The sequence below is a fragment of the Pygocentrus nattereri genome, chromosome 4 (genome assembly GCF_015220715.1).
Source record: "Pygocentrus nattereri isolate fPygNat1 chromosome 4, fPygNat1.pri, whole genome shotgun sequence".
Taxonomy (NCBI): Eukaryota; Metazoa; Chordata; class Actinopteri; order Characiformes; family Serrasalmidae; genus Pygocentrus; species Pygocentrus nattereri.
In genome coordinates this window covers 17,066,968-17,127,647 of record NC_051214.1, presented here as the reverse complement: position 1 = coordinate 17,127,647, position 60,680 = coordinate 17,066,968, and the positions used below count along the sequence as shown (strand labels likewise).

Below are 60,680 nucleotides of genomic sequence, written 5' to 3'. Positions count from 1 at the left end.
CCTATTGCCATGTCCCCAGACTCTGCCTCCTCACTGGAGAACGTGTCGGTGGGATTGAGAAGGTCCTCAAAGTATTTCTTCCACCGCCCAATGACACCATCTCCACTATATACAGTGCTGGTGGCACACTGCTTTCCCCTTCTGAGTCGCCTAACGGTTTGCCAGAATCTTTTCGGAGCCGATTTAAAGTCACTTTCCAAGGCCTCACCAAACTCCTCCCACATACAGGTATTTGCCTCCTAGATTACTATTTATCACAATTTCTAAATTAACTAAGAACCAAACAGTTAGTGCACCCCAGATGCCATCAGCCTATAGCAGCGATGATTTTATGAATTTCTTCCTTATAATGCCAGTCTAAATCTTGAGAATAGTATAATCACTGCAGAGGCTGAAATCAATTACCTGGAATCGATTACCTCCACAAAATCTTCTACTTGTATATTAGATCTGATTCCTACAGGTTTACTCAAATTTTGCCAGAAATAATCAAGCCTATTCTGTTAATAATAAACTGCTCTCTTAGCCTTGGCTATGTATTTCAGTCTGGTTTTAGGCCACATCATAGTGCAGAGAAAGTACCAGTGAAAATGAAATAAACAATCTAATATTCTCTGACCAAGGAAATGTGTTTTTGCTAGTCCTCCTTGATCTTAGTGCAGCATTTCACACAATAGACCACACTATATTACTAGATAGACTAGAAAACCTAGTAGGGGTAAAAGGAGTTACTAGGAGCTCTTTCCTGGTTCATGTCCTGCCTCACTGATTGCTTTCTTTTAATGTAAGCAGTGAATCATCTGTTCTCACAAAAGTATGGTGTTCCACCAGCCTCTGTTTTAAGACCTCCATTATTCACATTAGATATGCTACCACTGATGCTACCAATATTGGTAAACAGGGCATCAGTTTCCACCACTACGCCGATGACACGCAGTGATATATGTCGACCAAATCAGATGATAAACCTCAACTTAGCAAGATCAAAGCCTGGATGTCAAGTAACTTTCTCCTACTGAGCTCAGATTAAACAGTGGCTCTGCCTCTTGGTCCAAATGCTGCTAGAAACAAACAGTCTAACTTAACACTTAAACTTAATAGTTTCTCAGTTGCATCAGGTACATCTATAAAGAACTTTGGTGTCACATTAGATCTTGATCCGTCCTTCAACGCACATATAACTAATATTACTAGAATAGCCTTCCTGCATCTCCGCAATATTGCTAAATCATGCATTTATTTTTTCAAGGATGGATTACAGTAATGCCCTACTGTCTAGATGTTCCAGCAAATGCCTTAACAAGCTTCAGTTAGTCCAGAACGCTGCAGCCAGAGTCTCACAAGAACCAGAAAGTTTGACCATATCAGCCCAGTTTTATCAACCCTGCACTGGTTACCAGTTAAATTTCGCATTGATTATAAAATTCTATTACTGACCTATAAAGCTCTAAATGGACTCGCCCCTCAGTACCTGAGTGAACTTCTCTCCTACTATGAACCATCACGTCTACTTAGACCACAAGGTGTTGCTCACTATTAGCACCTAGGATTAATAAAGCTACATCAGGGGGGCAGAGCTTCTCATACAAAGCCCCCCAGCTTTGGAAAAATCTTCCAGTCAGTGTTCAGGACTCAGACACAACCTCAGTCTTTAAGTCTAGGCTAAAAACCCATTTGTTTAGTGGAGCCCTTGGTAATTAGTGTTTCCTGTTAGATAAAAGATGTAGATCTGGGGGTTCATGGTCATAGAGTACAATGGTAAACTGGGAGTGCTGGTGCTGTCATCCCGCTGCCTCACTCACTCACTCAGGTTTGTTAACGGTGGAGTGGAGGGACCACGACAATCTCAGGGAGCTTCATGACTCTGGTACCTTCTGGTTTCTCCCTTTTTGATAGGCTATAATATTTAGACCGGTCAGAGTCCTGTAACTGGTAAATGACAGTAGCAGCATTCTATCACAGGGTCTGCTGTCAGTATATTTGTCCACATAATTGGTTTGAAATAATTGTTTACATAACACCCCCCCTCCCCAGTATGATCAGTGGGCCATGTAGGAGTACAGTAAGGACATGGTCATCTAAAGAAAAAAGGGTGGCACAGATGCACTTCTGGATATTTGTCTGTACTGAATAGGGGTTTTGCTACAGGCACCGTCACATACTATGGCCACAGTACTGGACATTAATAATGCCTAAAAGTTTCTAGGTACTGAATGTTACATGTGGAGCCATTTTACCCTAAACAGACAAAATGCCCTAAAACAGCAAATCTAATAGCATCCTGTGAAGACGTGGAAGCTCAGTATTTGTAAGATAAAGCAAATTATACTGGATCTGGTGACCAGTGCTTAGTGACTGGGCCATGCCAACAGTGAGCTATCAATTAATAATATATCATTTATAATCTCCTCCTAATCATCACAACCACCGGTCATCACCATCATCATCGTCATCAGCGTTAACATTATTTTCAGCGCTACTTTACAAATTTCCGCGTGTGCTCCACCTCTCACACACTGTCCTGAACTATTCACTGAGCAGTCATTTGTCACCTTTGCTAAGTGGGTGATTCAGGTGGAGACAGACTGCAGTGATGCATCACGTTTATTCCAATCCAATTTAATGACTACAAATCAATTAAACACACCAAAATCAAACTGTATCAAACCACAGGACTACGGGTTTATGGGCAATGACTAAAAGCATCGCAGGGCTGCTTCAGATTTTATTGCGCAGGTCTGCACGATGCAGCCTACAGATCTACAGAGGGCTCCAATAGTCCAAACTCCTGTTTCACGTTCAAGCCCAAAGCATTAAAAACATCGACCTGCACGGAAACAAAACAATAAACAGCGCAGCGCCTGACAGAGTACAGTCCCGCCGGCACTCAGGACTGGAGGCAGCGCGTAAGTACAGCCCGTGTTTACCGAATCGCGGAGTTATAAAGGTGTAATTTAGACGGGATTGTTCCGCGGTGGTTGGATGTTTCCCTCTTTTGTCTGATGGGGAAGGCCCCTCTGTTTAGGGCTTGGAGGGGGGCCATGTTGTTAGTAAGCGCCTGGTGACCAGCGGCGACGGGGCTTCTCAGCGTCCATCGCGCCGCTTTAGGGATGCGCTTTGTTTCTCGGCGTGCGAACGATTTGTGTTTGATGGTGCGTGGACTGCTGTAAAGCGCAATATCACTGTTCTTTTACTCGGCAACTTTTAAAGGTGAGGCCTGCGATGTTTTCGCTGCCAACACAAAGCGATGCTATCTGCTTAGCTTAGCTGCCTGAGCGAGTTGGAAACGCCACCAAGAAACTCCTGATAGATTGTCTTCGTCCAGCGCGACAGATTCAACAGCTACAACATTTTTTGCAAAATATGTTTATTCCTCGAGGTCTTGCTCCACTTGGACGCTGTGCGTCAGCAAACCGTGCTGGATGTGGTTGCCTATTTCCCAGCAGTGCTAGCCCGCTAGGTCATGGTGGGAGCTAAGCTAACTGGCGTTAGCCGACCGAGCGCCGCTGCCGGAGACTCGGCGCGTTATAGTTCGCCAGTCGGTACCAAACCAACAGGACTCGAGCGCGGACATAACCTCAGAGCTGTGTGTCCCGTGTGGCCGTGTTTGTAATGATTCCCCCGTTTTACTGACTGTTCGGTGGGGCTGTCAGCTCCGCGGCTGCCGTCCATTTTGCTAATATCAGAGCAACATTAGTAGCTTAGCCTAGCTTAGCTTAGCCAACACGGAACTTTGGTTTAGCTTCGTTATTTCTCTGACTATCTCGCGATCTAGCCAGGTGGGAAGTTGCTAAACTTTTCCAACCAGTTAGTCGGTTATTAACTACGTTATTCCCATTTTACTGGATATTTCGGGTCAATAGCCAAGCTAACACACCTGGCTAACCTCACAGCTAGTTGACGTTTGCTAACATGAACTACCCAACTGTAGTTGTCGAAATTCCCAGATGAGTTACTGTTAATAAACCTAGATAACATTCATCTACACATCAGTAAATACACAGCCTTCATCGGGTCGGTTCTGGTTAAAACGACGCTGCAGTGTGTTCGTTAAAGGTGGATCGGACCTGCTGTGATTTGAGTAACATTAGCAGAGGGGCAGTTTATCCAGCTAACGCTAGACTTCAGTTCTAGTGCAGAAACAGAGAGGGGACTGTTCTGAAGTCCGGGGACAAGTAATGTTGCCATTTAATACATCAGGGGTTTTGGAGGTTTTGTGCAAAGTAAACGTAATAATCATTTTACTTTTCGATTTCTAAACACTAAACCTGACTGCGAAGCGAAGTAGAGCACTTGTAGCTGTGATTGTTCTGATATTAGAAAGGAATGGGTCACAAAGTGTGTTATTGTAAGACTCAAGTATTGGAATACTTCTCTAATAATTTGAAACACGCATAATAATGTGATGCATATCAGGAAAATGGTCCATATTTTTTTGGACAGAATTTTTAGAATCTTTTTTGATCATTTGATTGAGATCACTTTAATTTCCTTTATTTAGTCTGCAGGAAGAGGTTTCTGTTATTGAATTGGCCTTACATTCATTCTGATTTCACTGCTACCCCCAGGTTTCCTCGTGGAATGAGCATTCCATGCAGCATCCTAGGTATGAATGACGTGGCCTGGCAGGAGACACGAGGGGGGATGCTGCACACAAATGGTGCACCAGAGACTGGAGGTGTCAGAGTTCATGCAGGGAATTCCCTTGCCACAGTTGGGGGAGCGGGACAGGGCCCTGGAGGAGCACACCCTCTGTCGGGCATGGATCGGGGTGCCAACCCAAACCCTGGCACCCCACAGCCTCCTCTCAGTGGTCGCTCCCAAGATGATGCCACTGTGGGTTATTTCTTTCAGAGGCAGCCTGGGGAACAGTTAGGAGGCTGCGGTCCGAGCAAACATCGCTGGCCCACTGGTGATGGGAGTCATGTTGACCAGGTATTGTTGCAATGCCTTCGATTACCACTGTGATTTTTGCCAAGTGTTACACACGGTGATGCGCTAAAAAGGAGTTATAGGATTCAGTGCTAATGTGTTAGAAGTAAATAATTTTAATGTCTGATGCTTTGCATCATAATGTGTCTGAAATACAAGCAGTAAAGAAAAAATGTAGTTCCCCTTAGTATTTGTTTTCTGCAATTTCCCTTCGGGATCAATAAGGTTCTCTCTATCTCTATCTTGTTAATGTAAGCGTGTGTTCAAAAAAGCTTTATGAAGTATGAAGTCATCCCCAGGCATCTATGCAAAGCTTTTGGATTGGGTCACTTTAATCTGTGACATGCACATTCACAAAGGTAGTCCAGTGGACCTGATGTAACAGAGCCAGTGTAATCTGAATATAATTTTAGAACAAAATGCATACAGACCACATGTGTGGATTTGGGTATCTTTTGATTATACTCCATTGGGGATTTCAGGTTGTAGTATTTGCATATGTTAAGCAGCCTCCATTCTAGCGGAGAACTTGCTCCCAACACAGCTTCACATCAGTGCTTAGAGTGTTTTTTAAATTGTTATACATCAGATGAAAGTAGCACAGTGGCTGATCACATTCAAGCATAAAATCCCAAGACTGTTCTCAGTAATAACTGAAACAGGAATAATAAAGATGACTATTGCTATTATAATTGAGAGCAGACATTTCTGAAACTATGAAAGAAGTAACTCATAAGTGCTTTTGGTTTGGTGTGTACTCAGCTGATGGAGATGTTTACCTCAGATGAATCCAAAGCTGATGTTTTTCCATTTGTTTATTTAAATGACAGACTACATTAACATTTCATCTTCAATCTTAAAAGGGAAAAGTAACAGAACACAGCTGTGTACAAATGCTTTTTGATGAGTCCGAAGCGGTAAAATATCTGACGTACACTGCAAAAGCATAATTGTTAAAGGATAGTAACTAAGCAATACGAATACTAGGAATAGGAATACTAAATATGTGAATAAAGTTGTAACAATAATACTATAATAAGAACCTGACACTAATCAAATTAGAAGATAAAATCATAAGATGTAGAGTTTTAATTAAACACTGAGTTAAAGAGCTGCGTTTTCAGATGTTTATTAAAAGTGAGCTCTGAGCTCTAATAAAAGCTGAACTGAGCTCCACAGTTTAGAAGCAGAAGAACTGAAAGAGTCTCTCTGTTTTCTGTGTTTTACTGAAGGTGTTTGTAGGTCAGAATCTGCAGATCTAAGATCATAAAGACAGACACTTTGTGATGTTAGCAGAGCTTTAATGTCATTTAGAGCTAAAGAATTGTAGCAGAGCTTTAAACTCTATCCTGAGCGATACAGACAGCCAGTGCAGCTCTTTTAAACTGGACTGATCTGATCTCTCTGTCCTGTTTCTGTTAGGATTTGTATGAGTTATAAAGGATGTATTGTTTTCTTAGGAAGTTCAGTATGAAGACCATTACAGTGATCAACTCTGCTGGAGCAAACACATGAACAAGTTTCTCTGCATCGCTCTGAGACAGAAAAGGATGGACTTTAGTGAAATTTTTCAGATCATAGAAAACTACTTTAGTGACTGTGTTTACATGCAGATAAAACAGAACTCATGGTCTAAGATCACACCCAGGTTTCTACTGCAGGTTTGGTATATGAAGCTAAAGAACTCAGCTAAAGCAGCTTATTCTTTAGTTTTTATACCAAGGATCAGCATGTCAGGTTTTTCGTGACTTAGTTGTAGAGAATTTTGCTACATCCAGTAAGAAATATGTCTGCAGAGTCTTGATTATCAGAAGGAATGGAAATATATAACTGTGTGCTGTAGTTGTTGTTAGCTTAGGTATGAAAATGTATGTTTCTTAATGACATCACCCAAAGGTAACATGTATAACATGTATAAATAGAAAAGAAAAGCAAAAAACTCCCTAAAACCGGAGTACTTTTGCCAAATCAGTGGACTTCCCCTTTAACAATCATTCAATGGTTAGGATGTAAACAAAATCGTTCTGAGTGGTTTGGTGGGACATTCTTCCCACATTGTGGTACTTGTAACAGTTACCGCCAGCTGGGGTTAGAGCGAATGGAAATTGATGTCAACAACAAACTACTTGCTACTCTGCTTACCAGTTGATGAGGTGGGATAGTGAGGCAGGTTTATTTCATGGCCCCCTTTAGACAGTCTGTAAGCAAACAGAATTTTCTTCGTTTTTTTTTAGTAAACTACCGCTGGGAAAGAAGGCAATGAATTGTGGGGTTTTTTTTGGCCTTCAATTTACTCATCATTGTATTCCAGCTGGTGCATCTGACTAATTTCATTTTATGGTCAGTCTGCCAGTTCAGATTATGAAATTCATAATTTCTTTAGACTAAATATTTTAACACTTTTAACAAGACAAAATAAACAATTAAACACACAGTATATTATTACAAATGTATTTACAAATATTACGATTCCTAAATGGTGTCATCACATTGACAGTAATGCTGTGTGTTACTGTTCCAGGTGCCAGTATTTGAATACTAAAATCACCATTTCATCAGTCACAGAGAAAATGTACAGGCCAGTAAGTTTTAACAGGATTTTAAAGTGGGACTGTTTTGCTCATGTTTGTGTTACTTTACTATATTTGCTACTTTTACTTAACTGTTTTTTTTATTTTTTTATTAAACCAAGGCCCTTTTGGGGCTCTAAGCACTCAGTGCCGGTACCCTGTTCTTTATTCAATCCATTTTCTCTACTTTTTGTTATTATTTTGATTGTGCACAAAAACAGATTGTCTGTCTAACCTACTGGTAACTAGCAAAGATACTTTCTCTAGATAGACAAAGCGCTTCTTGCTAGGCGTTTCGTCTGTCCCTCACAAAACTTGTCAATAAGCCATAATTCTCAGTAATTCTCAAGTTTATTTATTTTATTATTTGAATAACTCTAAGTTAGGTCAGAAATATAACTGCTTATTAAGTATTTTGCCTTATTTATTCATTAAATCTGTTGCTTGTATTTTGGTCAAAAGGCAAATGACAACAACTTGACAGACATAATCTTGGAAGGCCGACTAAACGATGATGGAGGCCTTTTTTTAAGCTCTGACTTTCATTTATCACTTGCCTTTGGAAAAGCCATTTGCTGAAGTTTAAGCCCTGATTGTGCTTACTTGTTCTTGGATCCTGGAATTGCTGCGTTGTGGCTGTGCTTATTTTTTCTTCTTTTCGTTTAACTGCATGTTTGATTATTTAGGCTAATGTGCATCGTTTATTAAAAGTTGCTTTTTTTTGCATCATTAAGTGAACAGCAGTATAGAAACTGATATTGTTTGATTAAAAATTCATATAGTGCTTTTAGATTTAAGTGCCCTCATAAGGGATTGTGATGCTCCTTAAGTCTTCTGTTAAAAAGTATAAAAACTAAGCTGTATGGGCTATAAATTGGAGCGGTAGTACAGATAGATCTTAACTTGGTTTAGTTTAGTCACCATGACAACTTCAGGTGAATAAATTTTTGGACAATAGCTGTGACAAAATAACATTTCCTTAGTTAATTATTTCATTTCCATACAGGAAGAGTTCTACAGAACCGCCCTGGCCTCCCAACATTTCATAAGTACTGTTATAACTTTTGGATGGTTCTGCAATTAATCTTAACTTGCAGAGTTTTCCACTGACCCAGATGTAGCTGTACTCGAGATATGTTTGGTGTTCAAATTTAGCATTTTTAGGTTAGCACAGGAGCTACAAGGCAAAGTTTGCTAATAGACGCTAGAAGTCCCTCAAATGTTTTCTCTAAATTCGCACCCAAAACGTTGCTTAACCCACAAGTCACATCCAGACCTTCATTATGGTCGTGCAGTCTTGTCTGCATGATTTAGGGCGCAGTATGTTTTACTGTAAACTACAAATATAGACAGAGCTTTGTAGCCAAGTGCTGGGAGCAGCTACTTTCAGTGGTAGGTGTTGTGTTGAGAGTTGACTGTCTATTGCTCAAGTGCTACAGTATATGTCACAGTTTCTATTGTTTACTTTTATAAATGTTAAATAATTTTCTGTCAGTAGATGTTTGCTTAAAAATAGAAACAGAAAACATGAACATAATTTAGCGCCCTTGTGTCTGTGTGAGGTACCTGCACATAGAGGGCAGCCTAATCCTGCAGGGGGGGATAAGTGGAGCTGATAAAATGGACAATGAGTGTCGAAACAAGGAGGTGGTCATAGTGTTACGACTGATCTGTGTGTGTGTGAGCGAGAGTGCTTGAGCGTATGTGTAAGACCCAAGTCCCTCTGTTTTGTTCTCTTTTCCAATTTCAAACTTCTTTTTAATTTTCATTTGACTTGTTTTTTTTTCTCAGAATTGTGCTGTTTATTTCCAGATTTACACGGAGAGAATCACAAGGTAAAGTGGTCTGAGAATTTTGGACGCTGTGCTTACGAAAGAATCTACTGTCAAACAGAGTGAAGTCAGCATAGACAGACTTTGGTAGGAAATTTGGATTCTCTTCCTCTGTTTAGATGGACTGCTTGCATCTGGCTTGCTTGACCAGTACTGGCCATGCAGTTTGGTATATTTAACCAGAACCAAGGACTCCCTGCTCAGTCAGCCCGACTTCTTGCCCCCCTACAACCAGCAAATTGCAAGCTGGCGAAGCGGTGAAACATATCCGACCATTACGTAGATGACCATTACAGCCTCGCAAGGCTGCAGATATCACACAATCATGAAACTCCGTTGCCATTTAATCACCCTGTCAGAGAGAAACGTAATGAAAACTGTCGTGCAGGTGGTCATTTTCTCTGGTTGGACTGAGCAAGCCTCAGTAAACTGGCTGATTCTAGAATCCAGATTGCGGTGGTGGCCACTGTTGCATGCAGGTTTCCTACCACTGTAAATTGGATTTCAATGGCAAAACAATGACCAATGATCATTTTTATTCCCTATTCATCTTTTTATTCCTAAGTTTTTTTTTGTTTGTTTTGTTTTGTTTTGTTTTGTTTTGTTTTGTTTTTAAATAATGCATCAAAAAGTTTTACATTGGCAAAATTAGCCTAGCTATGAAATAGCTCCCACTAATGCCCTCACAGATGTGAATGTGCTGGGGGTTTAATATGTTACTGGACTGGAAATTCTGTAGGCTTCTGTGTATTGTTCTACTTATGCATGGGTATTTATTACAGGGTTGCCAAATGTCCTTTTGGTGTTTCCAAAGGATTTTTTGGGAGTGAATAGACATTAGAAAGATGACTTGGAATACGTTAGAAAAAGCTCTTTTTTTGGGATCTTCAGATTTGAAACAGGAAACTGTGTTTACACTGGTTTAGTTGATTCGGCACAGATACACACATCTTTATGCAACCATTTTAAAACACTTTAGGTAAATCTGAGAATTTGAAATTATACTTTGATCTCTTCCTGCTCTACTACAGGAAGTCTTACTTGGACAAAAATCTTGTGAATGTTAGGTTTATGACTTTAGTCAAATAGTCAAAGGGGTTTAAGAACAGTAACCCTTTTTATTTGATATGACTTGCATTTAATCTGTAAAAACTGTGCTGGAAAAAGAGTTGATGCATATTAGCAGAGCACACTGATCAGAATATGTAGTTGTGATTGCAGACATATAAAAATGGCTTGAAGTCAATACTGGAGTAGTTTGTAAATGAAATTTAGTCTTAATGTAGTAATTTATTAATACATTTACTTATTCTGATCATCAACTCTTCAGAAAAGTGTTATTATTATTATTTTTATTACTATTATTATTATTATTATTATTATTATTATTATTATTATTATCCAGAAATGGTGCACTCTACCGTCTATTTTTATTTATTTATTTTTTACAGCCAACTTTTTAAAGGGGCTAACATCTCCGCTGTAAATATCAAAGCTGTGGCAGCTGTGATGCTAAACTTATGACTTGCTGATCATTTACTAAAGTCAGATTTGGTAAAATAGACAAATGAAGCTAAAAGCTACAAAAACTCCACTTCTCTGCTTGAGCAGGACTGTGTGTACGTTTCAAACCACAAGGTGATCATAACCTTAGTGATGTAAACAGCAGACTTTTAAAATGGTTTTTAAAGCTTTTAGATTCTGGCAAGGTCTGAGAGGTCTTATTGAAGGCAATAATAAAATATACCAGCTTTGCTTAAAATGTGAACAGCATCTTTCAAAACCTCAAAATTATCTTTTTCATCATGGTCAGTTTTGCCTCTTCAGCGCCCCCTCTGGTTCAACTCTGATATAGGAATGGATGACGCGTCTTTGTACCAAAGTGCGATGACTGGTCACACCATTCAGATCAGTCACGCAGCGTTACCTGCCCTGATGACGCTCAGCTCGCGCTGCCTCAAATATGAACTCCAGGAGCCGAGAGCGGAGATGACGCACTGAGCTAAACACCCACAGTGCCTCCTCACAAGGCTGTGATAAATAACCCAGTTAATCTGAAATTAGTTTGTAATAAAGATGGACTGAACAGAAATCAACCACAAGCAACACTGGAGCTACAACAAACCAGACAGTTCAGGAAAGGTTAACGTTAAATGGTCGTCTGTGTCAACCTTTTGTCTCTACAGCCTTTATCAAACTTTTTCCCCACTTTCCGTAGTTCCAGCGCTGCTTGCTGGTGATGTCTGTTCAGTGAGTGTAGCACCGATTTTTGTTTATACAGGGGAACGAGAATTCGAAAGGGAACTGAATTGGATGTAACGCTGGTAGATGCCGTGAACAGCTTGCAAAACACGAGGATTTAGGGTCACTGCAGCAAACCCTGACTGATGCAATCTGCAGCTTTGGTGTCAAACTCCGTGTAATCGTCAATGGGGCTGAAACAGAGAAGCAAGTAAAGTAAATATGGACCCAAAATTACTCCATTTGAATAATTTCTCAGTTGAAATTCATTTACGGCCATACTGTGTTAGCCTAAAATGACTAATGCAGTCGTCAAGAATCAGAAGTGTAACTGAATACAATAAAAGCTTTTAATTATATTACTTGCAAGCTCACCATAAAATACATTTATTTCATACGCATGGGACTGTCTTAAAGTTGGCATATTACTCGTTTTAATTTAATACAGCTCTTTAAAGGAAAAAAAAGCAACTATAGAATTTAATTTTTAATTTAGCGTTTCCATGGTTTGTTTTGGCGTGTCATTTATTTCTCTTTGAAGAAAAGGTTGATGTCAGGGTGTGATTTTGTAATGACCACTGGTCTCATTGCCTGTCTCAGAGGAGGGAACAGCCTTGGGGCTGCGGATGCTGCATAGTGGCACAAAGGATAGTATTTGGCGTGTGCCGGCAAAGCGTGTGATTTCTTCTAGTGTCTCTACTGGATTTTCAGTGTTATGATATATTATAGCAGCTTCTGGGTTGAAACACTGACATTTATTTATAACAGAAATTGAAGTAGCGTATTCTTTACTGTGACTAGCAGTTTGGATATTAACCCCTTGTGTCAGGATTTTGTTCAGATGTTTCCTTCAGAAGCGTCATTGAGAAGCAAATTCAGACTTGCAATCAGAAAAAAAAACAACAAATAATGTGTGACCTGGCCTTTAAAATTCTGATTTATTTACCTCTCACTTAAATGTCTGGACAGCACCTGATGCGTGATTGGCCCATCACTGTATACAACAGGTGCTCATCTGCCGCAGTCTGTGAATGGCTCATCATGTAAATGGTGCAGCTGCTGGTGTAACTGCTGCGCTGTTTAAGGAGAAATGGAGAAAACTGGTATTAGAAGAGATCAAATTGGAAGCCAGGAACTTCAGCCTGACTGAAAGGGTAGTTAACAAATCTGCCACTCGCATGTCTGTAGTCACAGCATTGGAAATGGTTGCATTCTTCAACCAGAGGGGACACCAAAAAGCTGTGAACTGAACAAGAATCTAATGTAGTAGCCAAACTAAGTTATCTAGCTTTTCTCTCAAGTGTGTCATGTGTTGTGCAGAGCGCGATGAGGTATTGTGAGATGATGTTTTCTTCTCGGAACAGAGCTACGCTAAAGTTATGAGTAACGGGCCATGTCCAGGTGCTCTGGTATAAAATCCAATCAATTATTAAATTTGTTGAACAATAAAGTTTTTTTGTGTTTGTAACGTTACTGGGTTAGGGTTATTTGCAAATCCCGATGTTGCAAGTTTATTTTTAATAAATAATTACACAAAGAAAAATCTTTGTTTCTGACATAAGGACATAAAAGAATATTGGCTGAGAAATGACTTGGAACGTATTTTTGTGTCATCAAACACGTTTTGTCTTAACTTGCAACAGACGTGACAATCTGAACTAACGTGGCTTGGCTAGGTGAAGGGCTTTATGCAAGGTTTTAACGCTGAAGCAGTAGCTTTAATAAGGGAAAATCATGTTAGTAATTGTTTCGTCTGCCTGCTGCCATATGTTACTTTGTGCTACTGAATTAGTTTAGTAAAAGTGAACCACCCGGTTGTTTCAGTGTGATTTAAAGAGTCTCGTGGTTTCTGTAAAACGCATCTACATGAATGCTATTTAAAAAGCAATTAAGCAGTGTTTAACTTCTTTCTGCAAGTGGCTGCAAGGATGAAAATCTAGTTTGCTTCTGGTTTATTTTATAAATCATATGTTTCTATCTAAATATATTCCATCAATGTTCTCAAAGTTAAGGGACCTCCTCCAAGCAGCGCCCCCTGCTGCCCCCTGTTAAGTGATACTTATTAGTCCCACAATGGGGAAATTTCACCTCCACATTTAACCCATCCGTGCAGTGAAACACCACATACACACTAATGAACACACACACTAGGGTGCAGTGAGCACAGTTGCCTGGAGTGGTGGGCAGCCCAGGGAGCAGTTGGGGGTTAGGTGTCTTGCTCAAGGACACCTCAGTCACGTACTGTTGGCGCTGGGGATCGAACCGGCAACCTTTTGGTCACAACGACAGTTCCCTAACTTCCAGCCAACAGCTGCCAACAGCTGCCCTTGGATTTATGAAATTTGTGGCAGGCAGCGTATTTGGAATCAGTGTATATTTAAAGAAAACACAAAGATGATGAGGTAGAACCTCAAATACAATGTTTTTCATTTAATGCAGGTCAGACAGAATTTACTCATCACTGCTTCCAGTAATTGAGTTTGTTTGAATTTTGGAGTTATTGTACGTCAACCATGGCTAGTTTTGTATTATATTTTGTTAAAACTGCTGTTTTTATTGTCTGCGAGGTTGAAAGTGATTTGTTGCTTTCCAGGCCTGTTTTACGTAACTCATTTGCAACGAAGCGAGTGGGATAGAATAGGTGTGAAAGATGGATCAGAATTTAAACCGTAGGCTTGTTAAATTTAACTATAAAATGAGCCCCAATACCAGTGACTGTGGTGTAGACCAAGGATTTGCACCCCAATGCCCACCTGTTTATATCTGTAAAGCATAGCAGCCCACAGAAAAACTAATCAACTTTATTTAAATATTTTTTTCCCTTAATTGCTCACACTGAAAACCAGTTAATTAGCTCCTGAAAAAGTTTAGATCATCCATTTCACACCAGTCACAGAGCCCAAAGTCTGCAGTTGTGTTAAAAAAACGTTTGCCGAGATGTCAAAACGGGAAAAGGAATGAAACGTAGATGTGGGCTGTGATTTTGAAGCTACAGTCCATCGCGATTTCACTGAAAACACTCTTATGGCTCCCACAGAGTGGCTGTTTGGTCTGGAGTCTCTTTAGTTTTGAGGATTTTCACTCCACTCGGGCTTTTGGATCAGCGTTGCTACAATCAGCAATAATAAACTACTGACAGAGAGGCAGAGATCAAGTAAGGTTTATTATCAGCTGCATCGTCTCAAACCGATGACATCTAATTAGCCTGTGACTGCAGGGTTTTTGCTGATACGTCTCTACCGGCCCACAATGAACTACTGCCTCACCCCAAGTTCAGGCCCGTGGACCACTAGAGGGGGCTTCTCAGCCCACTGGTGGTCCGTGGCCCACAGGTTGAGAAACCCTGGTGTAGACAAAATCCAGTACTGTTTACGACACAAGATGATATTGATGACGAAGCTTGCTTAAAAGCCTTGTTCCTGAAAGGTTTTCATTGTTTACAGGTCCGGGCTGTGGATGAGATGAATTATGATTTTCAAGCCCTGGCATTGGAGTCACGTGGAATGGGTGAGGTAGGTGGTTTTCGTATTAGTGTTATGGTTTTTTGTCCACAGTGAGCCCATCACTCTGTTTCAAATGATACGAGGACCAGCTGATAGGATGTTGTAATTGCCATTGATTGACAGGTAAGCCAGTGACGGAGATCTAGAAAGACCTAGTTTAATTTTGAGCAGCTCGCTGAATAATGTTAAAATATAAATTTAACAATTCTTTGTATGCATAATTTCTTATATTTAGCTGCTTGTAGAGCTGCAACTATCGAATATTATTTATTAGTAATTCAAATCTCAAATAATTGAACACTGTCAAACAAGGAAGGCCCAAGATGTTTGTTTCACTTAAGTGATTTAAATTAATAAAGAGATTTGGTTATATGGTTATTTTAATTGCAGGTATACTGGTTGTTTTTTATTTATTTATTATTATTATTATTAAACTGCTGGGTTATAGTAAATTCTTTTCTCTCTGCTTGAGGCTTCCCAGACTACAATTTACCAATTGTACAATTTTCTGCACAGAATAAAGGTGTGGTGTGTAAGATTTAGTGGCCCCTAGTGGTGAGGTTATATATAGCAACCAATTAAATGCCCTTCTTTCAAGTGTGTAGCAGAACTTTCAGAAGCCCCCATTTTTGCTTCTTTGACAACAATGATTCACTCTCCCCTGCTTTTTGTGCTAATATCATACTTAATTTGTCAAAATTTGGGCTCTTAAACATCTCACAGCACAAAATGGTCACTCAGTGCCGGCAGCAACTACTGATTCTTCTTGTTTCTTTGTCTTTCAACCAGAGCTACAGCTTTACCAAATTCAAGCCGCCACTTCAGCATAAAAACGTGAAAGGTGCCCTCTAGAGGCAGTGTTTGGTTTATCTGCTATGGGCTACTATAGAGACATGACAGCCTCTGTTGAGGAGGAGCCGCTCGCTATGTAGATACGAAAGGTTCGTTAAGCTAAAAACACAGGTTTTTGTAGTTGCAGATGATTTATATACTAATGAAAGCATGGTTTTATTATATCCCACTTGTGCTGAAGATCCCCTGAAATCCTACACACTGCACCTTTATGCATTTCACAGGAGTACTTTTCCTCAGGCATCGCCCAAACTTACTACATACGGTATATGAATATACAAAAATCACAAATACACAACTGAATAAATAAACAAGTAGATGTTTAAAATTTTAGCTTGGCAGCTGATCTTATATGATTCAGTGTGGCTTTTATAGTGTTTGATTTAGGCATTTGGCTTTGTCATAGTCATAAATTAAAATACACACTATTTCCAAAAGTATTCGGTCGTCTGGCTTCACACGCATTCCACAACCCATTCTTAATCCATAGGTTTTAATGTGATGTCAGCCCACCCTTTGCAGCTATAACAACTTTAACTCTTCTGGGAAGGCTTTCCACAAGGGTTAGGAGTGCTTTTGTGGGAATTTTTGACCGTTCTTCCAGAAGTGCATTTGTGAGGTCAGACACTGATGTTGGACGAGAAGGCATGGCTCGCAGTCTCTGCCCTAATTCATCCCAAAGGTGCTCTGTCGGGTTGAGGTCAGGACTCTGTGCAGGCCAGTCAAGTTCTTCCACACCAAACTGGCTCATCCATGTCTTTATGGACCTTGCTTTGTGCACTGGTGCGCAGTCATGTTGGGACAGGAAGGGGCCGTCCCCAAACTGTTCCCACAAAGTTGGGAGCATGAAGTTGTCAAAAATCTTTTGGTGCTGAAGCATTAAGAGTTCCTTTCACTGGAACTAAGGGGCCAAGCCCAACTCCTGAAAAACAACCCCACACCATAATCCCCCCTCCACCAAACTTTACACGTGGCATAGTGCAGTCAGACAAGTACCATTCTCCTGGCAACCACCAAACCCAGACTCGTCCATCAGATTACCAGGTGGAGAAGCGTGATTGGTCACTCCAGAGAACATCACTCCACTACTCTAGAGTCCAGTGGCGGCGCTTTACACCACTGCATTCCACGCTTTGTGTTCCTAAGTGCAATACAGATTTCTATGCAACTCTTATTTTATTTTATTATTATGCTTATTTTAGATTTAGCTTTAATTTTTTTTATTTATAATGTTGATAATGTTTATACTGTTACTCTGCTGCTGCTGTAATACTGTGAATTTCCCTGCTGTGGGACTAATAAAATAATCTTTTATCTTCTCTTATCTTATCTTTGCATTGCTCTTGGTGATGTAAGGTTTGGATGCAGCTGCTCGGCCATGGAAACCCATTTCATGAAGCTCTCTACACTGTTCTTGAGCTGATCTGAAGGCCATGTGAAGTTTGGAGGTCTGTAGCGAATGACTCTTCAGAAAGTTGGTGACCTCTGTGCACTATGCACCTCAGCATCTGCTGACCCTGCTCGATAATTTTACGGGGCTGACCACTTCATGCCTGAGTTGCTGTCGTCCCAATCGCTTCCACTTTCTTATAATACCACTGACAGTTGACTGTGGAATATTTAGTAGTGAGGAAATTTCACCACTGGACTTGTTGCACATGTGGCATCTGATTACGGGACTGCTCTGGAATTCACTGAGCTCCTAAGAGTGACCCATTCTTTCACTAATGTTTGTAGAAGCAGTCTGCAGGCCTAGGGGCTTGGTTTTATACACCTGTGGCCATGGAAGTGACTGGAACACCTGAATTCAATGATTTGGATGGGTGATTGAATACTTTTGGGAATATAGTGTATATTACAGAATACACAGCGTGGCTGTATTTGGACTAGTCTCTTACAGTTTGTACCCTGTTGTTTCATTTTCCTGTTACTTGATTTATGAATGTTTTTGTTTACATTAATTTTTCCTACAATAACCAAACATTTGAGGATTACTAGAACATTACACGCTGTAATTTTCAGTCATTCAATATTCATGATGTCCTTTTTTAATTTCATCTGTGCCTCTTGTCTTTTGTCTGATTTAAATATGTCTTTGGTACCAGCAGTTCTTATGTTTGGTATAAGGTACAGTGTAAATGTTCCCTCAAAGCTCCAGCAGTGGTTTTAAGGTCTGATTATGATCCTTAAATCAGTTTTTCCAGGTTAAAATTCATATTTGTACCTTTCCCTAACCGAATGTTTTAAACCATAACAGTAGAATAAAAGCCTGGAGGCAAGGCGGGGTGTGTGGAGTCAGTACAGCTTAGAACATATCATTTCAGTGGATTATGGTTCAGTTATGTTCCCTGACTAAAGGGACTGAGATGGAGCCTTGAGGGTTCCACCCCAGTGACAAGAGGGGAACTGACCCAATGACAATTTAGAACCTTTATTTCTGAGAGTGTAGTTTTCTCTGCAGTTTAATTTCAACAAAATTACTGCAGGCTTTACAGATGGATAGATTGAAAGATGGATAGAGATACTTTATTGATCCCGGAGGAAATTAAGCACGGAAACTACATTTCCTCTTAGTTTTAAGTTGCAGCCAAATGAAACACTCCATTCAGGAGGTTCTGCTGAAATGCCAGTACATCTGATGGCAGTACGACACTTTTCACTGCAGGTTATATATATATTTTTTTCCTGCTGCTGTTGTTTGTTGTTTGTTGTTGTTGTTTGTTTGTTTTTATCCTTGCGAATCAAGTCGAATACTGGTGGCCTTTTTAAGTGCCAGCATGCAAAATTAACACACTTAGCTTTAACTAGATGGCGCTGTAGCTGATGGTGCTGGGCTGTGCTCTGCGGATACATGTAGGGCTGTTTCTGTAACACCTCTATGCATCTTTTTAACCCAGAGAGTTACGATCACTCCCACAGACCAGCTCACAACAACAAAGGCAGATGACTTTTTTTGATGTCTGCAGCACATTCCTGCAAAGTTGGGACAGTAGCAGATTCAGTAGGAGCATCTAGTAAAGACATCTAGGAAAGTGCTAGGCAGTGTATTTCACGGATCTCTGCGCTAATGTCAGCGTGATCATGCTAAACCACATTCTGCCTGTTTTAGAACAGCATGGCTGTGTGATAGAGTCGATTCCTAGACTGGCGCATTATGAAGGGCAAAATACACTTACAAAGAACCTTTATGGTTACGCAGTTGAAGGCTTGTATAACGGGGCGTATTCAGACCCCAAAGACTTATTGAGGAAAGTTGATGTGACGCAAAGTTAGGCTGACTCCTGGCTCAACTTTTCCTCAAAGTTTAAAAGCTTATATTTATAAAGTGGTATAACCTCAAATCTTGTGATTTTGTTCCGCTTTTTAAATTTATTACATGTCAAACAAAATTTCCTGATGACTGCTTTGCTTTGAATTTCACATGGTGTCTTAAACTGTGTGGAATTGAGGTTTTTAAATTTGATTCAGCTGTATCATTATACTGTTGTTAACACTTGATTGTTTGTTTAAAGCAGGCGTGTCAAACCACTCAAAGGACCATATTAAAAAATCTCATCAAATCTGTGGGCTAGAGAATTTTTTTATTTTATTTAATTTTAATTAATGTTGTGCTGTAACCTGAACCAGCTGTTGTTTATTCAAAATAAGCAAAAACTTCAACAGTAAAATAGACACTTGTAGTAGACCTTTAAATATTACATGAATACTTGAAATATTCAAAATGTAAACATCCCCAGGAGCGTAATCTTTTAAACCCACCTGTCATCTGGAACTGGACCCCTGGTGTCCTTTCTTTGCTGCAAGTTCATTAAGACTTGGGCTTAGTTTCTGAGCTGACGTTTGGTGTGTATGAAGGTTGAACTTTGGTGATATGTCAGGTGGGGAACTGTGTAGAATTGAGGTGTAGTGGCTGTCCCATAGGTTGTTGTTGGGGTAGGAGAGTCTGTACACCTTACGCTGCAGTGCATGCTGGGGACTGTAGTGCAGCGCATTATGAAACGGGCTAGTATTAATAGAAAATTTAACTACTTTTCCTGGCCAACAAGGATTGTGTTGGCAGGCCTGATCTGGACCACAGGCCTTGTATGACACATGGGGTTTAAAGTATTGGGACCCAAACATGGAACACTAGTGCAATCAGAATTGCTGGTTGTGCATTTGTTCCAGTACTTTTGTTTAGCTGACATTGTTCATACAATAAATGACAGACATTCTGTGCTTTTGTCTCATATTAGTCATTAATCTAAAATTAAAATTTTATGATTATTAAACAAAACTAACCAATTTCTCATTGTCCCAACATTTTTCTTCTTACTGTATCATACATCTTTAATTGCGGTGTCACATTTCCTTCATGTTTATTTGATTTCATGTTTCTTGGAGAAGTTATTTTTGTCTTCCTTTATTTCAGCTCTTACCAGCAAAAAAACTCTGGGAGTCAGATGAATTAGCAAAAGACGGGCGTAAAGGGATGCTGCTCGGAGAGGAGTGGAGAGATAATGCTTGGGGATCTTCTCGTAAGTAGCTGTGGCTCTTTTCCAGATTAATCCTTCTTTTTGATCTTATCCAGAAAGAGATTTTTTCTGTGTTGCTGCAGTTTAAGATGCTATCACTATCATCTTCACATGATTAGAGAGAGATGATCTTTTTAAAGGCAGAGAAACAGATACAGATCCTGCAGGTTCTGTACTACGAGACCAAATAGTTAACATTTTGTATCCAAGTGTGTAACACACCACAGGTGCAGAACAATGGGGTTTTGGAGGGAAAACAAATGGTCCTGGACCTGGTGGGACAAGGACAAAGAGTAAATCATTTTGATTATCTAAATAGTTGAAAGTGGTAAAGCCTTTTGAATAACTGAATACATTTACCACTTTTATAAATCTAGGCACTTTTGTGAGGAAGCAAACTGTTAGCAAGCCAATTCAGTGTGGACTCTTTTTGATTTGGCCAGCTTACAAGACACTCGCATTTCAGGGCAACAGAATCAGGTATAAGTCCAGCTATAGTCCAGATAAGTTTCCTGCTGCTCCACATTGCTCCACAGCACTTGCTGCCAAGCTGTCATGGACTGGCGACCTGTTCAGGGTGTTTCCTGCCTAAATAATAATTTAATTAGATGTGTAAATAAATGAGTAAATAACTAATCCCAATCCTCAGTAACTAGATTGTATCAGTATAAATCAGTTCTTTTTGTTCAGATGAAGCCAAGCCCTACAGAAGGATGTATCTTGTATTTAAAAGTAAGTGGGGTGGGAGTGAGAAATAATACAGTCTGTTCCATAGCTTAGCAACTTTGCTCAAATTCCTGTGATTCTGGTAAGCTTTTTATTTGGTACAGCTTTGGCATCATTAATGTGTGTGTGTGTGTGTGTGTGTGTGTGTGTGTGTGTGTGTGTGTGTGTGTGTGTGTGTGTGTGTATTGAGCCATGAAACAGATTTGTAGATTGTCTTCTACAAGATGTTGTTTGATGTTCTTTATTCAGTTGCAGTAACTGTCTGATTTTGTTCTGCCTCACTAACCTGTCCTTGGTAAACTTGAAGCACTCTCCAACCACAGTCTCTCATCCTCCTTCAGATCACTCAGTATCGCAGCCCATCATGGTGCAGAGGCGACCTGGTCAGGGCTATAATGGGAACGGAGAGGCTAGCTCAGTTTTGTCTCCACGCTCAGAAGGAGGTGGCCTGGGTGTGAGTATGGTGGAGTATGTTCTCAGCTCCTCACCTGGAGATAAGATGGATGGACGCTACAGAAATGGAGGCTTTGTGAGTGAATGGATTTTGATGTCTGTTAGGGGATTCTTTCTGCAGGCTTCTGAAATGTTCCATATGAGTAAATCCTCACTTTCAGACTTTAGGAGAGAATTACATGTTTGTGTCTGTTGGGTTGTGCATGGGGTTTAGGGTGGCGGTGATGCAGATGCTGATGGAAGAGAAAAGGCTGATCAGAAAGAAAAGGCCTCCCCCTTTGAAGAGGACAAGAGCCCTGAAATGAAAGTTGGAGAAGAAGGTGATGCTGCGAAATCCAGTGGTCGAGGTTTACTCAATGGGATGGACCGTGACTGCAAAGACTTCAAGTATGACCACATAACAGTGGAACAATAATTACTATTTTTTAGGTTTTCAGGTACACCGTTTGGTTGGTAAATTGCATTTAGATAGCTTCTCACCAACATATTGTCTTTGTTAAAATGCTGGAAGGGAAAATTAAATTGCTGAAGTCGCCAATGGTCACCAGTCTCTTTTGAATTTATGCTGTGTAGGAAACTTTAAAAATCACAGCCCAGTTCTTTTCAGTTGAGCCGATCCTCATGTAGACCTTCTTAGTATCACTCTAAAAACCTGTCATATGTGCTTTAACCACAGCCCTACCCCAGGCAGCCGTCAGGCGTCTCCTACAGAAGCTGTGGAACGTTTGGTTCCCAGTCAGGCTGGACTTGAGATGATGGGACAGCATCACCCTCATTCTCTGCAGTCTTCGACCACTGGTGTCAGTAAACCCACAGCTGAGGACTTTCAAAGCCAAGAGGCTCAGAGTATGGGTGGCATGGAACAGCAGGCCAGTGTTGAGTCACTCCAGTTTGACTATGCTGGAAACCAGATCCAGGTGGACTCTTCTGGGGCTCCTCTTGGCTTGTTTGACTACAATTCCCAGCAGCCGGTAAGATTCCAAAAGTGCATTTTGCAGACCTGTCACAGTGTGTTGAAGCCTTTTAATGTATAGTAGTAAAACTTTTGGTCGTAATTTATTTTCAATAAACAGACCATGCTTGTCTTGTCAAACTGTTTAAACAGTTAAATTATAAAGGAAAGTGGGAAAAGGCTAATATTCTTATCTGAAACAGCGGCATGACGGAGTCAGAGGAAGTGTCAGTTGGACGCAGGGTAGAACAAGTACTCAAGGCTTCAGATTATTTGGGCGAGTCCTTCACCTCACCTTAGTTTTTGAAAGGTGTTCTGTCTGTCTAGCTCAACATTAGGGTTTATATTCACGTTCAGTGAAAATGGGCTGTTCCTCCTCATGTGAGCTTCTACTGAATGCACCTACTGACAAACCACGCTTAAGCCATATTTATGGTTTAGCCTCCGTATCTATTTGGCATCTTTGTGGTGACTTAGGTATGTATCTCTGCAGAGCAGAGGCATCTCTATGGAAGGATCTTAAACCTCCAGTTGGGAAGTAAAAGCAAAAGGAAACCTTTTACCTGGCAACCGTTGAGGTGCAGTCACTATTAGCATTAGAAGTCTCCTTTAACATCATGCATATTTGACAGTTATTAATGTTCATTATCTTAAAGTCTCTTCAAATGCACACTTCACATTGTTTTGGGTTGTGCTCTGCTTTGGCATAGACCGCTCAGTTGGGATTTGAACCAATCCCTTTCTGATTGAAAGGGAGATGTCATGGCAAGCGGTGAGTGACCCATGGCAACACCTGCGTTTTTGAGACAATTTATTGGTGGAGAGCAATAAAGAATCAAGCATCATTTAGGAACTAGTTCTCAGCTTTCAGTTATTGTGATAATTGAAAATTTAATTTCCTATTATTTTATAATTATATTCACAATACACCCATTTAATAGACACTGCACATGTTTATTAAGGCAATCGTTTTGTACAGTATTCCCAAATTTGGTTATAATCAGAGAAATATTGCTGCATTTATAACCCCTTTATGTCAGAAAAAGCAACGCCAAACACTGTAAACAATATTCAACATATTTTGGTAATTATTTACCTACAGAGTCAAAAGAGATGTTTTAAAGACCAAAATTGTGGATTTTAATCAAATTATTTGAGACAGTTCACAAAGTTTGTGACAGATTTACTTTGCTTGGCTTTAAGCTTTTGCTCGGCTATAGCCGCTTTCCTCACTTCTCTTCAGGAAACAATTCCTCAAAACTACAGCAGTTTGTTCATTCAACTGATTTGATTCCCACCCCATATGTAAATAATAAAATATAAAATTCATTATTATATATATATGTGTGTGTGTGTGTGTGTGTGTGTGTGTGTATATATATATATATATATATATATATATATATATATATATATATATATATATATATATATATATATATATATATATATATATATAATCTTGATGATCTCTAAAACTTTTGGGAGAATACTCTGTGGACTAACGAGACAAAAGTTGAGCTTTTTGGAAGGTGTATGTACCATCTGACATAAAAGTAACACAGCATTTCAGAAAAGGAACATCATACTAACAGTAAAATATGGTGGTGGTAGTGTGATGGTCTGGGGCTGTTTTGCCTGGTGATGGTCTGGGGCTGTTTCTTCTTCAGGACCTGGAAGACTTGCTGTGGTAAATGGAAAAGTAAATGAAAGTTCTGCTGTCTACCAGAAAATCCTGAAGGAGAATGTCCGGCCATCTGTGACCTCAAGCTAAAACGCACTTGGGTTCTGCAACAGGACAATGATCCAAAACACAGCAGCAAGTCCACCTCTGAATGAAAAATAAAATTAAGACTTTGGAGTGGCCTAGTCAAAGTCCTGACCTAAATCCGATTGAGATGCTGTGGCATGACCTTAAAAAGGCGGTTCATGCTCAGAAACCCTCCAATGTGGCTGAATTACAACAATTCTGCAAGATGAGTGGGCCAGATTTCCTCCACAGTGCTGTATTGCCAATTGACTCATTGCCAGTTATCGCAAACACTTGATTGCAGTTGTTTTCGCTGAAGGTGGCCCAACCAGTTATTAGGTTTAGGGGGCAATCACATTTTCACACAGTGTAGGTTTGGATTTCTTTGTCCCATAATGATAAAGATCTTCATTTATAAACTGCATTTTCTGTTTACTTGTGTGATCTTTGTCTAATATTTAAATTTGTTTGGTGATCTGAAACATTTAAGTGAGACAAACATGCAGAAGAATAAGAAATTAGGAAAGGGGCAAACACTTTTTCACACCACTGTATTTAGTTGTTAGTTTAAAAAAAGTATCACTAATAGTAGGAATATTTAATTGTATTTAATTCTTGTATCTTTGTTGTTTCGCTCATTTTTGATCTCCTTTATTGTACTTTGTATGATGATTATCTGAATTTTGGTTGTTTTCTGAGATGCAATAAATTCCTAAAGCTTTGAATTTTTGTCATTTAGTTGTTCCCGAGACCAAACCATCTGACTGTCCAGCAGCTCACAGCTGCACAGCAACAGCAGTATGCTCTTGCTGCTGCCCAGCAGCAACATCTAGGTAAGATTTTCTTTCTACATCTGTCTTTTTTTTTTTTTTCTCTCTCTCTAATATGATTATTTAGAACATTTGAGACATGACTCTGTATCTCGGCTCCGAAATGGGCAATGTAGCATGAAAGCCTTGGTTCGTAACAACAGAACGGATGCAAAGGCAATAAAATTTGCGTTAGTTTATAATTCGCTTCCGAATTGGATGGTTTGGCATTGCTTGCTCGATGGCCCTCTGGTTGGCAGCAAATAAAACCAGTATTGTACAGTATTGTTATTGAGACAACTTGCATATAGCGTGACCTATTCAGGTCCGTTTCCCCTTCATCTTCATAGAAGCCAAAGTGCTTCTGTATGACTAGCTAAGGGTACGGCTCTTTTATAGCTCTGTTGCGACGTTCCTGGTACATTAAATCTGCAACAACAAGCTGTCACACACTAAAAAGTTGCGATACTGAAGACAGCTCTTTCAAATTCTCTCGTTCCACCATAAATGGTGGTGTATTCACATTCTGGGGCCTCAGGCAGAATTTAAGGTGAAATAGGAAAATTCTAACAAGGATCTGGAGAATGAGAAGTGACTTCAGCCTCTTAAAAAGTCAAACGTTGAGAGACATTTTACATGAATCTGCACTACTTTTGAGGAAATGTTTCCTGCTGGAGATGGGAGGAAAGTGGCTATAGCTAAACCTTAAAGCAGAGCAATGTAAGCAAAGTAAATCTGTGTCGTCGTTTATATTATTAGCCTATGCTGGGAAATCAGCACATACTGAGATGCGTCTTCATAACATTTGGGTTGTGACTCCTGACCTAGCCTGTTTTTTTAATGCAGAGGGTGTCGGTTGGATTTCTCACTCATCCAGTTGTGCTTTTGATACATGTCGTGTGTGCATTTCCAAGCTCCGCCATTTGCATTCCTTCAACATTGTTATCAATTAAATATTTAGAAAGTTGATTTGACATTTTTGAATCGATTCAGAATCGCCCATGTCCGCATCGCGATGCCTCTAAGACCCCACCCCCACCCCAGTACTGAAGGAACTGTTGCAAAATAGTTTGTGTCTTCTCTCAATCTGGTTTGTTTTTGTTTTGTTTTTAATGCAGTATTATTTGAGTGAACTCTCTTGCACCGGTTATCTTTTCTGCAGGCATTGCCCCTGCATTTGTGCCAAACCCATATATCATCAATGCTGCTCCACCTGGAGCAGACCCCTACACTGCTGCTGGCCTGGCAGCAGCAGCAACTCTCGCAGGTATATGCACTTTCTTCAGAAATCCTCTTTAAATTCTGAAGCATTCAAAACAGCAATGCATAAACGATCATTTGCTTTCAGGCCCTGCAGTGGTTCCTCCACAGTACTATGGGGTCCCATGGGGTGTGTATCCAGCTAATCTTTTTCAGCAACAGGCTGCGGCTGCTGCGAATCACTCTGCAAACCAGCAGGCATCAAATCAAGGCCCAGGGCCTGGACAACCACAGGTGGGCTATCCTGTGCTCATTGATTACTGATATATCGGTGTCTGTGGTATATAATTCTGTCTGGAGGTAATCCTACTGCAATAAATTTCTGTTTTAGAGATGTGTAGACCAGGAAAGAAAACTCATGGGAGTGATTTAGGCCTAAAAATAAGTGCATTCATTTATATTGAACCTTTCTAAGACCTAAGAATTACAACAGCACTACAAATCAACTAACCTTAGTTGACTGACCTTATATTTTCGAATGTGTGCTCAGACTGGTGACACAGTAGTCATTGGAGAAGAAACACATGATATTAAAGCAACAGCAGTGTTGTATAGAGAAGATGGAAGTGATAGAATTGACCCTCACTTGTCTGATACTGTGATACTTTTGTCGATGAGGACAGCTTAAGGTTGAGCAAATTACTTTGAAGAAGAAATGATGGCTGAATACTGAAAACACTGTCCTAAATATTTTCCGTTGCAATGTATAAAGTGCAGTTTTCAGGATACATTAATAATACATCTTCAAAAAGATCCATGGAGAAAACGGCTGTAAAGTTTTTTTTGTTTCGTTTTTTTTTTTAATATATATATTAAACCCTATTTTCTCCCCAATTTAAGCGTTTCCGGTTCCACCCGCTACTTAGGACTCCCCCAATCACACGATACTATCAATGCTAGGAGGATGAAGGCAGCACAGGCTTCCTCCAAGAACTGAGACCCAGGGGGAGTGCTCTCTTGGACTCCCGGCTACGGACGACTGTAGCATCATCAGGGATCGAACTCGCGATCTCCTGATGACGGGGCCAACACTCAGGCTGTTGCGCCACTTGAGAGCCCCTTATAATTTTTATTTATTTCACACTATTCCCTACTAATTCTTCTGTTAATGTTTCATGAAAAACTCATTCAGATTTATACCAAGATTAATACAAAATTCTCAGCATTATTTTGGCTTTCATCACCTGCTTCAGTCCACTGCTGCTCACATAATCCCACTTCCTTTTTATGATTTAAGCCAACAATTTGCCATATCCCAGTAATAAAAGCTACCAAATATGACTTGTAGTGACACACATTTAAATCAGTGATTTATAGGTCTGTTTAGGCTTTAGCAGGATCTACAGTGTTTGTGACAAAGCCATTTATGAGCTCTTCTTTAGAGTTTGCATTTACAGGCTGTATGCTGATTTGAAAACAGCTAATTAACAAGCAATGATGTTTCTGTGAAGGATTTTGTATACTTTTTTGCATGGGTAATTTATGGGTGAGTATTTATTTAAAAGTATTCTTCAAAAATGTGAAAAGTTACTGTATTCTGAATATTGCCTTCACAAAAAGCAACTTTGACTGAATACATGTTTTGAATATCCAAGTACTATTATGCCCCAGCCCTGCTTATGAATGCAGAACAAATGTACTTACACAGTTAAACTCGTGTTTCACAGGAGAATTCAGTACCCCTTCATGCTGTTTGGGTTATGGTTGGGCTTGACCATATAGACAGGTATAGACATACCAGCACTAAACCAAAACAGTGCAAAGGAAGTCTGAGGGATACGAGGTACTGTGTTGTACACTGGAGTAATTCTTTTAATTAGCAGACCAGACATTTGATCAGATTTATACCAAAATTAATACAAAATTCTCAGCATTATTTTGGCTGTGTTACTATGAGATTAGTCCCCTTTAAGAATATTACTGAAGCATTTTGCCTATTGGCATACTGGTATGGATCCAGTGTAGGTATGATGTGAACCATGACCAACACTGCCACAGATGCTGTGTTGGTCATTGTGAAATGCTTTTGTAATTTTAGTTCATAGGAGAAATTGGCTTTCCGAGTGCTGGTGGGGAGGCCAGGCCTAACTGCCTTGCCATAATGTTAATGACCATTTTAAATCAAAGATTTAAGAGGATTGCATAAGTTCTAAACATATTTTGGTGCTTAATGAACTCATTATTTTATGCATATTTTTCCTTAATTCAGGGTTACAATAGTCCCAACAGTTTGCTGTAGGTCTACTGTTATTACTCCATTAATCATGATTCCAAATGGCTAAATTAGTGGAACAAAACTGATTATGGAAGAGTGAAAATCTTTACAGTGGAATGTTTTACTTATATTGTGTATTGATCACCTCCTTTCTCCTGTCAGGTGATGCGTGCAGGAACCAGCCAGCGACCTCTAACTCCAGGGCAGAGCCAACAGAGTCAGCAGGAGTCTCTTGCAGCAACTGCAGCCAATCCACCACTGGCCTTCACAGGCATGCCAGGTTAGTCTCTCTCTCTGTCTGTCTCGCGCTCGCTCTCTCGCTCTCGCGCTCTCTCTCGCTCTCGGTCTCTCTCGGTCTCTCTCACACTTAACAGAAATATATATATATTTTTTAGGATATCAAGTGCTGGCACCAGCTGCTTACTATGACCAGACTGGTGCATTAGTGATGGGCCCTGGGGCTCGTACTGGACTGAGTGGACCAGTTCGACTAGTGCAGACACCACTCCTCATCAACCCTGCTGCAGCACAAGCTGGTAAGTTGATGCATCTGAAATTCCCATGCTAACTGCTAATATTGTTCACTGGTTTTACACTTAAGAAATGGACTTCTACTTTAACGGTTCATTCTAGCATTAAAAGTTAATGTGTGCTGTCATCCGTCAGTGATCTCCAGCTACATTACCTAGTATTTATTGTTGTGTTTGTCACACAGTTGAATTTGGTCAGATTGTGAGCTGGGTTTCATATTTTCTTTGCTTCCTCACCTTGGTCTTTTTCCTATTTCATGATTTAGCCGCTGCTGCATCAGCCTCTGGGTCTGCTAGCAACGTGTCGGGCCCAACCAATGGTCTGTACCGTTCTATGGGCTGCCAGCAGCCTCAGCAACCCCAGCCACAGCAGCAACCCCCACCACCCTCTACCGGCTTGCCATCCAGCTCCTTCTATGGCTCAGGCTCGGTGGCCCCGAGCTCGCAGAGCAGTTCCCTCTTCTCTCATACAAGTGCTGCCCCGCCACCTAGTTCCTCACTGGGCTTCAGCAGTACGGGTGGATCCCTAGGTGTGGGGCTCGGGTCTACTCTAGGAGGCTTTGGCTCTTCAGGTGCGTGTGAGAGAGACAAGTTGAAGACCCTTTTTTTTTTTTTTTTTTAAATAATTTTGTTGTCTTTTCAAGTGATCTTTTTCATGCTTTCTCCACTGCAGTCTCTAGTTCCAACAACAACAATGCCGCTCGTCGGGACTCTCTGCTGGCTAGCTCAGACTTGTATAAGCGTGGTGGAAGTAGCAGCCTTACCCCAATTGGCCAGCCCTTTTTCAATAGCCTGGGATATTCCTCCTCCCCCAGTCCAATCGGCCTAACACCTGGTCATTCTCCTCTTACACCTCCACCTTCGCTGCCCTCCTCCCATGGCTCCTCATCCAGTCTTCATCTGGGTATGACCTTCTCATGCTGTCTCACTTTAGTGGTTAGCAGCACCTTCACTTTTTGAATGTCCAATAGAATTCCTGTCAGCTTAGAGACCTTGTTGGCAGTTCAGTGATGAAGACATTGTGAAATAAGTGAAGTACTTTTTGTGCAAAATGGCATGAGGTTTTCTTTTCACATTTAAAGCTTAAGGCTCATCTGTCTCTACAGGAGGTCTGCCAAATGGCAGTGGCCGCTATATTTCGGCTGCTCCAGGTGCCGAGGCAAAGTACAGAAGCACAGGTGGCATCTCAAGCTTGTTCAGCTCCACCAGTCAGCTTTTCCCCCCACCTCGAGCACGCTACAGTCGCTCAGATGTCATGCCTTCGGGCCGTAGCCGCCTTCTGGAAGACTTCCGCAACAACCGCTTTCCCAACTTGCAGCTTCGAGACCTGCCTGGACACATGGTGGAGTTTTCCCAGGACCAACATGGCTCCAGGTAAATCTGCTTACACAGCAAATGTGAAAAAGCATTGGTACTTTGTACTAAAAAAGTACTTTGAGCTAATATCACTTGAAGGGGAAAACCGTTTCTTTACGGACCTCACTTACTTTTTAAAGCGATTAAAATTGTTTCAGGAACAATTTAAGTCAGCGTATATCAGAAATAATAATGCCATACCATACTACAGTGTAATTCCAAAGGGAAACACAGTATTAGAGAAGGTTTCTGAGCTAGCTGAGCATTTTTTGCTCCGTGGCACTTTATTCTTTATGGTTGATGATAGTTTAAGTTACTATGCCATTAACCTGCTCCCCTATGACAGTTGTGAGATCCAACAGAAAGACAGGGCACAAACCTATGGAGTCAAATTAGGGTCTTTAATGGTGACAAGAAAAAAAATATATCGCAAATATAAGATTAGCATTTTGCATTTTACGTTCCTGTTTTGTTTTTGCAATACTTTCCCTCTTTTGCGTTTCTTTCTTTTGTTTGCGTTTCACATTTTATGTTGCTGCTTTTTTTTGCAATACTTTCTCCCTTTTGCGTTTCTTTCTTTTGTTTGCGCGTCACACTGCTTTTCTTTGCGTCTCGCATTTTACGTTCCTCATTTTTTTTTTCGCGCTTCTCTCTTTTCTTTGCTCCGGTTTTACCCTCTGTGTGGGGGTGGGGAAAGAGGCGTGGCCAAGATCGAAAGGCGTGCCGTGAACGTTCCGCGTCATCAGTTGGAGCCACCGTTACACAGCACGGCAATTCGGTTTACTGGTATCATGGCAGACGGTCGCCCAGCTGGACCACAGCTATATGTGTGTGTGTGTGTGTGTGTGTGTGTGTGTGTGTGTGTGTGTGTATATATATATATATATATATATATATATATATATATATATATATATATATATATATATATATATATATATATATATATACACACACACAAGCTGAGGGAACTACTGAGGACAAGTTCTGTGCCGAACCATGTCTAAGTGGTAAATCTGCACGTTCTGGTGTCTCCTTCTGCATCACACACACACACACACACACAGGTCATCAGGATTGGAGCTGAAAACTACTGGTCTACTGAATCAGGCCAGTGGTTCCCAATCCTGGTCCTGGAGTACTCCTGTCTTGCACACGTTGGTGTTTTGTCAGCACCCGAACTAATTAGATGGTCATGAAGCCTTTACTGTGTTCAAGTGTGTGTGTGATGCAGAAGGAGACACCAGAACGTGCAGATTTACCACTTTCTACCTAGACATGGTTCGGCACAGAAGGCTTACAACTTGTCCTCAGTAGTTCCCTCAGCTTGTATATACCTGTGTATATATATATATATATATCAGTGTATATACTTGTGTATATATATCAGTGTATATAGCTGTGGTCCAGCTGGGCGACCGTCTGCCATGATGCCAGTAAACCGAATTGCCGTGCTGTGTAACGGTGGCTCCAACTGATGACGCGTAACGTTCACGGCACGCCTTTCGATCTTGGCCACACCTCTTTCCCCGCTCCCACACAGGGTAAAACCGGAGCAAAGAAAAGAGAGAAGCGCGAAAAAAAATGAGGAACGTAAAATGCGAGACGCAAAGAAAAGCAGTGTGACGCGCAAACAAAAGAAAGAAACGCAAAAGGGAGAAAGTATTGCAAAAAAAAAGCAGCAACATAAAATGTGAAACGCAAACAAAAGAAAGAAACACAAAAGAGGGAAAGTATTGCAAAAACAAAACAGGAACGTAAAATGCTAATCTTATATTTGCGATACATTTTTTTTTTTTTTTCTCATCACCATTTAAAGACCCTAATTTGACTCCATACAAACCCAGAGTGCACACGAAACCCCGCATTAACAGCGGGAAGAAGACGAGATCTGAGAGGGAATGGTGGATTCGTTCTGAGCCCCAACCTCTAGGTGCTGCGTTCAGTCCCACAGTGAGGTCATGTTACTATGCCTCATGTTCGTTCCAGGTGGCAGCAGAACCAATAGACTGAAGTGCTGAGCTCAAGCTTGAAGAAAAAGACTGAGAAGTCTAGTTGCCATGTTGAGGTGGCCAGTTTTGATTTGATTTGATTTGTTTTTTGTGTTTGGAAAATAAAAAGAAATGGCTGCTGCAACCTTCAGCCTTGCTTCCAGGATCCTTCCTTGGGGTAGCACATGGCATGTTAAAGTTGCTGTTTTATAAGCTTAGGTATTGCCACATAGTTGGTTTAACTGCTCTTCCTAGTTTTTTCATTACCTCTGAAACCACACAAAGTAGTCTGTTGCAATTTCTTTTTCTTAACAACACAAATGACACTTTACAACTGCTGAGGTGTTTGATTGATCAATCACACGCCACTCCTGTTTGTATTGTGGCGTCCTATACTTTGTTTGGCTACTAAAATGAGCCTAAAGCCAATTTTAAAGTAGGATCAACCAGTAAGTGTTTTGAGAATAACTTGCTCATACAGCCTATGTGCTGGTTTCATTATGGGCCTAGGCTGCACAATATGCAGTGCGATTGGTATTTTGTAGTCTTTCATGACTGTAAAAGCTAACATGCCACTAATGGCAGCTGGCAATATAAGACTTGGTGCATGGTGCACATTGTGTGCCCTGCTGCTGTTTTCCAGTATAAACAACCTGGCTCTGCTACATTGTGGTATACTATAAAGCAGTCGGTGAAGGATGTTGAGGCTATATTTTCAGTTTTAAATCTAACTTGGTGCCCTGTGCTCTTTGAAAGACACTGTGAAGGGTTTAAAACAGATAACACTATAATTCAGCCTGTGTCATTTACTCCTCTGTGAAGAAAAGGTCATTTTCTGGGTATTGGTTTTATTTGCCACTGACCAGTGCTCTCACTTTTCTCTAAGTCAAGTTAAGTCATGAGTATTTGCATTATATAGTAGCTGCCTAGATTAGACTTTGAAACTCCAGACATTGTAGTAAAATATTCTGTACTTTAGAGTTTATACTGTTTGCATGCTGACTCTTTCAGTAAGGAACTAAACTCAAAACCTCTGTTTACTGGAACGTTAGCTGTATGCCCAGATAATCTAATGAGGACCAAATAGGGTCCAGTTAGCCCACAGAAAGCCTGTTAACATCCAGATGTAAAATGTCTACATAAGATAATGTAAAAAAATAAAAAATTATTTCTTGATATTTGTTTTTCTTGTCAGTCAGTCATGCTTCAAAAATCGCTCATGTTTACCAGGGTAATATTTGTGGAGTTGACTGTAAGATGATGATTATCCTAAGTGCATTTATGGTATCTGATCCATTATTTATTAAGTATTGTGCCCAGCAAGTGCTAATAATTTGAAGTGTATTTACCAGTCTAACAGCACAGAAGCATGGATCATTACTGAAGCACTCACTGAGATGGAGGAGTGAGGCGTGAAGAATTAAACTTTTGAGTTTTTAGAATATTTTAATGTATGTTTGAGCTAATAGCTACATTCTTAGACCTGGCAATTAATAAATCCTTCTGTCAATTTTCCTATGTATCTTCCATTTCTCATAATGTAATTGTTCCAGTACATAAACTATGTTGTAGACATTTGTTTTGCTCTGAAATAGGACTTCGTTTAACATGTGTGGCCAAAATCGTCAGGTTTATTCAGCAGAAGTTGGAAAGAGCGACACCAGCAGAGAGACAAATGGTGTTTGGAGAGATCTTGCAGGCTGCCTACCAACTCATGACTGATGTCTTTGGCAATTATGTCATTCAGAAATTCTTTGAGGTGAGTGGTTGAAAAATAAACTGCAGAATTGGAGTTGCTTTCCATTTTTTATAGTTTCAATAAAGTTGATTTTCTGTTTTGTCTGTAGTTTGGTAGCGCTGATCAGAAGCTGGCTCTGGCTACTCGTATCCGTGGCCATGTGCTGCCATTGGCTCTACAGATGTATGGCTGCAGAGTCATTCAGAAAGCCCTGGAGTCCATTTCTTCTGACCAGCAGGTAATTGTAAGTCACATTTTTGGTTATTCTCTATTCCTCATCTTTTAATCCACTTATTGCTGATGTTACAAAATTGATTGTTAGGAAAACGTTCTGTACTCTGTAAAAACAGTACCATAACCTTCTGTGATGACTGATAGCGGTCAGTGGCCTAATGGTTGTCTTTCTTAGAGTGATATAGTGCGGGAGCTGGATGGCCATGTGCTGAAGTGTGTCAAAGATCAGAACGGGAACCATGTGGTACAAAAGTGCATCGAGTGTGTCCAGCCCCAGGCCTTGCAGTTCATCATTGATGCTTTCCAGGGCCAGGTAAAAATTCAGCCCTTCTTTAATAACACTTAGTGTGTCATTATTATGAAAGTATACCACCTTGAACTGTTGACGCTACATACACCAAGTGTCTGTGCTCATCTAGTGTTCCTTCTGAAATCAAGGATATTAATGGTTTCAACCCTTTCAGATTTTCAAACCTCTTTTGTGTCCCGTGCCTCATCCCCAAGCATTTTGATGGAACACCATCACTCCAGAGAAACTTGTGTGATTATCGCAGTACTCTTCTGCTAGATATTAAAGACAAAAGACTTACCTCCATGTTCAAATCTGAAAAGGGTAAAAAATGTATACTATAAAACATCTACAACATTGTAAACAAATACTGTTTAACCCAAAATGATAATCCTCTCTTTGTAGTTTGAAAATGAAAGCAGTTGAGATGACAGTGAAAGAGTGCAGTGATTATGTAGCTCACGTGTACACGGCACACTGTCGTTTGTGGCTAAAACTATGTGGACACCTGATCATCACATCCAAGTGTTCTGGTGAAATGCCTCATTTCCAGTCCATGAGCTGTAATTTGGTGTTCCCCCATTGCATTTAAAACATCCGCTACTCTGCTGGGAAGCTTTCCAGTAGAATTTAGAACATGACTGCAAGGATTTGCTTCTATTCAGCCTCAGGAGCTTTAGTGAGGTCAAGCAGTAATATTGAGTGGGTTTTCTTTCAGTGGAACGAAGCGGCTTATCTAGCCTAAAGGAGTATAAACTATGAAAGACAGCTGATGACAGTTTGTTCCTTCTCCTCCAAGCTTTACTGATGCTCTGTGTTTGGGCAGGTAGCATTCTCTGAACTTCTACAGATTACAGATTTGTCTGTCAGGCTGTCAGATGGTGAAATGATTTATCATTCCAGAAAAAGTGCGTCCGCAGTCCAATGTCAGTATGCTTGGCATTGCGCATGGCAAACTTGGTCTTTTAAGACTAGCTGCTCAACCATGGAAGCCCAATGTAGAAGCTCCTACTGTCTTGGCCTCAGATTCTCTAATGTCTATATTAAAGTTGGACACAGCATTTAGGTTTTTTATCCATTACTTACTTCAGTGCCCAAGAGTCCCATTATGTGTGGGTTTGTTGCTTTTAGATGTTTCCACGGACTTGTTGGGTAGGTGGCATCCTAGGATGGTGTTATGTTGAAAGTCCCTGCTTTACTCAGTGTGGCCCTAAATTGGTCAAATGGCTAAAATTATATTAAAATTACATTTCATTGTTCGCCTTCCAGCTAGGCATATGCCCGTTGAGCATCATCCAATCATGTTCTTTGTTTGTTTCAGCATACACAGTACCATGAGGTCCATAAATATATAATTGTTATAAATATAATTATACAAACATGTTTATAAATTTAAAGGGAAATTCACGAATCTCGGGGGGGGGGGGGGGGGGGTGTCTGTGTGTGCCATTTTTGTGATTTGAACCATTGTGTGGTGCGTATGTGTAACACAAAATTAGATATATTAGACTGCTCGTGATCAGCCGGTCACAGGTCATGTCTGATCAAACTGAAAACCGATCGATTGGTGGATCTTTAATTTTCATCCTCTGGAAGGTGGTCTTAAAATAGATTTATGGCTTTGATGGTAAATAATTACATTAGTTATTAAAGCCTTGACTTTTCTGACTAAAAACAAATTCAGTAGACATATGAATAAGCAGGTTTTCTATTTTACTTACAGGAATGTTTTATACTTTTACTGTGGTCATGTTTTATCTAAGACGAATAACGTTGAGGCTGTCCTGTGGACCAGAGACCCCTTTTGTGTCTTAAAATTCTTTCTTTTCTTTTTTTTTTTTTTTTTTTTTTTTTTTTTTTTTTTACTTTTATCTATCAAAAATCAAAGAATCTGTAGAAATGCTTCCAGTGCGCCTTCCATACTAATTTGGCATGAAGCGCTCAAGGTTAAATAATCTTCAAAGGTATTTGAGCAACAAAACTATCGTCCTCATTGTTTTTCTGTAGGTGTTTGTACTGTCCACTCACCCGTACGGCTGCCGAGTGATACAGCGTATTCTTGAGCACTGCACTCAGGAGCAGACGCTGCCGATCCTGGAGGAACTCCACCAGCACTCGGAGCAGTTAGGCCAGGTAAACACTTCTTTGTTGCTTTATTTATTTCTTTTTTTTTCCTTTTTTTTTTTTTTTTTTTGGTCCCGCTTCCCATAGTTTGCCAAACACAGTGAAGGATGTTCATGCTGCTAGTTAGTTGTGCTGATTATCATGATGAAAAACATCACTCCAACCCCCTTGCCCCTACCTTATTTTGTCTAGAAATATCAAGGCGTATCATTGGAGATGACCCCCAAAACATATTATTCTGTGTCCAGCGATGCGCTATTCAAGGTCAGACCCATGCGCCTTTTTTCCCTGTCCCATGTACCTCCTGGCTTCTTTCCTGTAACCAACTTTATTTTAACATATAGAAGCTGCAGCCTTACAATCTATATCCTTGCCTTTAACACACTCTTCAGCCACTTTCTTTTTCCTGCCTTTACATTCTGTTAAGACAGGTGATGCTCTGCCATTTTTCCTATGTAATAGTACCTATCCTTCTAATTTTCTTTTTCCTTTGTCTCCTAATTGCTTTGCGTTCATGATTTCTCCCTTGCTTTTGCACTGTGGGTCCTCTGTTCAACGCTTCAGAGCGCTGTCCCGAAAGCAATTCGGACCAACAACATTGACTTCAGTTGTGCTGTTTATTAGCTTGACTAAACTTGACAAGTTAGGCTACCAGTACAGTTAGAACCTAATTAAAATCATGGGATTTCTTCAAATTTAAGATGGGCAAGGGTGTTCAAACCAAGTGCCTCTGGTTTCTGATTTTTAGCATTATTCATGGTATGCATTTGCTGATTTAAAGCCACCTGCCAGTCGAATGTTGATGAGTCTGCATTTGAATGGGTTTTTGTATGCTTCTGATTTGGTTTGCCACTTGGATAATGTGCTGATGTTGGAAAAATCATTGTTGAAAGCCAATTTTTCTCCTTATTTTGGCAGCCAAAATCTTATAAATGTTGGGCTGAAGATTTCAGAGAACTGAAGACATTTACATATCATAGCCTGTTTAGATAAATCACTGTTAAATGAAAATGGCAGTATGCTGTTTTAGCACTTGTTTCACCTGGTTTAAAAAAAAAAAAAAAAAAAAAGCTTGCTTGCTTATTTGAAGAGAAAAACAAATTGAAACCCTCCAAAACATTCATGATGCTTTTAATTTTTCGTTTGATTATTCTTTAAATGCACTTGGAAACTTGTTTTATGTTAGTTGTACATCATCACATGACTGTGGAGAGAGTTTCCAAAATACGAGACATCACACGGTGTGGTTACTCTTTATTCCCATTATATCCATTTATAGGACCAGTACGGTAACTACGTTATCCAACATGTTCTGGAACATGGGAGACCTGAGGACAAGAGTAAAATTGTGGCAGAAGTCAGGGGAAAGGTTCTTGCTCTGAGTCAGCATAAGTTTGCAAGGTTGGTCAGCATTCTTTTCATGTAGTGGAGTGTGGCCTCCAAAGAATTCTCCTCTTTGTTGAGTATACAGTGTGACAGTAATGCCTGTCCCCTTCAACTCCCTCAGTAATGTCGTGGAGAAGTGTGTGATCCACTCATCCCGTGCAGAGAGAGCTTTGTTGATTGACGAAGTGTGTTGTCAGAAGGACGGCCCTCATAGTGCCCTCTACACGATGATGAAGGATCAGTATGCTAATTACGTGGTACAGAGGATGATTGACATGGCTGAACCTGCTCAACGGAAAATCATCATGCACAAGGTATGGATAGAACAAGTTAAATCTTTTTAAATGTCACTTGCACATCACTGAAAGTCAAATGTATACATTTCCCATTTCCAAATTAAAGTGATTAACTGAGATGTCACACTACTTTTCATGCATTGTTGGGTATATTTGTATGTTATTCTCTTTTGTTTCAAAGTAACAAAACAGAAATGGCTATCAACTATATATTTTTCCCGTCTCTAGATTCGACCGCACATCGCCACTCTACGAAAGTACACTTATGGCAAACACATATTGGCCAAGTTGGAGAAGTATTACATGAAAAGCGGCTCAGAGCTGGGCCCCATTGGAGGCCCAACAAACGGCCTCATGTAGGGACAGAGCCTCACATCAGGCTCATCCTTCTTTCCTTTCCCTTTGAAATTGGATTCATCAGGATACATCTGCTCCACCAGGGGGCCCTCTTACATCCTGTAGGTTTTTATTTACCAAAACAAAAAGAGTGAGAGAAGTCAGCTTCACCTAAGAATGCTGTGACCACACTCCTTTTGCTGGTCTCCGTGCAATATTGGCCCCTTTGATATTCCACAGCCCTCGTGTGGCAAACCAGAGTGCACGGTCTTCTGTATGAGCTTTCCTGGGAAAAGCACAACATCCCTTTGTTTATGGTGTAATTGATTCACACTGATTTTGTTTTTTTTTTCTTTCACGTAAATATCTTGTACATTTTTTTTTACCTTGTAAATTCTCTGTAAAAAAGACAAACATTTGCTGAAAATTTACAGTTCTTACAATTTACACCAGCAAGTGAATTTCTAAGGCCAAACAGTGATCTTTTTTTAATGTCTTTTTCATATTTAGTTTTTATACCTATCGTCATGGCAGAATTAAGGTGTGACCCTTACAAGCGCTAATAAAACACTATGGTACTAAAGCAGCTGATGAAAAAACTGATGAATTTAGCTGGACCGTTTCAACCAGTTAGAGCTACATGGTTATTAGAGATCATTGTGAGACCTGTTCACTTACCGTCACTTGCAGTTCTTGCGCCATTGAAATAGTCACGATAGATCCCCCTCCCCCTTTGTACACTTTTCCACAGTTGAAGTGTTTTTAACACCACCAGTGAAGTGTTTTATTAATTCTGTAGATTAATAAGCATGTATGCAGTCACATGCACTGCGCCATCCCAACTGGAGCTTTATAAACTCTTGCTCTAGTCATTTTTGGGGGACGTGCACAAGACACAGCTGTTCTTGTCATTTTATTTGAAAAGTAAACACGGCAATGAGATGTGTATTGATAGACCATTAATATCCTGAGTAATCTTTCCGTAAATATTGTAGGGTGGGGTTTGGTAACAGTGAACAGAGGAGGGGAAAGTAGGGGGTCCGAAGGTATCGGCATGCTCTGTCAAGATGTAATGCTTAAGAGAATGAATTTTTCTTCTTTATCATGTTTGTGAAGCATCTATTTGTCAAGTAGTTTTTGAGATGAGCACTGACCTCTGAACAGTGTGTTTATATATAGAACATCATCTCTTTACATTGTATTATTTAGGGAAGTGTATAGCATCTTTATGTATGAGTAAATATTAAATTCTTGCCTTTTTTTTTATTTTCCCCCTTAATTTTTTTTTTTTTTTTTTTGGGTCAGGGGGTGGGGATGGTTGGATGTGATGGGGGGGAAAACGGTGTCCTTGGCCCAAAGTTTTGGGTGTTTATAGAAATCACGCTCAAGATGCAACATCAGCTTGTGTGTCATCCAGATTTTGGCTGCTGTTAGAAATGAGCATATATCACATTGAGGTCTGGGGTGGGGTGGGGGGCGGTTAACCATTGTTTGCTATACAACTCTTCCATATTACTAGTATAACTGTTTTTGCTTCATATGAATAAATGTAGAATAAGTGTAGTATATGTGCAGTTAAGTGTAAGTTTATTAGTTGAATAGAAAAGAAAAAATCTAGTGATGTTGGACAGGCCTTGCTAAATTTAGTAGTGATTGCTTTTATTTTGTCTGTACAGTTGTACATTTGTAAACGTTGAGGCTGTAAATCAGACTTCTTTTACACTTTGGGGGAAGGAAAAAAAAATTGTGGATTTTGATGTGTGTATATTCTTCATTCTTTTCCCCTCAAATATATTGTATACAGTTTTCTTTGATCACATTATTTTAAAGAAGGAAAAAAAATACTTTTATGGCTTCACAATCTGAACATAGTTTCATTTTTAATCTGTTCTTGGAAAAGGTCAGCCTCTATTTGTACCTGGAGAAGAAACATCACCTGCTAACATCGTCATTTTGATGTGTGACAGTTTAAAAAGAAAATCACATTATTGACCTGTATTTTGGAGGGAGGCAGGATCCATCTTCTAACGTGGAACCTTCACAGGACATAATTATTTTTGTACAGTAGAGTGCTGTATTTTGGAGCAGCCACTAACTTGTAAGCAAAATAAATGTAAAATATTGTCAATTATATAAATATGAACATATGAGTTTTGTCACACTGTCAAAGTCATGTACATTTTCAGGTGGCCTTATGTACATTTCCAGATGTTAGATGAAGAGATTTTTTTGTTTGTTTTTGGAAGCAGAATTGTGACTATGTATGATTAAACTGTTCTTCTAGCATTTGATTCTGGGTCTCAAGCTTATTATTTTTTTTTCTTACTTCATACACACATCAAGCACAATAACAAAAATAATATTTATAGTGTTGCCTTTTATGCCTAAAGCTCAAAGTGCTTTACAGATGGTCGATAAAGCCTGACAGAAATAGAAGAAACCAAATATTAAATCGTATAAGATTATCAAATTAGAAAGATAAATGCCCAAAAATGCAGTATTTTAAGTTAAAAAGTGTTTTAGAGGTTTATTAAAAGTGAGCTCTGAGCCTGATTGTCTAATAAAAGATAAATTGAGCTCAATAGTTTAGAAGCAGAAGTGGAAAGCGCCTCTTCAGTTTGTATTGTAGGGAAGGTTTTAACAGAAGGCAAGTATCTGATCTAAGGACACGTGTTAGAACATACAGACATGCTGTGATGTAACCAGTTGCCTTAAAAGCTCATAACACATTTAATATCTATCCTTCCATGTACAGGTAAAAGAGGGTGATATTAAGTTCCCCTTTTTGTTTTTATAACGATCTGTGCTGATACATTTTGTAGGAGATGTGGTGTTTACATAGGAAACCCAGTAAAAAGCAGCAATCGACTCTAACAATTGCATGAAGTTACTGTGTTGTTCTGAGATAGAAAAGACAACTTTAGCAATATATCTTCTGTTGTAATAGTTTTATTAGTACTATTCACAATAACCCTGGAAGAGCTTTCTACAGTCAAAAGTCACAGGACACCATTTTATTTCAAAAACAAAAGGGAAATTGACAGATCTGAAGACCCCAGCGAGTAACAGGTGAGGGAGCCTATCTTTTAGGCTATATCTGGAACATGGCCACCATCTTGAAAGCCGCCATATTGGATCAAGGGCAAGTTTTTCTGAGGCAGTCGTGTAGCAGATCAAAGAAGACCAGAATTGTCTCAGAATTCGGTTGCCACAATCAGATTTGCAATAGCTCTTGTGGTTCAAAAGTTATCTACAAAGAAATTTGCAACAACAACTGGGAACGTTGCCTGTGATGCACAGCTATGTGACGTGTTCAGTGTGCCGTCCCTGGTACTGAACGCAGAGCTGAAGGCACAGGATCCAATCGTTATGAACCCGCATGAGAATCTCTGGAGAAATTATCACAAGCCTCCATGATGCGGTGCTGAAGGTGGTGCTTGTTGCAGATTTTCTCAGAATACACAATTTGTTTGAGATGACCCCAGAGATAAAAGTCAATAATAAAATGTAAAATAAAATGGTGTCCTGTGACATTTGACTCCCCCTGTAGAATTCTTCACAAAAGGAGCACATCTTTGTATTGCATACCTTTTTTTTTATTCTTTGTTATATCATTCAAAGCTTGTGGTAAATTAGCACCTCTAACTGGCTGTAAACATCGCATTCAACTTCAGAGGCAAGGCTGGCGTGTGTTTTATGTTTATATGTCTGGATACAAATACACTATATTCCCAAAAGTATTCGCTCATCCATTCAAATCATTGAATTCAGGTGTTCCGATCACTTCCATGGACACAGGAGTATAAAACCAAGCCCCTAGGCCTGCAGACTGCTTCTACAAACGTTAGTGAAAAAATGGATCACTCTCAGAGGGTGACTCGCAGAGGTCACCAACTTTCTGCAGAGACTGGGAAAGTTGAGAAATACACAGGTGAACAGGTTAATTGGAAACAGGTGTCATGATTGAGTATAAAGGGAGCATCCCTGAAAGGCTCAGTTGTTCACAAGCAAGGATGGGGCGAGGTTCACCACTTTGAACATCTGCGTGAGCAAATAGTCCAACAGTTTAAGAACAATGTTTCTCAACGTGCAATTGCAAGGAATTTAGGGATTTCATCATCTACAGTGCATAATATCATCAAAAGATTCAGAGAATCTGGAGAAATCTCTGCAAGTAAGCAGCAAGGCAGAAAACCAACATTGAATGCCCATGACCTTCGATCCCTCAGGTGGCACTGCATTAAAAAACCGACATCATTCTGTAATGGATATTACCACATGGGCTCAGGAACACTTCAGAAAACCATTGTCAATGAACACAGTTCGTCGCTTCATCTACAAATGCAAGTTAAAACTCTGCTGTGCAAAGCAGAAGCCATATATCAAAAACACCCAGAAACACCGCCAGCTTCTCTGGGCCCGAGCCCTGGGCCTGTGGTCTGACGAGTCCACATTTCAAATTGTTTTTGGAAATCATGGACGTCGTCTCCTCCGGGCCAAACAGAAAAAGGACTGTCCAGATTGTTATCAGCACAAATTTCAAAAGCCAGCATCTCTGATGGTATGGAGGTGTGTTAGTGCCCATGGCATGAGTAACTTGCACATCTGTGAAGGCACCATTAATGCAGGCAATGTCTTTTTCAGGGACGTCCCTGCTTATTTCAACAAGACAAAGCTTCAACATTTGCAGAAAACAGTTTATCCGTTTTAACATTAAATATCTTGTCTTTGTAGTGTAATCAATTGAATATAGGTTGAAAGGGATTTGCAAATCATTGTATTCTGTTTTTATTTATGTTTTACACAACGTCCCAACTTCATTGGAATTGAGGTTGTAGTTTCTAGACTTCATAAGGCTACAGCTGGGGGAAGAGCCTTTTCTTATAAAGCCCCCAAATTCTGGAATGATCTTCCAGAAAATATTCAGGACTCAGACAGTCTCAATCTTCAAAACTAGGCTGAAAACTCACTTGTTCAGTTTAGCTTTTGGTAGGTAATGTTCCCCCTTACATAAAGGCAGCAGATCCAGGGCTCCATGGACACAGGACCTTCTGGTTCTCTCCTTTTAATTAAGCTGTCATAGTCAGATCTGCCAGAGTCATTAGCATGTTCACATTCCCTGTTTTACGTACAAACAAACAGAATAAAACTAATTCCATCTCCCAGCCTTTTTTCTCGAGGATATGACCGCCCACATGCCCAGCTGGACACTGAAGGTCGACTGACTGTTGAGCTCTCCTGCTACCCACTTCAGACCAGTGGCCCACGCCCCAGCTACTGCCACCTGCCTTGGACTAGCTGCCTGGAAAACTACATTGATGTTTTCATGGACTCCTAGCTATTACTACTACTAATAGTACTGCTATTAATATTAGTAGTATAATCACTTGTAGGTAGACTGACCAGGGGAGGATGGGCCCCCCCTTGTGAGCCTTGGTTCCTCCCAAGGTTTCTTCCTCAGCTCTGAGGGAGTTTTTCCTTGCCACTGTCGCCCCTGGCTTGTTCACCTGGGGGTTTTTACATTCTTGTTAAAACTTTGTCTTTTCTGGAATTCTGTGAAGTTGCTTTGTGACAACATCAGTTGTAAAAAAGCACTATACAAATAAATTTGACTTGATTTGATGTTTGGGAATTGTGTCTAGAACTTTGCCACTGTTAGACACCCATTGGAAACCCAAGCTAGCCTAGCTAGGTGAGGCCGTAGCACCCAACAAGTGTACAGTCATTTTGTAGTCTTCCAAATCTTCGCTACAGTCACCATCTGTCCACCAAAGAAATCTCAGAAGATTGGAGTCATCATCTGGCACTTTGACATGTGAAACATGGCTTCTATATCTGCCATGATTGCAATAGGTTCCTGTCTGAATCTAATAACAACTCCAATTAGACTGCTTGTCAAATCTGGTCCTTGTAGCAATTGCTCATTCAGTGACATACCTTGAAAGGATGCCCCACAGTCAAATACAACTTGTAGTTTCTGCTTTACAGGATGGTACACACCATGGTGAGGTATGTACCATACTTTTCCTTCTTTGTGCATGAGCTCTTCATCTGATACCTTTGTTGTATAACCCTTGCCTATCAGATCATTCATATATGCAGTGTATTCTTGCTTGAAACTTGGGCTCCTTTGAAATTTCCTCTGTAGATTATGTGCATGTTGCTCAACGAGCTTGTGATTGTTGGGCACGTGCAACATTCTGTTCCTCAGGGGTAAGCATGTGCTGTAATGACCATTATCAAGCTTACCTGATTCTATGACCATGTCCATAAATTGGCGATCCTTTCTGGACATCTCAACAGCATCATGTTTTGCTCTCTCAGGGAAATCCATCTCAAACTGCTGAAGCCACAAGTCCTCCAGATGTGCCACTTATATACGGTTCACTATTGACTTCATCAGTTTTCCTGTTTTTGTGCTTCCACCACCTTCACGTAGTGATCCACTTACAGTCCAACCTAACCTCGTTTTCACTGCATAGGGTTCATTATTGACAGTGCTCACAATTTGCCATGGCTCCATGGCTTGGGGCCCGTTAGCTCTAATGAGCAATCCAACTTCTGGATCTTTGGAAGAAATACATCATTAAGGTAGGACCATTTTTCAAATTCTTGCTGTTGCGGTATGTTCTCTTTCCCCACAGGTATTACATTTTGTGTATAAACATCTGAAAGATTAAAAAAAATCATCCTCCATCAAGCTGCTAATTTCCAGACCAGACATAACATATGCGGGGACAGTGCTTTCTTCGTTCATAGTTCTGAGCAGTATATTTGTTTTTCGTCCAATGAGCTGCAATTCTTTCATTAATGCTTCTGTACAGAAAGTAGATGAACTCCCTGGGTCCAGAAATGCATATGTCTGAACTGCATTAGTTCCTTTCTTTGCTTTAATTCTAACAGGAACAACCGAGAGAATACATTCCTCTTCACTGGCCCCAGCGGGACCACAGCAACTGGCTTCAGTACAGATGAATGTTCTCCTGGTCTTCTTGCTCATTTGTCATTTCTCTTTTGATATGCAGCAAAGTGGGATGGGTTAGAGAAGACACCCTCACTCTGACCTACTTGTACAATTCTTATATGCAGTGGTGGACAGTAACTAAGTAAATGTAATTTGTTACTTAACTTACTTAAGAAGTTTTTTCGTGTATCTGTACTGAAGTATTTACATTTTGGGCGACTTTTTACTTTCACTCCACTACATTTCAAAGTCAAATATCTTACTTACCACTACATTGTGAGAAACGTCGTTCCTTTTGGTTTTTGTGTGTATAAAAACATAGCATGTCAAAACAAAAGGAGTGCAAAGCAAGAGCCCAAATCAGGGCACAGCGATCACTTTGTTCTGAGCCTGTTTTGACCTGTTGGTCATACCGACCCAGTGCAGCAGCGTAAAAATTTGGGAGCACATACGTCTACCTACATGATGGAACTAACCTAACTTTGTGTAAATAGACCACAATATAGAAATATGTACACACATGCAGTTGTGACTGGCATGTTTCTTTTTTTCTGAATTCATACAAACGCCTTCATTTTACAGTAAATGAATTAATATTTTAGTACTTTCATACTTTCGATACTTAAGTACATTTGAAAGCAAATACTTTTGTACTTTTACTCAAGTTGAGGTCTAGAGTAAGGATTTCTACTTTTACTGGAGTAGTATTTTACCTTGGGTATCTCTACTTTAACCCAAGTACGTGATTTGTGTACTTCGTCCACCTCTGCTCATATGACAATGCTTCAAGCAGCTAAAACACAGTCCTTTGGCCCTTAAAAACTATAACTTCTCCTTATGTGACTTGATTCTTAGCTTACTGCATGACTCCTCAGAGTTTAGAACCCCCAAATATTAGGCTTACACATGGTTAGCACACCATGCAGCCAGTTTTGACAATTTCCTATTACTGGAATATTTTTCTAAAGCGGGCATTGCAGTCAAAATCATCATGACGGAGTGTAGACTGATCTCCATGTATGACGAAACGTACAAACAGCACTACATAGACTCATACTCATTCATTCCAATGCGTTTGGCTAATACAGCATCAGCATTAAATCTAACATGTTCAGAGAAGGGACATTTTCCACACAAATTTAATTTGACGCAAAATGAGAACTATGTGGGACCATACCCTAGTATTTAACAGGTGTATGCATCATGGTCATGAATGTCATTACAGTCCGAACCAGCCCCATCCGATGTCAAAGCTGTTGTACAGCGAATTGCAAAAACAGTTTAACACTAAGATTGAGATCCTTGTTCGAGCATATGGTCTAGATGTGGAAGTAATGTGGGAATGTGAGTCAGCCAACACTAACACCGCCTGAGAGGTTGAAACCAAGAGATGCACTCTTTGGTGGTAGAACCAATACATATAAGCTGTATTACAAAGCAAAAGAGGGTGAGAAAATCAGATATTTGGACTTCACTGGTTTGTACCCATTCTGTCAGGCTAGAAGGAAATACCCCGTAGGTCATCCTCAAATATTTTTCAAAAATTTTAGACCTCTAGAGGAGTACTATGGCTTAGTCAAGGCTACCATACATCTGCCAAGAAAACTCCTATACCCTGTGTTACTGTACACGCTGAAAGAGCTACATGAGCACATCAGCTCGCTTCAGAACAAGCACCCGGAGTCATTTTACGTGGTGGCTGGGGATTTTAACCACGTAGACCTGACAAACACTCTGCTGAAGTTTTAGCAGCACATCACCATACCAACATGGGGAAATAACACACTGGACCGTGTGTATACAAACATACGTGACTCATACAGAGCCATGCCCCGCCCCCACCTTGGCCTCTGATCACATATCCATCATGCTGGTCCCTGCCTACCATCCCTCGCTGGGACGCTCCAGACCCACTCAGAAGACCATTACTGTGTGGCCCAGCAAGTACTGCAGGACTGCTTCAAATGCACAGACTGGCAGGTGTTCAGGGATGCTGCTGTGCATGATGGGGAGCTAGATCTAGAGTATTATATATCTGCTGTCCTCGGATATATCAGCAAGTGTGTTGAGGATGTCACCACCACCAGGACTGTGACGTGCTTCCCAAAAACCCTGGCTGAATGCAGAGGTCCGATCTCTGCTGAGCCTGATGCTCTCAATATGCTCTTCTATGCCCGCTTTGAGAACCCAAACACACCCACCAGCACCAGACTCACTCCAGCACCTGGAAAACAGCACCTCAGTGTGACCCAAACTGAGGTGAGGAGGATCCTGAAGAAGATTAATCCCCGCAAAGCTGCTGGCCCAGATAACATTCCGGGGCGTGTGCTGAAGTGTTGTGCAGACCAACTCTCCGAGGTGCTGACAGACATCTTCAACTCCTCTTTAATCCAGGCAGTTGTCTCCACCTGCCTGAAGACCGCCACCATCATTCCAGTCCCCAAGAGCTCCACATTGACAGAACTGAATGACTATCAGCCAGTAGTCCTCACCCCGATAATCACAAAGTGCTTTGAAAGACTGGTTATGACCCACATCAAAGCCAACATTGACGTCACTGGGGATCCACATCAGTACGCGTAACGGAAAAACCGATCCACAGAGGATCCCATCTCCTCTGTGGTCCACACCACCCTCACCCACCTGGAGCGTAAGGATTCTTATGTCCATATGCTCTTTGTGGATTTCCCATCTGCCATTAACACCATGATTCCCCAGACCTTGGCTTACAAACTCCATACACTTGGACTGAGCACCTCTCTCTGCAACTGGGTCCTGGACGTCCTGACTAACAGGCCGCAGTGTGTGAGGATCCACAACATCTCCTCCTCCACCATCATCCTCTGCACCGGCTCCCCTCAGGGCTGTGTGCTGAGCCCCCTCCTGTTTACACTGCTTACAAATGAATGCTCAGCCATCCATCCAGGCTGTCATATTGTAAAGTTTGCGGACGATACGGCAGTGGTTGGATGCATCACAAATAGTAATGAGTCTGGCTATAGGCAGGAGGTGGAACACCTGGAGAGTTGGTGCAGTGAGAACAATCTCTGCATTAACGTGAAGAAGACAAAGGAGATGATTGTGGATTTCAGAAGGGGCAACACCATCCCTCCCCTCCCCTACACATCAGAGGATCTGCAGTGGAAGTGGTCTCCAGTTCTTACCTGGAGTAATAAAACTTCCAGCCTGATCAGGAAGGCACATCAGCACCTCTACTTCCTCAGAAGTTGAGGCGTGCTGGACTCGGGAGCTTAGTCCTCACCTCATTTTACAGATGTGTGGTGGAGAGCGTTCTGTACTCCAGCATCACCGTGTGGCACGGAAGGTCGGTGGTGAAGGCTGCACAGAGGACTGTTGGAGTCAGCCTTCCCACCACCATGAACATTTACACCTCCAGATGCAGAAAAGGGGCCACTGGCATCATGAAGGACCCCACTCACCTAGCGCACACACTTTTTGTCCCGCTCCCCTCAGGTTCCTCAGGTTGCAGAGCATTAATAGTAAAACAACCAGACTGAGGGAACAGCTTATTCCCTGAAGCCGTAAGACTCTTAAATTGCAATTAGACGTCACCGCAATGGCACTTCATGTGCACTTATTTATCTCTGCTGCTGTACTGAATCAGTGCCCCCAAGCAGGATGCAGTTATCCAGCACATGCTTTCACAGAGGAAGAGAGGGCAGAGTACATCAGGGATTATTTTGAAAAGGAAAAGATTCAGCTGAATCCTGTCAAGATAAGCTTTAACCTAGCATGCAGGTCTATTAAGAAATTGTTGTTAAACAGCTTGTGGGATCGTTTTTCAATGAATGAAAACTTGCCAGTGTCAGAGTTGTTGACCGATCCAGAACAGTTTTCACAGCACAAATTTGGTGATGGATATGATGTTAAACACTTCATCCCAACACATGACATTAATATGTTTCTCTGTGCTTTTACAACAGTGCATGCTTGTTTAGAACTGTACAATCTGATGGATAGATTAGGTGACACTCTTGAACAGCGATACTGACAGTGTTATTTTTGTTTCTCATGAAGGCGATTGGGACCCCCTCTGGGACCCTACTTAGGTGATTTGACAGATGAAATTGGTGGTGAAGATTACTTTACAGAGTTCTGCTCGGGAGGGCCCAAGACATACGGTTATCCCACAGCAACTGGTAAAACATGTATGAAAGCAAAAGGTATCACCCTTAACTCTGACAATTCAAAAGTCATTAGACTAGACACACTGATTTGTCTTGTTGATCATGTGGTAAATCATGACAGTAGTCGACACATACTGGCTCATGCATACAGTATCTTGAGAAATAAAAAGAACCCCACATTGAAAAACAAGTCAGTAGTGAAACGTTTTAAAGTTGTGTACAACAAATAGGTCCTGTTGTCTGATTTTTCAACACTCCCTTATGGATACTAAAGGTGTCCATCACTATCATGGGGTGTGAGATGTTGAAGGGTTTGATTTTTGATTACAACATTCTTTTTCTTGTGTAATAAGTGGACCATCAAATTCTGGAAGAAAAACCTTTTGTAAAACAGTGGATTGAACATACTGATGAGTTGGTTTCAAAGAAAATAGAAAACAAATTAGTATACATTTATGATTGTTGGCAACTGCTTTATGAAGAAATGTTAAAAATAAGAAATATTAATTTTGTTCAAGGGATACCATCAATCCTAAATGACGACACACTTCTGCCACTTAACAGAAATAATTTGTTAATTATCGATGTTATGAAAGATACTGAGGTGGAAATAGAATTTACTCAGTACGTACACCATCAAAATTTAAGTGCCATTTATCTAATACAGAATTTATTTTTTCAAGGAAAGTCTAGCAGGACAATTAGTTTGAACACAAATGATCTCATATTCTACTAGCTATTTTTAGTATTTACATCAGCAGTACTCGGTAGAATTCCCAAGAATTGGAATCTTTAGCTTTTGCTCTGTTATTGGCAAGGCGGAGAATTCTTATAAGCTGAAAGTCTCACTCTCCTCCCTCTCATTCCCTCTGGCTAAACGATGTTGTTTTCTTTTTGCGCCTCGAGAAGAGCAAGTTTAGTTTGAGGGGTTCAGTGGACAACTTTTATAGGTGCTGGTCACCTTTCATCACCTTTTTCAGGTCCCTCCCGTAACTTCCTGCGGAGGACTTTGGTACTCCCCCTCTTGAACGCACAATAGTCCTACCCCCCCTTTTTCCCCCCTTTATCCCCTTTATTTATATATTTATTAATTTTTTTATAATTAATGTTTAGATTTTTCATTGTTTTTATTTCTCTGTTTTCCTTTCATGTTATTCTGTAGTTGTTGCTTTAGTACTTTTGTTTTTGCATGTTTTATTTTGTATTCGTGTTGTAAGACCTGTAAAAAGCAATAAAAAAAAGACCTCATATTGTTTAAAAATCCTTGAGACAACAATCAGGTTGGTGTATTAGGTAGACAGAGGTACCATGGTAATTCAAAGTTTTTCATGGAGTGCTTTTAAAATACTGTAAGTAAACCATTCGCTCATCTTATGATTGATTATAAAGCAAAGACTCCTGAAGACTTTTGGCTTTGGACTTTCAAACAGTCCAGTTGTTTACATTCAGAAAAAACACAGATAGAATCAATATGTCTGGCAGACTATATAGCAACCTACCACTTCTCAAACTTTTACTTAAATCTAAGCCAGAACAGAGACGTGTTATTTTACAAGTGGCGTCTAATGAACTTATTTTAACTCTGTGTGAAGTTGCACCTAACATACTTAACGGTATCATACCGTTCGTGACTGGTCGCCGGTTCGATCCCCAGAGCCGACAGCACATGACTGAGGAGTCCTTGAGCAAGACACCGAACCCCCATCTGCTCCCCGGGAGCTGCGGTTTTGGGCTGCCCACCACTCCAAGCAAGTGTGCTCACTGCCCCCTAGTGTGTGTGCTCGCTAGAGTGTATGTGGTGTTTCACTTCACGGATGGGTTAAATGCATCTAATCTAATCTAATCATACCTCTCACATTGACACAATACCATGTGTTAAAGAAGTCTAAAATAAAATTTTTTGCTGATAAAAAGACTGGTGTTTCACAAAGAAAGAAAGGGGGCTTTCTTCTACTGTTGTTAAGTATTGCTTTACCGTTTATAACAAGTTTGATAACAAACAAATAAAACAGAAGTGATGGAGTATGCTGAAAAAATGTTTTTGGCACTGTTGTTTATTCTCAGTTGTGTAGGTGGGGAGACGAAAGAGGCCCAGTACCACAACACCAGTTGTACAATTTAAAGAGCGAGAACTCGTGGGGGACTATCAGACAAATTGTAGAAAATGACTTGGATTTGTCTATCAGAAATATTTTGGGTAGGAATGATCTTGATGCTCATGAGAAAGCCAAGATTTATGCTGATGTTTTGCAGAGATGTTTAACCATTGCTAAACCGGGGGATATTGAGACCAACACTTTAACATTGTCATGCCCATTCCACAGATGATGTTAATAAAAATGTAAATGTTGTTGATCAGACTGAAGACAAAAATGATGTAATCATTGATGTTCTTAGAAATGTAGCGTCACGAAGCAAGAAGTCAAATCAAATCAAATTTATTTATATAGCGCTTTTTACAACTGATGTTGTCACAAAGCAGCTTTACAAAAATGGGAATCACAGCACAATGAAGCATGTTCAGTATGTTTTAGATGTTTTAAAATGTCTAAATCAAAAGATGTGTCTTCTTGGAATGAATCAGGAGAATTTGTCTTGCATGGAAGTCCAATCCCTAGGTCACATATTCTGGATTTGGTGAAAAGTATCACAGCACCACTACAGCATTGTAGATCACTGGGTTGGGATGAGTTTCTAGAGGCTTTTGCTGTTCTAAATATACCTCTTTCTAACATACCAAACAAGCATCTATGACAAAAATTATTTCGTTAAAGAATAAATTCTGTTGCTTATGCTACAACAAAAGACATTTCGCAAACACCTGTTAAGAGTGTTGAAACTCCAGCATTTACCTCCCCCATTCTAGACAAAAGTAAAAGGTTAAGCTTCTAAATGTTTTTTTTTTGTTTGTTTTGATTGTTTACGTAGTTCATTTGTTTAACATATATATTGTTTTTATTATACTATGTACCCCTCCCATCGACCCACCACCGATGGGAGGGGCAGTAGTAGGGGTGCGGTGCATTGTGGATCGGGCAGTGTCCGAAGGCGTGGGCCTTGGCGTTCTGATCCTCGGTTGCTGAAACTGGCTTTTGGAACTTGGAACGTTAGGCTCCTTTCCCGCCAGTGAGGTGAGTTGGTGCGCGAGGTTGAGAGATATCGGCTAGATATAGTCGGGCTCACCTCAACACACAGCTTGGGCCCAATCTCCTTGAGAGGGGCTGGACTTTTTTCTTTTCTGGAGTTGCCCATGGTGAGAGGCGGCGGGCAGGTGTGGGCTTTCTCATAGCCCCTCGACTCGGCGCCTGTATGTTTGGGTTTTCCCCGGTGGACGAGAGGGTAGCTTCCCTACGCCTTCGGGTTGGGGAACGGGTCCTGACTGTTGTCTGTGCTTATGCACCGAACAGCAGTTCAGAGTACCCAGCCTTCTTAGAGTCCTTGGCAAGGGTGCTTGAAAGTGCTCCTCCTGGAGACTCTATTGTCCTACTGGGGGACTTCAACGCTCACGTGGGCAATGACAGTGAGACCTGGAGGGGTGTGATTGGGAGGAATGGCCTCTCTGATCTGAACCCGAGTGGTGTTCAGTTTTTGGACTTCTGTGCAAACCACAGTTTGTCCATAACGAACACCATGTTTGAACACAAGGATGTCCATAAGTGCACATGGCACTAGGACACCCTAGGCCGCAGTTCAATGATTGACTTTGTAGTCGTGTCATCGGACTTGCGGCCATGTGTATTGGACACTCGGGTAAAGAGAGGAGCTGAGCTGTCAACTGATCACCACCTGGTGATGAGTTGGATCAGGTGGTGGGGGAAGATGCCGGTCAGACCAGGCGAACCCAAACGTATAGTGAGGGTTTGCTGGGAACATCTGACAGAAGAACCTGTCAGATTGTTCTTCAACTCACACCTCCGTCAGAACTTTGACCAGATATCGGGGGAGGTGAGGGACATTGACTCAGAATGGGCCATGTTCCGCTCCTCCATTGTTGAAGCGGCTGACTGTAGCTGTGGTCGCAAGGTAGTTGCTGCCTCACCTCACCCGTTTTAATTGCAGACTCTAGCAGCACCCCAGGTTTCAGTCCTAAAATAATTTTTTCCATGAAAAAGTAAGCCTATTTCAGGCCTTGTCTTGATATAAACCTTGTGTCTTATTTGATCATAACCAAGGTGTATGAATGTTGTGCTAGATGAAAATTGATCTCATCAATCAACATGGGTATGTTGTTATAATATCCTGTATGTAGTGTAATCTGCATTGTTTTTTCCAATTTTTTTACCAATTACTGTAAATGTAGCATCAACCTCATCAAACGTTTTCCATTTTTGCAGATACTGAAACTCTACCAGCCCCACTCTTGTTCATAGAAACAGCCTTGTATAATATCAGTCAACCTGTCACAGAGGGGTCATAAATAAGGGTTATCACGCTCATAAATGACTCAGAGGAGGGCCATAAATCATACACTGAACGACAGTGTAGGATACATACTACTCTTAATTATGAAAATATAGCTTTATGATTTTAATCATGTTTATTTTTTCCTTTGTGCTTTTCCTTACTTTTCCTTTGTGAAAAGTAAACAAGGACACATTTCAACGCTACGATGTCATCAGCATTTGTTTCACCTCTGTTGACTAGTCCTAAATGCACAGATGCCTCCAGTCAATCAGACACCTTAACAACAACTTAGTATACACCATGAAACAGCTTAGCAGCCATCGAGTGCACCCTTGCAATCACCTACAAACACCCTAACAACTGCCAACAAACACCTTAGAAACTACCTAATACATCTTAGCAACCACGTAGTTCACCTTATGAAGCATAACAGCCCGCAACCACATTGTGCACCTACACTGAAAAAAAAAACACACTTTGCACAAGAAAAAAATCGAATACCAATTTCCCCTCGCTTAATCTTGTTTGGTCAACTTCCATAAGTGACTGGTTTAACTGACTGATATCTGTCAAATAAGTAAAATATTTAGTTGAGCTAACATAAGAATAGTCTCAAGCAAAGAGGAGAAGTACAACACAAGTGAACACAGCTGATCAATCAATAATCTGCCACTGTTCTAAGAAAGGCGGCACGGTGGCGTGGTGGGTAGCGCTGTTGCCTCACAGCGAGGAGGGCCTGGGTTCGATTCCCCAGCTGGGTGGCCAGGGTCCTCTCTGTGTGGAGTTTGCATGTTCTCCCCGTGTCTGCGTGGGTTTCCTCCGGGTTCTCCGGTTTCCTCCCACAGTCCAAAGACATGCAGTCAGGCCAATTGGACATGCTAAATTGCCCCTAGATGTGAGTGACTGTCTGTGTCTGTCTGTCTGCCCTGCGATGGACTGGCGACCTGTCCAGGGTGTATCCTGCCTTCCGCCCGAAGACTGCTGGGATAGGCTCCAGCAACCCCCCGCGACCCTGATGGAGAAGCGGCTTAGAAACTGGATGAATGGAATTCATGGAAGTAATATATGCATTATCATATATCAACCCACTATATACTGCATCATGTCTTGAAAAATGTATAATTCTTAAAGCTCATGTGTTCACAGGTACGCATACATGAACTGATTACACCAGAAATCCTTTAGAAACGACTGCATTAACTGCCTACCCAAAATACATTATATTGCCATATGTTTTCACTTACCCATCCAAATGATTAAATTCAGGTGTTCCATTTACTTCCATGGCCACAGGTGTATAAAACACCTAGGCCTGCAGACTGCTTCTACAAACATTAGCGAAAGAATGGGTCACTCTCAGGAGCTCAGTGAATTCCAGCATGGTACCATGGTAGGATGCCAGCTGTGCATCAAGTCCAGTAGTGAAGTTTCCTCACTACTAAATATTCCACAGTCATAGGTCAAAAGTGGAAACGACTGTGACCGACAGCAACTCAGCCACAAAGTGGCAGGCCACGTAAAATGACAGAGCGAGGTCAGTGGATGCTGAGGCGTATAGTAAGTAGAGGTCACCAACTTTCAAACTCCAAACTTCATGCGGCCTTCAGATTAGGAGAAGAACAGTGCATAGATTATGGTGTGTTGTTGTTTTTCAGGAGTTGGCTTCGGCCCCTTTGTTCCAGTGAAAGGAAGACTTAAAGCTTCAGCAGACCAAAAGATTTTGGACAATTTCATGCTCTCAACTTTGTGGGAACAGTTTGGGGACAGCCCCTTCCTGTTGCAACATGATTGTGCACCATTGCACAAATCAAGGTCCATAAAAACATGGATGAGCGAGCTTGGTGTGGAAGAACCTGACTGACCTATGCAGAGTTCTGACCTTTGGGATGAATTAGAGCAGAGACTGAGCCAGGCCTTCTCGTTCAACATCAGTGTCTGACCTCACAAATGCACTTCTGGAAGAATGGTCAAAGATTCCCATAAACACACTCTTTAAAGCTGTCTTTTCTTCATGAGTGATATGGATTCATGGACTAATCGTCACGTGCTTCCTGCTAGACCACGCAGGAGGCTGATTTCTGGAGCCGAAATCCAAAATGTCTGCACCCGTGTTGCCAACATAGAGTAGTGAAGATGAAGAATTTACGACAGGACTGCGGTGGAATACATTCAGAAACAGTGTCAAACAGTGGCTTGGCTTGAAGGGCGAGAGTCAGAGGATAGCAAAAACATTGCATAGAAATCTAGTTTGAGATTCTGGGTTTCACCCCACTTGCTACTGGCGTTTTATAGAAAAAAAAGCGCTTGTATGCGGCCGAGAAACAAATCACACGTTGTCCTGAAGCTCAGGATACGGACGGAGATGAGTCTGTGCCATCCTCTAGTCCTTCTACATGTTATTCCCCAACAATGAAACTTCCAGGGCGGGCTTGCCAGTCCCTTGCATTGGTCCTGTGCTTCCTGCTTTGTGCATAATATGCAAGAACACGTACCTAACTGCTGGAGTCAAACGCCAGAAGGACCATCTGTCACCGGCAGAGACGTTTTCACCAGGTAAGTAAAAAAAAAAAACAAAGTTATAAAAATGTCTTAATTGCATTAATAACATGTGGATGGCTTTAACTCTGACCTTAGACAGCTTGCAAATTACTTTAAAATTGCACAGGGTTATTTTAGACCTTATAATGGGTCTGTATCAAGTTAGCTGAGCATTGACTTTCAAGCAATCATTTTATAAATGCAGAAGCTGATACATAGTGTGTTTAGTATAACTAAATTGTTATAGTTATAGAGTCTCCGCCCCTGATTGTTTCCACCTGTTTCCCACCTGTCCCTCATCATCCCATAAGCCCGTGTTTGCCCTGGTCTGTGTTGGTCTTTGTTTGATGTATGATTTTGTTTGATGTATGTATTGTTCGACATGCTGTTTGGGATGTTTGTATGTACTGTTTGAAGTTTGACGTTTTGGCATTGTTTGGATTCTGTGTTTCTGTTCGTCATGTCTGACTTTTGATCTCTCTGTGTTGGCCATCTGACTTTGGACTGTTCCGACCATGACGCTGGATTTGCAAAATCTGTTGCCCCTCCCAAATTGTACAATCTGATTTCCTGTATTGTGGGTGCAACTGAGGAACCAACGCTGGCTGGCTATGTTGATATTCCAGATGATTTGAACCTAAAAGTGATATCCATTTTCAAAACATTGTGTACCTTGTGTCTAAGGGCCGGTGTTCTGTCTAATTGTGCTTCTTTGTCGAAAAATGCTACCGTAGCGTTAATCGTCAGCAGACTCTATCGATCTGTGCTACTCCATCGAGAAATGCTACCTTATCGCTTTGCACTTCCAGTTGTGTGTTTCCCATTAAATAGAGCCTAACTCAGTATTATGACGCATTTAATTACAAAATCAAGTACGTGCACTGTATGGACAAGGGAAGCATGGATTTAAATCCATTATAACTTCCTTATTAAATATTTTCCATGTGTAGCATATCTCGATAGACTAATATCATATGTCAAATAATGCATCCCTTATCGAAAAATGCTTCCAGTACAGACCCATATTTGCAAAACATTTATTAAGGAGCCTATATAAATGTTTATAGCTCAGGAAACAATAAAAAAGATAAGAAATTACTCACCTGAACGTATACTCGACAGAAAGGGAGCATAGATTAATGGGCGTGGAAACTTATGACAAGGCTGTGGGTTTGCGCATGCGCAAAAGCGCAAAGTAGCAAATATCGATGCGTAGCACAACTCGACCTAAATCATTGTGTCTTGGTCTAACTGTTCACCATTTAACAGGTTCATCACACATTGTGTCCCTTCTTAATAGACTAGGACATTGTGCATCTTGGGACACAGTTTTGAGTCTAGACACTAGCCTTGCCCAACTTCAGCTAGTAGAGGGCAGAGACAAAATACCAAAAAGATTCTCAAAGAAAGCTCCTACAGTACTTGTGTGGGACAACATTGACTTTGGGGAAGAGATGCTGTCAGGTCATGGAACTACTCATCACACAAATGGGATTATGCTGCAAAGTTATGTAATTGAATCTGTGTCAACAACAAACAGACAACCACTACAGAAAGGTTTCTTCATTGAAACCACCCCCCTAGCATTCCTGTCAAACAGTATCAGTTCAAAAGACAAGAGCCACAGAACAGGAATACCTGACTGCATTTACAAATCTGGACAGCAGTTTTAACCTGGATCAGTCTACTTTTGAACTACTTTACAAATATGTGTGCCAACTCTATGGCCAGACATCTGCCAAGAATGTGAACAATGCCAGATACAAAGCATTCTGCATGCCAACCTCAGCTTTGCTGGAACTATCCATGCCGCCAACAAGTGACGCCCTGTACCAGCACTGCAAAAAGGCAAACTACCAAGCAGCAATAATGAGACGCTCTCTGAAAAGTAAATTGTGTGCCCCTTCACCCATTGGCAATGGATGGCACCATGAGGATGGAGAGTTAACAGTGACGAGCCCCTGAAAGTGTGTTGCAGGTAGTTTACTGCAGTTGTAAGCAAGGCAAATGTGAGACAGGAATATTGTTAGAACCGTTTGATGATGTTTTTAGGTTCTATGGTTCGACCTCAAGACCAAAGCTATGAACTTAGCCAGAAGCCCTCCATCCTTCTAAGAGTCCAGCTGGCTGGGGAAAACTCAAATGACCACAGAGACTAGGTCTGTACTCAGAAGGTTTTTCCCATATATTAATCAGAATACCAGAGTTTATATACACACAAATAGCATGACCATCGCATGATCATGTGACAAGACAATTGAGAGAGAGAGGATTAGATGAAATAGAGTTATAGGTGGACAAGGACCCCCAAGGATGTTTATGACGTCTGCGTACATGGAGCCTAAATAACAGATCAGTGTTAGAACATTGCTGATTGGATAACGTTGTCACTATGAGTTACAACTAACCATATGAATAGATAAAAATGAGCTGAGGCCTCTGTGTGACACAGGCCTGAACCCCATAGGTCATGATATAGTGATGATCAATTGTACATTGATCAGTGTGCACTGACATTAGGATCTAACAAAGATGTTCCTGTATGTCTGTAAGACTGTGTTGTACTGATTATGTTTATGTAGATGCCAAAATTGTGGAAATGTTTCAAATGAAACAAAGCAAATTGCTACATGTGATGATGACTCTGATGACAGTGAAGTGGATGAATAATAGTAATGACCAAGAGAAGAACTTTGGACTGGAGATGGATTGCACCAACACATGCTTCTGATGAGGGTGTTTTGGGAGGTTGAAAGTGTTGGATTTGGGATTGAGAACACCTGCATGCACTAGCTATAAGGTATTCAATGCTAGAATGAACCATGCTGTGACCTTAACACATGCTATGTATTAATAGATTTTTAGCTGTATTGCATTTATTGTGGAATTGTCTAATTTTCTTCATTATTTAAAACTGAAGGGGGTGCAGTAATATTTTGATTCATTTCAGCCACTTTGGCCCAAAGTCTGTACATTTTTTTTTCTTTCTCTGATTACACATTGGCTTCTGAAAAGTTTGATGTATAAAACATAAGTGTATAAAAACATCATATTGTGTTAATCTTCATTTTGTTTACTGTCAATTTCTGAAGTTTACGAAATATTTCTGCAAATTTGCCATATTCCATAACCTAAACTCACATTTGAGTGTACTAAAGCATTAATACTTGTCTTAGATGTTTAGGTACATTTATAGATCAGTTTGAGATATATTTTATGCTGTGAAAATGGAGATTTTGTTTTTTTTTTCACATTTGTATACATTTATGCATTATGACAAAAATCTGCAGGGTATTTTACACAGCAAGGTATGAAGAGCTTCCTCCATGGTGAGAACCTGTATGTCCTTCCGCTGCAAGTGTTTTGTGATCTTAGTGGTGTTCCATTCTTTGATTGATTTCTTCAATTAATTGTCAGCAGACCGCAAGTTTGTTCTGTTATCAGAGTACATCTCCTTGACTTGTCCTCTTCGAGCAACAAATCTTATTGCGTTGAGACATGCAAGTGTGTCAAGTGAAGATGCAACCTGCAAATGTACAGCTTGTATGGCAAGACATGTAAATATTATACTGTATAGCTTTTCTTGCCCTCTTCCTCTTTTCACCAGGAATGGGCCAAAGTAGTCGACACCAACTCTTGTGAATGGAGGATCATGAGGTAGGACCCTGCACTTCAGTAGATCCGTCATGAGCTGCTTGCCATGTCTTTTGCATGCAACACATTTGGATAAGAATCTT

At 40.6% G+C, this 60,680-nt stretch overlaps 1 protein-coding gene across 5 annotated transcripts; it reads left to right on the top strand.

The window, feature by feature from the left end:
- The first annotated feature begins 2,742 nt into the window (after window positions 1-2,742).
- On the top strand, window positions 2,743-41,180 carry pum2 (pumilio RNA-binding family member 2). 5 transcript variants are annotated; one of them, XM_037537771.1, is made up of 23 exons: window positions 2,743-2,906; window positions 4,569-4,935; window positions 15,019-15,087; window positions 20,342-20,447; window positions 21,512-21,699; window positions 21,838-22,010; window positions 22,300-22,594; window positions 25,065-25,158; window positions 26,297-26,401; window positions 26,483-26,628; window positions 28,772-28,889; window positions 29,005-29,145; window positions 29,406-29,711; window positions 29,813-30,043; window positions 30,246-30,513; window positions 34,116-34,245; window positions 34,334-34,462; window positions 34,634-34,771; window positions 36,755-36,880; window positions 37,064-37,135; window positions 38,151-38,272; window positions 38,379-38,571; window positions 38,782-41,180. In XM_037537771.1, the coding sequence occupies exons 2-23, from the start codon at window positions 4,582-4,584 to the stop codon at window positions 38,911-38,913; spliced, it is 3,636 nt and encodes a 1,211-aa protein (XP_037393668.1). In that variant the 5' UTR covers window positions 2,743-2,906; window positions 4,569-4,581; the 3' UTR covers window positions 38,914-41,180. The 5 variants fall into 5 exon arrangements, with proteins under 5 accessions (XP_037393668.1, XP_017556495.1, XP_037393670.1 ...); XM_017701006.2 differs by having other exon boundaries at window positions 2,744-2,906; window positions 34,334-34,468; XM_017701005.2 differs by lacking the exon at window positions 2,743-2,906 and adding an exon at window positions 3,009-3,210 and having other exon boundaries at window positions 34,334-34,468.
- The last annotated feature ends 19,500 nt before the right edge of the window (window positions 41,181-60,680 follow it).

Coding starts and splice junctions, on each gene's coding strand:
- pum2 (XM_017701006.2), top strand. CDS start 4,582: ATGAGCATTCCATGCAGCATCCTAGGTATGAATGACGTGGCCTGGCAG. Junction 26,629..28,771: donor CAGGGCCTGGACAACCACAG/GTGGGCTATCCT, acceptor TTCTCCTGTCAG/GTGATGCGTGCAGGAACCAG. Junction 28,890..29,004: donor GGCCTTCACAGGCATGCCAG/GTTAGTCTCTCT, acceptor TATATTTTTTAG/GATATCAAGTGCTGGCACCA.